General features: G+C 46.4%; 1 protein-coding gene and 2 non-coding genes across 5 annotated transcripts; 2 read left to right on the top strand and 1 right to left on the bottom strand.

Annotated features, from left to right (window-relative positions):
- Positions 1-5962: 5962 nt before the first annotated feature.
- Positions 5963-6069, top strand: LOC115838525. Its single transcript, XR_004033540.1, has one exon. It is a non-coding gene; the product is annotated as a U6 spliceosomal RNA (small nuclear RNA).
- Positions 6070-10081: 4012 nt separating this feature from the next.
- Positions 10082-10154, bottom strand: TRNAR-CCG. Its single transcript has one exon. It is a non-coding gene; the product is annotated as a tRNA-Arg (tRNA).
- Positions 10155-24431: 14277 nt separating this feature from the next.
- Positions 24432-36225, top strand: KPNA2 (karyopherin subunit alpha 2). Of its 3 annotated transcripts, none has more exons than XM_030827046.1 (11): positions 24432-24640; positions 25905-26002; positions 26152-26289; positions 29805-29893; positions 30077-30345; positions 30602-30696; positions 30795-31058; positions 31856-32089; positions 32338-32520; positions 34849-34998; positions 35878-36224. In XM_030827046.1, the coding sequence occupies exons 2-11, from the start codon at positions 25928-25930 to the stop codon at positions 35968-35970; spliced, it is 1590 nt and encodes a 529-aa protein (XP_030682906.1). In that variant the 5' UTR covers positions 24432-24640; positions 25905-25927; the 3' UTR covers positions 35971-36224. The 3 variants fall into 3 exon arrangements, with proteins under 3 accessions (XP_030682906.1, XP_030682907.1, XP_030682908.1); XM_030827047.1 differs by lacking the exon at positions 24432-24640 and adding an exon at positions 24765-25360 and having other exon boundaries at positions 35878-36225; XM_030827048.1 differs by lacking the exon at positions 24432-24640 and adding an exon at positions 25726-25809.
- The last annotated feature ends 23449 nt before the right edge of the window (positions 36226-59674 follow it).

The raw sequence follows: 59674 nt of genomic DNA, 5'->3' as shown, positions 1-59674 counted from the left end.
CCTCCAGCATGCCCGGATAATTTTTGTATTTTTAGTAGAGACAGGGTTTCACCATGTTGGCCAGGCTGGTCTCGAACTCCCGACCTCAAGCGATCCGCCTGCCTCGGCCTCCCAAAGTGCTGGGATTACAAGCGTGAGCCACCGCGCCCGGCCGCCTTTTTCTCTTTTTATTTGAAGTTTCTGACATCCCCCAGTTTCACTGAAGCAGTCTTTGTGATTCTGATTCTCATCCCCCTTGTTGCTTTTGTGGGATTTCCAAGAAGAGTAGAAAAAAAAATTGCATCTTCACTGTCATTTTAATGCTGGAACCGGGTAAATGTTAAAAGTATTATAGTATTATAATTTCAAATACTGTGTTAAGGGGCAGGCATGGTTGGCTCATGCCTGTAATCCCAGCACTTTGGGAGGCCGAGGCGTGCGGATCGTTTGAGCTCAGGAGTTCAAAACCAGCCTGGGAAACGTGATCTCTACAAAAATTACAAAAATTAGCTGGGCGTGGTGGTGCACACCTGTAGTACCAGCTACTTGAGAGGCTGAGATGGGAGAATCACTTAAGCCCAGGAGGTGGAGGTTGCAGTGAACTGAGATCACGCCACTACACTCCAATGTGGGCAACAGAGCATGACCCTGTCTGGAAAAAAAAAAAAAATCAATCAATCAATGAATGGTGACCCTAGCAAACACCTGATACTTTATTTATCGGGCTCAATTAAAATAAAAAAGAGAATTTTATGCAAACATTTCAGACCACTGAATTTTGCCAAATGATTCCATTTCCTAAGGATTCCATCTTTGGTTCCTAATGTAATGTATATTCCCTGTGGAGGAAATGGATTTCTCCAAATAACTGGATCCATAGTCACGTAATGCTAGTGGGGAAAATCACCCCAGCTTAGATACTATCAAATGAATTCCAACATATTTGGGCTGTCCCGTTATTTGTCTTCTCACCTGGCAGCCTGCCTCTCTTGGCAATGCTAGGGTTCCAGAATCAGGCCCTAAACTCAGCAAGGGCCTCCACGAGGGCCATATTACACCCTAAGATTCCCAGATGTCTATTTGGAAGCATGTTTGACTTACGTCCTTACTTTGCCCCTGAAACTGCATGAGGACAAAGAAGAAATCGTTAAAACAGGGACAATCGACGTGGCCCTAAATATTTTTATGTGGCCTATCAATAATGTCGTCATCCCATCCCTGTTTGCCAAGCTTTTACGGCAGTTTCTTTTTTTTTTTTTTTTTTTTTTTTTTTTTTTGAGACGGAGTCTTGCTCTGTCGCCCAGGCTGAAGTGCAGTGGTGCAATCTCAGCTCACTGCAAGCTCCGCCTCCCGGGTTCACGCCATTCTCCTGCCTCAGCCTCTCCAAGCAGCTGGGACTACAGGCGCCCGCCACCACGCCCGGCTAATTTTTTGTGTTTTTAGTAGAGACAGGGTTTCACCATGGTCTCGATCTCCTGACCTCGTGATCCGCCCGCCTCGGCCTCCCAAAGTGCTGGGATTACAAGCGTGAGCCACCGCGCCCGGCCTACGGCAGTTTCTTCACCTTGACACTGTTGACATTTTGGGCTGGATCATCTTTTTTTGTTGTTGTTGTTGTTTTTGTTTTTTTTTTTTTTTTTTTTTTTTTTTTTTTTTGGTTGCTTGTTGATCATGCTTTTTATGGTTGTTTTGTGTTGGTTAGGAATGTTTTTTTGTTTTTAGAAGTTTCCCTTCCTGTCTCTCTCCTCCCCCCCCCCCCCTCCCCCCCCCCCTTTTTTTTTTTTTGAGAAGTTGTCTTGCTCTGTCATCCAGGCTAGAGTGCAATGACACTATCTATCTCGGTTCACTGCAACCTCTGCCTCCTGGGTTCAAGCGATCCTCCTGCCTCAGCCTCCCAAGTAGCTGGGATTACAGGCACCCACCACCACACCCGGCTACTTTTTGTATTTTTAGTAGAGATGGGGTTTCATCATGTTGGTCAGGCTGGTCTTGAACTCCTGATCTCAGGTGATCCACCCACCTCGGCCTCCCAGAGTGCTGGGATTACAGGCGTGAGCCACCACGCTCGGCCTGGATCATCATTTTTTTGTGGGGGACTGTCCTGTGTGGTTTAAGATGTTAAGCAGCATCCCTGACCTCTGCCCACTAGATGTTAATAGCAACACCTTCCAATTCCACTGTGACAATTGCAAATCTCCAGATATTGCCAAATGTCACTTGGGGAGCAAAATTGGCCCAGTTGAGAACCACGGGACTAAAGTAAGCAGAATTATCAGGATAAAACAGACAATTCGGCCGGGCGCGGTGGCTCACGCTTGTAATCCCAGCACTTTGGGAGGCCGAGGCGGGCGGATCACGAGGTCAGGAGATCGAGACCACGGTGAAACCCCATCTCTACTAAAAATACAAAAAAAATGAGCCGGGCGTGGTGGCGGGCGCCTGTAGTCCTAGCTACTCGGAGAGGCTGAGGCAGGAGAATGGCGTGAACCCGGGAGGCGGAGCTTGCAGTGAGCCGAGATCGCGCCACTGCACTCCAGCCTGGGCGACAGAGCAAGACTCCATCTCAAAAACAAAACAAAACAAAACAAAACAAAACAAAAAAAAAACCAGACAATTCACCTCTATCATAGCAGAGTTTTTTGTTCGTTTTGTTTGTTTGTTTGTTTTCAGAGACAGGGTCTTGCTCTGTCACCCAGGCGGGAGTGTGGTGGTGTGATCCTTGCTCAGGAGGTTGAGAAGCAGTGCCACTGCAATTGTGTCAGTATACTCCAGCCTTGGCAACAAATCTTGTCTCAAACAAGAAGTAGAGGAAGAGGAAGAAGAGAAAGAGGAAGAAGAAGAAGAAGAGGAGGAAGGGGAGAGGGAAGGGGAGGGAAAAGGAGAAGGAGATGGAGACTCTGGGGCCCAAGCCATCCTCCTGCCTGAACCTCCCAAATTACTGGGATTACAGGTGTGAGTCACTGAGTATGTTAGGGTTCTCTAGAGGGACAGAACTATATATAGGAGTTTATTAAGTATTATTAAGTATTATAGGAGTTTATTAAGTATTAACTCACATGATCACAAGGTCCTACAAAAGGCGGTCTGGAGGCTGAGGAGCAAGGAGAGCCAGTCCGAGTTCCAAAACCGAAGAACTTGGAGTCCGATATTCGAGGGCAGGAAGCATCCAGCAAGGGAGAAAGATGTCGGCTGGGAGACTAGGCCAGTCTCTCTTTTCACATATTTCTGCCTGCTTATATTCTAGCTTTGCTGGCAGCTAATTAGCTTGTGCCCACCCAGGTTAAGGGTGGGTCTGCCTTCCCCAGCCCACTGACTCAAATGCTAATCTCCTTTGGCAACACCCTCATAGACACACCCAGGATCAACACTTTGTATCCTTCAATCCAATGAAGTTGACACTCGGTATTAACCATCACACAGAGCCTGGCCAAAGCTGGACTAATTGTAAGCTTTTGTCTGGAACCTTGATTCAGGAGCAAGTGGCCCGAGGATGATGAAAACCATCAGACATGGCCAGGCATCGTGGCTCATGCCTGTAATCCCAGCACTTTGGGAGGCCGAGATGGGTGGGTCATTTGAGGTCAGGAGTTTCAGACCAGCCTGGCCAACAGGGCGAAACCCCATCTCTACTAAAAATACAAAAATTGGCCGGGCATGGTGGCTCACACCTGTAATCCCAGCACTTTGGGAGGCCAAGGCAAGTGGATCAGCTAAAGTCAGGAGTTCGAGACCAGCCTGACCAACATGGTAAAACTCTGTCTCTACTAAAAATATAAAAAATTAGTTGGGCATGGTGGCGGGAGCCTGTAGTCTCAGTTACTCCGGAGGCTGAGGCAGGATAATTGCTTGAACCCAGGAGGTGGAGGTTGCAGTGAGCCGAGATCCTGCCACTGCACTCCAGCCTGGGCAACAGAGCAAGAGTCCATCTCAAACAAACAAACAAACAAACAATCAGAGGCACTGACTACAGTGACGGCCATCTGGCTCTGACATTTGCTGTGCTTCCAGCTTCTTGCTATTTCAGGGGCTCTGGTCTTGATTCTTGCAGGTTCACAAACCTGGTCCTACAGCTCCCCACCTCCTGTCTCTTTAGTGGTTTAGTGGGCACCCCCTCCCCTCTATCTTTCCAATGAGTTATAATATGCTTTGCTTAGGTAGGGCTGGTTTGTTTCCGTTATTGGCAACAAGAGGGAATTGGTCAAGGAGTCTAAGGAGTTGTCTGGAGAACCAAGAAAAAGATTTCCTGGAAGCCTAGAAAAAGTGTTTCCAGAAGAAAGATTCATTAGGAATTTCAAATGTCAGGGCCAAATTAAGCAAGACAAGGACTGAAAGGTGTTCCTTAAATTTGTCTATGAAGAGGCCACTGCTGGGGAGGAGTGTGTTGGGTGGCAGTGGAGGGAGGGCAGCAAGTGAAGAGGAGATTCTGGACATGTAGACACCACTCACGATGCAGCCTGGCTGCTCGGGGAGAGGGCAAACAGGACTTGTGAGAAGCGCCATAGGCCCGGGGCTGAGCTTGGAATGGGTGGAGAACCTGCAACCTGCAGAATTTTTGTTTTTGTTTTTTTTGTGTGTCAGAGTCTTGCTCTGTCACCCAGGCTGGAGTGCAATGGTGTGATATCAGCTCACTGAAACCTCCGCCTCCTGGGTTCAAGCGATTCTTCTGCCTCAGCCTCCTGAGTAGCTGGGATTACAGGCATGTGCCACCACACCCGGCTACTTTTTGTATTTTTAGTAGAGACAGGTTTCACCGTGTTGGCAAGGCTGGTCTTGAACTCCTGACCTCAGGTGATCTGCCCACCTCGGCCTCACAAAACGCTGGGATTACGGGCTTGAGCCACTGTGCCCAGCCTTGCAGAATGTTTTTGGACTCAGAAGCAAGAGCCAGCAAAGGTACAAAGTAAAGGCACTCAATCACAGTTTGCTGACTCCAGCTCAATGGACTATGGTGAGTGAGGCTAGAAACACCTTCCAGAGAGAAGGAGCTGGGCTCAGAAGGAGGCTAAAGGAGGGGAAGGAGGTGGGAGAGGCAGATGAGCACTGTGGAGGACCGAGCAGCTGTCAGAAGCTCAAAGGGCAGAGAACCCAGGATGAGTTTGTTGTGCCCAGCCTTGGGGGCTGCACATTCCAATATCTGTGCATTTGGGGGACCAAGGATACATTGTCACAATCTGTAATTTCCAGATGCTGCCTGCAGGTGGGGGACAGGAGAACAGGCAGTTTAGTTTTTTTTTTTTTTTTTTTTTTGAGATGGAGTCTCGCTCTGTCGCCCAGGCTGGAGTGCAGTGGCGCAATCTTGGCTCACTGTAACCTCCGCCTCCTGGGTTCAAGCGATTCTTTTGCCTCAGTCTCCTGAGTAGCTGGGACTACAGGACCACGCCACCATGCCCAGCTAATTTTTGTATTATTAGTAGACACGGGGTTTCACCATATTGACCAGGCTGGTCTCAAACTCCTTACCTTGTGATCTGCCCACCTCAGCCTCCCAAAGTGCTGGGATTACAGGTGTGAGCTACTGCATCTGGCCGTTTTGTTTGTTTTGAGATAGCATCTCGCTCTGTTACTCAGGCTGGAGTGCAGTGGCATGAACACAGCTCACTGCAGCCTCAATCTCCTGGGCTAAAGGGATCCTCTGACCTCAGCATCCTGAGTAGCTGGGACCACAGATGTGTGCTATTGCACACCAGGCTAATTTTTTTTTTTAATTTTTTTGTAGAGATGGGGGTTTCACCATGTTTCCCAGGCTGGTCTTGAACTCCTCGGCTCAAGTGATCCTCTCGCCTCGGCTTCCCCAAGTGTTGGAATTACAGGTGTAAGCCACTTCACCTGGCCTCAGTTCAGATTTTTTGAATACCTACTGCATCCAAGGACCTAATGTGGCCACCGATATTCAACTCTGAGATACCTACCAGGAATTGAACTGGAAATTATTCTTCGTCTTCTGTATTTATTAATGCTTTCTGGTTTAAACATTCAGCACTAAGTGCTCACTTCAGCAGCACATACACTAAAATTGGAACGATACAGAGAAGATTAGCATGGCCCCTGCACAAGGATGAGACGCAAATTCGTGAAGTGTTCCATATCAAAAAAAAAAAAATTCAGCACTAATTTCTAATCTTTTTTTTTTTTTTTTTTTTTTTTTTTGAGGCAGAGTCTTGCTCTGTCACCCAGGCCGGAGTGCAGTGGCGCAATCTTGGTTCGCTGCAACCTCCGCCTCTTGGGTTCAAGCAATTCTCCTGCCTCAGCCTCCTGAGTAGCTGGGACTACAGGCACGTGCCACCACACCTGGCTAATTTTTTGTATTTTTAGTAGAGACGGGGTTTCACCGTGTTAGCCAGGATGGTCTCAATCTCTTGACCTCGTGATCCACCTGCCTTGGCCTCCCAAAGTGCTGGGATTACAGGCATGAGCCACCGCTTCAGGCCTAATTTCTAATCTTAAGGGACAAAGGTGGCCATTAAAATTCTCCACTGGTTATTAGTAGTTGGGTTTTCTTTTAATACACTTTTTATTTTGGAATAAATTCAGATTTACCGAAAAGCTGCAAATGTAGGGCAGAGTTCTGGTATATCCCTTAACCCTAACGTTAACATCTTATGTCACCATGTGTATTTGTGAAAACTAAGAAATCAACACTGGTACATTACTAGTAATGAAATTCCACACTGTACAGTATTTTAGTCCACTGATTTTTTTCCACCAATATCCTTTTCTGTTTCAGACTTCAACCCAGGATACCACATTGCATTTAGTGTTTAGTTGTTTTTAAAGAGTAGGGATGAACTCAGTGGATGTTCCTTTTGTACAAGTTTGCAAGAACAATTCAAACTTTCCAGGCTAGGCCGGGTGCAGTGGGTCATGCCTGTAATCTCAGCACTTTGGTAGATTGAGGCGGACGGATCACCTGACATCAGGAGTTCAAGACCACCCTGGGCAACATGGTGAAACCCAGTCTCCACTAAAAATATAAAAATTAGCCAGGCGTGGGGGCGCACGCCTGTAATTCCAGCTACTCTGGAGGCTGAGGCATGAGAATCGCTTGAACTTGGGAGGTGGAGGTTGAAGTGAGTCCCCATCATGGCACTGCACTCCATCCTAGGCAAAAGAGCAAGACTCCGTCTCAGAAATAAATGAATAAATAAAAATTTCAAGCTAGTCAACTGAACTGGTCTGAAAAGCTTAAACTCTGATTATTGTGTGTGTGTGTGTGTTTTTATTTCACTAATTTGCAGATCTCTCTCTCACACACACACATATGCACAAACACATGAACTGTTCTAATTACAATTTTTTTTTTTAAACTAAAAAGTAAACGTTAATGTCGAAAGTGCAAACTTGGGGAAGACAGAAAAGATCACACACAAGGCTGTCGCTTCACACTTGGAAGGTTGCACAGCGGCCGGGCAGAGACGCTCCTCACTTCCCAGACGGTTGGGGGGCCGGGCAGAGACGCTCCTCACTTCCCAGACGGTTGGGCGGCCGGGCAGAGACGCTCCTCACTTCCCAGACGGTTGGGCAGCCGGGCAGAGACGCTCCTCACTTCCCAGACGGGGTGGCCGGGCAGAGGTGCTCCTCACTTCCCAGACGGTTGGGTGGCAGGGCAGAGGCGCTCCTCACTTCCCAGATGGGGTGGCCGGGCGGAGGTGCTCCTCATTTCCCAGATGGGGTGGCCAAGCAGAGGCGCTCCTCACTTGCCAGACATGGCGGTGGCTGGGTCTAATTACAATTTGTTGTTCATAATATTTTGAAGACAGCAACAATAAATTATGTTTATTATAGTTGTATGGTGTAACTCCACAGTTACTCTGCTATAAACTTTCCTTAGTACCGTCCTGGAAATCTGAGGCCAGCACAGTTGGACCTGCTCACACATCCCTTGGGATAAGAATAGGGAGAAAGTTTTGTAAGTGTGGCTGCCCATTGTGAATTTCAGCTTGAAAAAGTAGACAGAACTCGGAAGGCTGAGGCAGCAGAATCGCTTGAACCTGGGGGACAGAGGTTGCAGTGAGCCAAGATCGCACCATTGCACTCCAGCCTGGGCTACAATATCGAGACTCCGTCTCACACACACACACAAAAAAAGTAGACAGAAAAAGAGATGAAGGCCAGGTGCGGTGGCTCACGCCTGTAATCCCAGCACTTTGGGAGGCCGAGGCGGGCGGATCATGAGGTCAGGAGATCGAGACCATCCTGGCTAACACAGTGAAACCCCGTCTCTACTAAAAATACAAAAAAATCAGACGGGCGTGGTGGCGGGCGCCTGTAGTCCCAGCTACTCGGGAGGCTGAGCCAGGAGAATGGCGAGAACCCGGGAGGCGGAGCTCGCAGTGAGCCGAGATCGCGCTACTGCACTCCAGCCTGGGCGACAGAGTGAGACTCCGTTCCAAAAAAAAAAAAAAGAGAAAAAAAGAAAAAGAGATGATGCCATATGTCCAGTTGCCAGTTTGTGTTTGCTAAGGTCTTTTTCTTTTAAGAATCAGTATAAGTTAAGCAAGAATAAATCCTTCGTTAATGTGTGTAATTTTTATTTGTCCATTATATCTCAATAATGCTGGGGAAAACACTTTTTAAAATTTTTATTTTTATTTTTATTTTTTTTTTAAGAGGGAGTCTGGCTCTGTCACCCAGGCTAGAGTGCAATGGCACCATCTCGGCTCTCGGCTCACTGCAACTTCCAGCTTCCGGGTTCAAGCGATTCTCTTGCCTCAGCTTCCAGAGTAGCTAGGATTACAGGCGTGCGCCCGGCTAATTTTTGTATTTTCAGTAGAGACAGGATTTCACCATGTTGGCTAGGTTGGTCTTGAACTCCTGACCTCAGGTGATCCGCCCGCCTTGGCCTCCCAAAGGGCTGGGATTGCAGTTGTGAGCCATCGCGGCTGGCCTAAAATAATTTTTTTTTTTTTTGAGATGGAGTTTCACTCTTGTTGCCCAGGCTGGAGCACAATGGCGCAATCTCGGCTCACTGCAACCTCCGCCTCCGAGGTTCAAGCGATTCTCTTGCCTCAGCCTCCCGAGTAGCTGGGATTACAGGCGTGCACCACCACGCCTGGCTAATTTTTTGTATTTTTAGTAGAGACGGGGTTTCACCATGGCCAGGCTGGTCTTGAACTTCTGACCTCAGGTGATCCGCCCGCCTCGGCCTTCCAGAGTGCTGGGATTATAGGCGTGAGCCACTGTGCCTGGCCATTTTGGTTTTTAAATTTTTTTGTTTTTACTTTTTGAGACAGAGTTTTGCTCTTGTTGCCCAGCCTTGAGTGCAATGGCGCAATCTCGGCTCACTGCAACCTCCATCTCGCAGGTTCAAGCGATTCTCCTGCTTCAGCCTCTCAAGTAGCTGGGACTACAGGCATGCGCCACCAGGCCCGGCTAATTTTTTGTATTTCCTATTTCAACAGTTGGTCAGTCTGTTCTCTCACTCCAGACCTCAGGTGACGCCTCGGCCTCCCGAAGTGCTGGGATTACAGAAATGAGGTTTTTAAATCCTTTTTAAAGATTGATACTTCATATCGATTTTGAATTTTTTTGTTTTTGTTTTTTGAGACAGGGTCTTGCTCCGTTACCCAGGCTGGAGTGCAGTGGCCCAATCATATTATAACTTACTGCTAATTTAAAATTTTTTTTCTGGGGGGGTTGGGGGTGGTGTCGTCTCCTTATGTCTCCCAGGCTGGTCTCAAACTCCCGGACTCAAGTGATTCTCTCGCCTTGGCCTCCTAAAGAGCTGGAATTACAGGCGTAAGCCACCCCACCCCGAATAACAAGTGATATTGTGTTACATTCGTATAACGTGTAATGATCAAATCAGGGTAACTGGGATAGCTGTCACCTCAAGCACTGATCATTTCTTTGTGTTAGGAGCATTTCAAATGTTTTCTTCTAGCTACTTTGAAATATACAGTAAAATGCCGTTAGCTATAATTGCCCAACTGTGCTTCCGAACACTAGGTCTGATGGTATTTTAGTACCCATTCGCTGACAGTGTTTTTAAAACTCTCAAAAGCACCTCTTCATTTGTGGTAACGATAGCTGCCAAGAACCGAAAGAACCATCTCTGAATCTACTTCCAATGATCGCCTTCTATTCCACCAAAACTAATCTCACGCGACCCAGATGGGACTCGAACCCACAATCCCCAGCTCCGGAGGCTGATGCCTTATCCATTAGGCCACTGGGTCACCACAGGATCCGGGTTCTCACACCCTCTCCTTACGCGATGCCATCATCACGCTCTCGCCCCCGCGCATCGCGGTCTCGCGCCGAGCGGCAAATGATTTGGCAGCCGCCCCCTGCGGCGGCGGCGCGCGCCTGCGCTTTTCTGCGTCGCCGTCCTTGTCGGCCGCCTGGACCTCCCGCGCGCCTGCGCCGTGGGCCCGGAGCGGCCGCGAGGGCTCTGGAGCGCCTGCGCGTGACCTTCCGAGCCCTCCTGCCGGGTAACTGCATGATGTCCACGCCGCCGGGTTTGGGTGCTATCCTTACTGTCGGGTTCTTCAAGAGTTCTTAACTCTAGTTGTCCACTGTGCTCATCTGGGGAACTTTAAACAAGGTTCCAGTGCCTGCCCCATCCCATTCTAGTTCAGTTGACTTGGGCGGACCTGGGCGCTTTCATTTTACAAAGTTCCCCGGGACCCTATGCAGGGCAGGCGGCGTTGGGAGCCACTGCAGATCGCGAAATCCTCCCGCAGCTTCCCTTTCCCGCCAACCTTCTTGTCCTTGTTTTCTCTTTCTTTCCCGCGTTTATTCAGCAGAGATTAATGTGATAACCTGTTATGTGCTGGGAACTGTTGGGCTCCTGGGTGAACAGGCTTTTCCACCCCATGAGAACTTCAAATCTGACCTCTGTCCCTACTGCCATTCACCTTAAGCCGTTTTCCTCCCCCTGACTCTTCTTTCCCTCTGGAGTAAAGGGAAAATGAACATAACAAGGTCCCTAAGTGCAAAATAGTACGGGTTTGGCTCCCCCCCTCCCCCAACCAACATCCTGAAGTTAAGTTTTGAGTAAAGATTTGGAGACTTTCTGGTGCCATGCGCACTATCTGTATGCTTGTTGCATGTAAAGATGCTGCATTTGTGATTTTTACAAATACACAATTTCGTTTTCTTCTTAGACACGTAACACTTGTTCTTCACAAGTCTGTATAAAATATGGCTAAGCTGGCTGGGCGTGGTGGCTCTATGCCTGTAATCCCAGCACTTTGGGAGGCCGAGGCTGGCGGATCACTTGAGGTCAGGAGTTGGAGACCAGCCTGGCCAACATGGTGAAACACCGTCTCTACTAAAAATACAAAAAAAATTAGCCGGGCGTTTGGTGGCGTGCGCCTGTAATTCCAGCTGCCAGGGAAGCTGAGGCAGGAGAATCACTTGAACCCGGGAGGTGGAGGTTGCTGTAAACCGAGATTGTGCCACTGCACTCCAGCCTGGGCGACAGAGCAAGACGGTCTCAAAAAAAAAAAAAAAAAAAAGGGTAAGCCAAGTAAAGAATATCGAAATTGGGCCGGGCTCGGTGGCTCACGCCTGTAATCTCACCATTTTGGGATGCCGAAGTGGGCGGTTCACTTTAGGTCAGAAGTTCGAGACCAGCCTGGCCAACAAGGTGAAACCTAATCTCTACTAAAAATGCAGAAATTACAGGGCGTGGTGGCGAGCGCCTGTAGTCCCAGATGCTTCGGAGAATCGCTTGAACCGGGGAGGCGGAGGCTTCAGTGAGCCAAGATCTCGCCACTGCACTGCAGCCTGGGTGGTAGAGCAAGACTCTGTTTCAAAAAACAAAACAAAACAAAAACAAAACAAAAAAAGGGCCGTGCGCGGTGACTCACGCCTGTAAGCCCAGCACTTTGGGAAGCCGAGGCGGGCGGATTACGAGGTCAAGAGTTCGAGACCAGCCCGGCCAACATGGTAAAACCCCGTCTCTACCAAGAATACAAAAATTAGCCGGCCGTGGTGGCGCGTGCCTGTAATCCCAGGTACTGGGGAGGCTGAGGCAGGAGAATCGCTTGAACCTGGGAGGCAGAGGTTGCAGCAAGGCGAGATTGCACCACTGCACTCCAGCCTGGGCGATAGAGCAAGACTCCGTCTAGGCGGAAAAAAAAAAAAAAAAAAAAGAAAATCGAAATTCTGTAAGTCGGAGTTAACCCCTCCTACAAAATGTATTAACATTTTGGTGCATATCTTTCTAATCTAGTCTGTGATATGTCACTTAACTCTTTTGTTACCCTTGGCCTGTGAACTCTGAGGCATTCAGGAAATGCTTTTCATGAAAACAGGTTATTTATTGCGTTGACATTTGCACCGATGATGCAGAAGCAATAGCGGGTGAAATAGCAAATTTAAGGCATTTGAACTAAACTAATAAGGGTCATGTTCTTTACCTTCGTCGACTGTCAGAGGAAAAAAGCCAGGTTTACTGAAGCATATCCTTGGTGACGCTGTAAGAATAATTAAGTGTATTAAGTTTCAACGCTTGAGTGCACAGCTTTTTAATATTTTCTTTGACAATGGGAAGTATGAACAAATCACCTCTACGCATACCAAAATGCAAAGGTTTTTGCTTGAGTAAAGCACTTGTGGGATGTTGGAGTTGCACTCTGAACTAGCTGCTTTTCAATCGTATCGAATTTTCATTGAAGGAACAACTGACCGACAAACTAGATTCAGAGTTGGGCATTTTGCAGATATTTTTTAGAAAATGAACAAAGTGAGCATGTCGCTTCAAGGAAAACAATTTACACTGTTTGTGGCTGATGAAATAACTTACACTTTTTTTTTTGAAATAACTTACACTTTAAAGGGAAGGCCAGGCGCGGTGGCTCAGGTCTGTAATCCCAGCACGTTGGGAGGCTGAGGAGGGTGGATCACAAGGTCAAGAGATCAAGACCATCCTGGCCAACATGGTGAAACCCCATCTCTACTAAAAACAAAAAAATTAGCGGGGCGTGGTGGCACGTGCCTGTAGCCCCAGCTACACTGGAGGCTGAGGCAGGAGAACCGCTTGAACCTGGGAGGCGGGGGTTGCAATGAGCCTAGATAGCGCCAGTGCACTCCAGCCTGGCGACAGAGCGAGACTCCGGCTCAAAAAAAAAAAAAGCAAAAAACTGTCAAGGGAACATTTAAAAGCCCTAAACCTTGTATCCACCACTGTAAGCTTGATAGCTTTCAAATACTTAAAGACATTTCTGTTTAATGAGTGCAATGTTTTGATGCTGTACAATTCAATGTGTCAACACTTGGAAGATCTGCATACCTCATAGTCTAGTATGATTCAAATGACCAATGCATAATGTTGGATATTCCTGCATGGGTAAAGGTAAAATATGCATCCAAGTGGAGTACAGACTAATGAGCAACCACCGCACCGCCAGACTAATGGATTTTAATGTAACAGAATACAGAAAGTTTGGCGATATGCTCTAGTTTTCACATTGCAGCATGTTTTCTTAATTAATTGACTTTATTATTTTTTGGCAGTTTTTTTTTTTTTTTTTTTTGAGACAGAGTCTCGCTGTCGCCCAGGCTGGAGTGCAGTGGCGCGATCTCGGCTCACCGCAGGCTCCGCCCTGTGGGGTTCACGCCATTCTCCTGCCTCAGCCTCCCGAGTAGCTGGGACTACAGGCGCCCGCCACCTCGCCCGGCTAATTTTTTGTATTTTTAGTAGAGACGGGGTTTCACTGTGTTAGCCAGGATGGTCTCGATCTCCTGACCTCGTGATCCACCCGCCTCGGCCTCCCAAAGTGCTGGGATTACGGGCGTGAGCCACCGTGCCCGGCCATTTTTTAGCAGTTTTAGGTTTGTAGAAATATTGAGTGGAAAGTACAGAGGGTACCTGTACATTTCTTCACTTTCCCTCACCAATTTCCCATTATTAACAGCTTGCATTAGTATGGTATATTTGTTACAATTGATAAACTAATACTGATACATTATAATTAACTTTATTAAAATATAATAATTAATATTAATAATATTTAATATTTAATAATATACATTATTAAAGTCCATAGTTGACACTATAGGGTTCACTCTTTGTATTGTGCATTCTATGGCTTTTGACGAAGGTATAATGTCAAATATCCACTGTTATAGTATCACACAGAATAATAGTTTCACTGCCTTTAAAATGCCTTATTCCACCTGTTCATTCTCCCCTTCCTCCCCAAAACCCTTTCCAACCACTAATCTTTTTTTTTTTTTTTTTTTGAAATGGAGTCTCACTCTGTCACCCTTGCTAGAGTGCAGTGGTGCAATCGCGGCTCACTGCAACCTCTGCCTTCCGGGTTCAAGTGATTCTCTTGCCTCAGCCTCCGAAGTAGCTGGGACTACAGGCACAAGCCACCACGGCCGGCTAATTTTTGTATTTTTTTAGTAGAGATGGGGTTTTACCATGTTGGACAGGCTGGTCTCGAACTCCTGACCTTGTGATCTGCCGGCCTTGGCCTCCCAAAGCGCTAGTATTACAGGTGTGAGCCACCACATCCGGCCCCAACCACTACTCTTTTTAGTCTCCATAGTTTTATCTTTTCTAGAATGTCATTTACTGTAGTTGGAATCATACAACTACAGTAGTGTAGCCTTTTCAGACTGGCTTCCTTCATTTGGCAATATGCATTTAAGGTTTCTGCATGTTTTTCTCATGGATTGATAGCTCAATTTTTGCTTGCTTGTTTGTTTCTTTGTGAGTTTGTTTTTGAGATGGAGTCTTGCTGTGTCATCCAGGCTGGAGTGCAGTGGCACGATCTTGGCTCACTGCAACCTCCACCTTCTGGGTTCAAGCAATTCTCTCTCCTGCCTCAGACTCCTGAGTAGCAGGGACTATAGGTGTGTGCCACCATGCCTGGCTAAATTTTTTTTTTTTTTGAGATGGAGTCTCACTCTGTCACCCAAGCTGGAGTGCAGTGGCTATGAGCTCGGCTCACTGCAACCTCCACTCCTGGGTTCAAGCAATTCTCCTGTCTCAACCTCTGGAGTAGCTGGGATTACAGGCACATGCCACCGCACCCGGCTAATTTTTGTATTTTTAGTAGAGATGGGGTTTCTCCATGTTGGCCAGGCTGGTCTCAAACTCCTGACCTCAGGTGATCCACCCACCTCGGCCTCCCAAAGTGCTGGGATTACAGGTGTGAGCCACCGCACCCGGCCTGTATTTTGTATTTTCAGTAGAGACAGGGTTTCACTGTTTTGGCCAGGCTGGTCTCAAACTCAAACTCCTTACCTCAAGTGATCTATCTGCCTCAGCCTCCCAAAGTGCTGGGATTACAGGTGTGAGCTACCATGCCCAGTCTGCTTGTTTTTTTGAGACTGGTTCTCATTCTGTTTCCCAGGCTGGAGTGCAGTGATGCAATCACGTCTTACTGCAGCCTCTAACTCCCAGGCTCAAATGATCCTTCTGCCTCAGCCTCCCAAGTAGCTGGGATGACAGGCGTGCACCACCATGCCTGGCTAATTTTTATATTTTTTGTAGAGACCAGGTTTCACCATGTTGCCCAGGCTGGTCTCAAACTCCTGGACTCAAGCAATCTGCCTACCTCAGCCTCCCAGACTGCTGGGATTCTAGGCATGAGCCACCCTGCCCAGGCTTCTTTTCTTTTCTTTTCTTTTTATTTATTTATTTTTTGAGACAGTCTTGCTCTATTATCCAGGCAGGAGTGCAGTGGCTCAATCTCAGCTCACTGCAACTTCTGCTTCCCAAGTTCAAGTGAGTCTCCTGCCTCAGCCTCCCTAGTAGCTGGGATTGCAGGTTCATGCCACCACATCTGGCTAATTTTTGTATTTTTTTGTAGAGACGGGGTTTCACTGGGCTGGTCCTAAACTCCTGACCTCAGGTGATCCGCCCGCCTCGGGCTCCCAAAGTGCTGGTATTACAGGCATGAGCCAGCGTGCCTGGCCCAGCCTTCTTTTTTATCATTGAATAATACTCCATTGTATGTTTGTATACCAAGGTAGGAGGATCGCTTGAGCCCAGGAGTTTCGAGACTAGCGTGGGCAAAATGACAAGACTCCCATCTCTACAAAAAATAAAAAAATATATTAGCTGGACATGATGGTGCATTCCTGTACACAGCTACCTGGGAGATTGAGGCAGAGGATCACTGGGAGCCCAGGAGTTTGAGGTTGTTAGCAGTGATCACACCACTGCACTCCAGTCTGGGCAACAAAGCAAGATCCTGCCTCAAAAAAAAAAAAAAAAAAAAGAAAAAAGAAAAAAAATCTGAAAAAGAAATTCCATTATATGGATGTACCACAGTTTGTTTATCCATTCACCTATGGAAGCACATCTTGGTTGGTTCAAATTTTGGCAGTTATGAATAAAGCTGCTATAAACAGTTGTGTGCAGGTGGAGGTTTTTGTGTAGACGTACGTTTTCAACTCACTGGGATAAATACCATGGATTGTGATTGCTGGATGGTATGGTAAGACTGTGTTTACCTTTGTAAGAAACTGTCAAACTATCTTTTGAAGTTGGTGTACCATTTTGCATTCCCACTAGCAATGAATGAGAGTTCCTCTTGTTCCACATCCTCACCAGAATTTGGTGTTGTCAGTGTTTTGCATTTTAGCCGTTACAATAGATGTGTGGCGGTATCTCATTATTTTGATTTGCAATTCCATAATTGCGCTGTGAGGTGAGTTTCTTGGTTGGAGCAGTGTTGTCTCTCTGGGAATCCATGACAGCATAAAAGACTTGCAGAAAGTGAAAGGAGGGGCCGGCCGCGGTGGCTCATGTCTGTAATCCCACCACTTTGGGAGGCCGAGGCGGGCGGATCATGAGATCAGGAGTTCAAGACCAGGCTGTTCAACATGGTGGCCCCGTTTCTACTAAAGATACAAAAATTTAGCTGGGCGTAGTGGCACGCAACTGTAATCCCAGCAACTTGGGAGGCTGGGGCAGGAGAATCGCTCGAACCTGGAAGGCGCAGGTTGCAGTGAGCCGAGATCATGCCACTGTACCCCAGCCTGGGCGACAGGGCAAGACTCCATCTCAAAAAAAAAGAAAGTGAATGGATGGTGGTGCTGGTAGCAGAGTGACACATTGGAAAGTAAATATGGCCCAATCCAGATAAAATGTCTCTTCCTCCTGATCTATTATGGAAAGGGTCCAATGTTATTGTCATGATCACCAGGTAATTGAATGGTCCCTTCAGGGTGTGAAGTCAACATCAGGGCTGGTTGGGCCCCCAGCAGGAATGGTAGCCAGACCAGACTCAGTAGTAGGAAGTGAATGATACTGAGCGTATGCATAGCCTCTGTCTCTGCTGCCTTGGCCATGTGGTTAATGATCCCATTAAGCAAGCACTAGCCTGGCAGGGGAAGGAGGATGATGGACATCTACAGAGCAGGCCATCATGGCCACCTGAATATTAATAGCCTATTCCACAGTGGAGGCCTTTGGGTGAACATCTGTATAACTCAAATCCACACCTTCTAAGTTCATTCCAAAAGATCCATACATCTACCCCTTCTCCAAACCACCTTTGTTGTCAATCCTATCTTCCTCTCACAAATTCCTGACTGTATTGTTTATGACTCTTTTGGTTGCAAGAGGCAGAAGACCCAATCCTAAGTGGGCTTATGAGTAAAGGAATTTGCCACCTCAAATAAGAAGGCTGGGCGCAGTGGCTCATGCATGTAATCCCTGCACTTTGGTAGGCTGAGGTAGGAGGATCACTTGAAGCCAGGGGTTTGTGTGACCAACAGAGGGAGACCCCCTTTTTCTACAAAAAAAAAAAAAAATTAATTATACAGATGTGGTGGTGTGCACCTGTAGTATCAGGTACTTGGGATGCTGCAGCAGGACAATTGCTTGAACGCAGGAGTTTGGGGCTGCAGTGAGCTATGATTGAGCCACTGCACTCCAGCCTGGGTGACTGAGCAAGACCCTGTCTCTAAAAAAAAAAAATAATAACAAAAGTCCAGACTGGGCGCAGTGGGTCGTGCCTAGTAATCCCAGTGCTTTGGGAGGCCAAGGCCGGTGGGTCACCTGAGGTCAGGAGTTCAAGACCAGCCTGGCCAACTCCAGTAGAGATGGCAAAACTCTGTCTCTACTAAAAATACAAAAATTAGCTAGGCATGGTGGCAGGTGCCTGTAATCCCAGCTACTCGGGAGGCTGAGGCAGGAAAATCGCTTGAACCCAGGAAGTGGCGGTTGCAATGAGTCAAGATCACGCCACTGCACTCCAGCCTGGGGCGATGGAGTAAAACTCTGTCTCAAAAAAAAAAAAAAAAAAAATGTCCAGAGATAGGTCTGCTTTCAGATGTGTCTCGATTAGGGGTTTAAAAGAAATCAGCCAGGCGCGGTGGCTCATGGCTGTAATCCCAGCCCTTTGGGAGGCCAAGGTGGGCAGATCACAAGATCAGGAGATCACGACCATCCTGGCTAACAGTGAAACCCTGTCTCTACTAAAAATACAAAAAAAAAAAAAAAAAAAAAAAAAAAAAAATTAGCCAGGCATGGTGGCGGGTGCCTGTAATCCCAGCTACTCGGGAGGCTGAGGCAGGAGAATAGCGTGAACCTGGGAGACGGATCTTGCAGTGAGCCGAGATCGTGCCACTGCACTCCAGCCTGGGCAACAGAGTGAGACTCCATCTCAAAAATAAATAAATAAATAAATTAATTAATTAATTAAATAAATCAGAATCTGGTGTCTCTCTTGAACCTGTTCTACTGTGTTCTGTTGTCACTCTATTTTCAGACAGGCTCCAGGCTCTTTCCTTACAGTGGTAAAATATTTACAACAGCTCCAGACTTTACATCCATTATCGTAATTCCAAGTGTAGAGGAAGTACATCTCACCCCTATTAGTCAAAGTCCCAGGCCTGATTCTTACCGGTCCCTATTGAGTCATATGCTCTCCATGAAACCATCCCTGTGACCTAGGGGAAGGGTTTCCTCCTTGGCGTATGCCAGTTAGAGTCCACCCAGGGTATGAAGTCAACCTCATCCAACCACATGGACTGGTGTGGGTGAGCTCTGGTTCCTGCAGGAAAGTTAGGAATTACTCTTTTAATAGAAGTGTGCATATCTGCTGGGCAACATAAACAAAATTAATGACCCTTATACCAACCAGCCAGCCAAACTGGTTTTCACTGTTTGGGAATCAGTGTGGATCTCACCTCGGGATATCTGCCCTTTCAGAAAAATGTGTACCAGCTGCATGCTTCAAGGTTCTACCCACTAGGGAGTTTGACTACTTACTTTCCTTCAGAGCTGTGTGTTAGTCCATTTTGTATTGTTATAAAGGAATACCTGAGGCTAGGTAATTTATATTTTTTTAAAAAGGGGAGGTTTAGTGGCTTACGGTTCTGCAGGCTGTACAAGAGGTATGGTGCCAGTATCTGTTTCTGGTGAGGGCTTCAGGAAGCTTCGAGATGGAGTCTCACTCTGTCACCCAGGCTAGAGTGCAATGGCATGATTTCGGCTCACTGCAACCTCTCCCTCCCTGGTTCAAGCGATTCTCCTGCCTCAGCCTCCTGGGTAGCTGGGCTTACAATCATACGCCACCATTCCCAGCTAATTTTTGTATTTTTAGTAGAGGTGGGGTTTCACCGCGTTGGCCAGGCTGGTCTCTAACTCCCTATCTCAAGTGATCCACCCACCTTGGCCTCCCAAAGTGCTGATTAACAGGCATGAATCACTATGCCTGGCCCAGGCTCTTTTTAACAGTCAGACTTCAGCCAGGCACAGTGGCTCACACCTGTGAGCACTCTGGGAGGCCGAGGTGGGGAGATTGCTTGAGCCCAAGAGTTTGAGACTAGCCTGGGCAACATAGTGAGATCCCATCTCCATTTTAGAAAGAAAAAGAGTCAGATCTCACAGTAACCGACAGTCAGAACTCCCTTGTTACCATGGGGAGGGCACCAAGCCATTAGTAAGAGATCTGTCTCATGACCCAAACGCCTCCCACTAGGCCCCACCTCCAGTACTGGGAGTCAAATTTCAACATGAGATTTGGAGGAAACAAATAGGCGAACTATATTAGGTTGCCTACATGTGAGGCCATCGGTCAGGAGCAATCCACTTCAGCTAATGTCAACATAGGATGCAGAGCGCCTAGCTTGACCTTCATCTTGCTGGTCATTGATTGTCCCATGAGGCCACAGATGTAATCTGCTGGCAGGAGTCAGCAGCTGGGAACATAAGTCACTTGTTCATGCAGTTTTCTTCTACCTTCTGGGTCCTCTTGGTCCAGGTCCCTCCCATCCCACTTGTACTTCGTTATGGAGTGCTGCTGTGCCCACCCAACTTCGTGGGATCAGATAACCCCCAATTCATCATGAGTAGCTCACGTTACATTGGTTTTATTTTGTTTGTTTTTGAGACAGGGTCTTGATCTGTTACCCAGGCTATGGCGCAGTGGCATGATCACATGGTTCACTGCAACCTCGACCTCCTGGGCTCAGGTGATTCTCCCACTTTAGCCTCATGAGTGGCTGGGACTACAGACACGTGCCACCACCAGGGCTGGCTACACACCAAGCCTGGATAGTTTTTTTTTTTTTTTTTTTTTTTTGAGACAGGGTCTTGTTCTGTCACCCAGGCTGGAGTGTGGTGGTGTGATCTCTGCTCACTGCAACCTCCACCTCCTGGGTTCAAGCAATTGTCCCGTCTCAGCCTCTTGAGTAGCTGGGGCTACAGGTGCATGCCACCACATCCAGCTATGTTTTGTAGAGATGGGATTTTGCAATGTTGCCCAGGCTGGTCTCGAACTCTTGGGCTCAAGCAATCCACCCCTCTCGGCCTCCCAAAGTACTGGGATTACAGGCGTGAGCCACCCCACCTGGCAGCTTACATTTTTATTTGGAGTTCAGTAGGTGATCAAGAGCTCTTTCTCAAAACGAGGATAGTTCCTTACTGAAGAGTCTCCATATGTGGCACTAATCTCTGCAGTTTCCCCAAGGATGCAGTTTTGCTTCTGAGTTACTGTTTTTGTGGGGAAGGGAGCACCAATGGCTTTCATTTAGCCAAGCCTGCCACAATAGCCCTGATGCAGAGGGTAAGAAAGCCAGCTCAAGAGATCTGCCTACCCCAGCCTCCCAAAGCATGGTGGTGTATGCCTGTAGTCCCCGCTACTTGGGAGGCTGAGGTGGGAGGATGGCTTGAGCCTGGGAGGTGGAGGCTGCAGTGAGCCGAGATCGTGCCATTGCACTCCAGCCTGGGCAACAGGGCAAGACTCCATCTAAAAAAAAAAAAAAGAAGAGACACCAGAGAGCTTTCACTCTCCCTCCTGTGTGCTAAAATGAAGAGATCGTGCTAGCACACAATTAGGCGATGATCATCCGGATGCCACAGAGGGGGGCCCTTCCTGGAAACTGACCACTCTGGCACCCTTATTTCAGATTTCGTGATCCAGAAATGTGAGAAAAATAAATGTTTGTTATTTAAGCCTCCCAGCCTGTAGTACTTTGTTATGGTAACCTAAGCAGACTATGCTAGTGGACTAATACATCAGCTAAAACTTGGTCGTAAATGATAGGAATTTTTTTTTTTTTTTTTTTTTTTGAGATGGCGTCTTGCATTGTCGCCTGGGCTGCAGTGCAGTGGCGCCATCTCAGCTTACTGCAACCTCTACCTCCCAGGTTTTTTTTTTTTTTTTTTTTTTTTTTTTTTTTGAGACAGAGTCTTGCTGTCGCCCAGGTTGGAGTGCAGTGGCGCGATCTCGGCTCACTGCAGGCTCCGCCCCCCGGGGTTCACGCCATTCTCCTGCCTCAGCCTCCCGAGTAGCTGGGACTACAGGCGCCCGCCACCTCGCCCGGCTAATTTTTTGTATTTTTAGTAGAGATGGGGTTTCACCGTGTTAGCCAGGATGGTCTCGATCTCCTGACCTCGTGATCCGCCCGCCTCGACCTCCCAAAGTGCTGGGATTACAGGCGTGAGCCACCGCGCCCGGCCTACCTCCCAGGTTTAAGTGATGCTTGTATCTTAGCCTCCTGAGTAGCTAGGACCACAGGTGTGTGCTACCACACCTGCCTTTTGTATTTTTAGTAGAGACAGGGTTTTGCCATGTTGGACGGGCTAGTCTTTTTTTTTTTTTGAAATGGAGTTTCGCTCTTGTTGTCTAGGCTGGAGTGCAATGGTGTGATCTTGGCACACTGCAACCTCTGCCTCCCAGATTCAAGCAATTCTCCTGCCTCAGCCTCCCAAGTAGCTGGGGTTACAGGTGCTTGCCACCATGCCCAGCTAATTTTTTGTATTTTTTAGTAGAGACAGGGTTTCCCTATGTTGGCCAGGCTGGTCTTGAACTCCTGACCTCAGGTGATCTGCCCACCTCGGCCTCCCAAAGTGCTCGATTACAGGTGTGAGCCACTGTGCCCGACTGTATCATATCTTTCAAAGGCAATTTTGGGCATTATACTTCTGTTTCAGGTTGTTTTTAGGTGCAAGTACAGAATAGTGGTTCAGAACACAGATCCTGGAACCAACTGCTTACTGCTTATGGCTGAATCCTGTCTTTGCCATTTACTGGCTGTGTGACCCTGGACGAGTTACATAAACACTTGTGATTCAGTGCTCTCTTTTGTGAAATAGAGCAAATAACAGCACTACCTCACAGTTGTGAAGATCAAGTGTATTAATATATGGCAAACACTCAGAACACTTCTGGGCACATAGTAGTCAGTATTTTCAAGCAAAAGAAGCTCAACTTGGCTTGGTATGGTGGCACAGGCCTATAATTCCAGCACTTTGGGAGGCCGAGGTGGGTGGATTGCTTGAGCTCAGGACTTCGAGACCAGCTTGGGCAAAATAGTGAAACCCTGTCTTTACAAAAAATACAAAAATTAGCTGGACATGGTGGTGTGTACCTGTAGTCCCAGCTATTTGGGAGGCTGAGGTGGGAGGATGGCTTCAGCCCAGGAGGCAGAGGTCGCAGTGACCTGAGATCGTGCCACTCCACTCCAGCCTGGGCGACAGAGCCAGAACCTGTCTCAAAGAAAAGAAAAAAAAAAAAAAACAGAAGAAACTCAACTTGACAATACAAAAGAAATGTGTATCGGATCTCATAACTGCAAACCTTCAGAGATCGAGCAGGTCAGACCTCTCAAGGTTTCCATAGTTTTCTTATTCAGATTTCTAGGACTCACATCCCTCAGTTCAGAAAAACAGAGGCTGCTTTCCTACCTCCAACCAGTAAACAAAAGGCACAGGCTGTCCAACTGGATGAATTTAGGTCATGTGCCTGCCCCTGAACCATTCTCAGTAGCTGAGAGAATGCCCCACAGTGATTGGTTTAGGGGTGAATTCCTTCCACATTCTTGCATTTAGGGGGATGGGATTATGCTGATTAAGAGTAGGTACAACGCTTTATGAACTCTGGCTGCTATACGATGAATGAGGCTGGCATTAATGCCTGCAAGAATGGATAAAGTTGCTGTTTGAATTTATTTATAGTAAGAAATAAACCATGAAAACTTTTCTAAAATGTAATCTTTTAGAACACAAAAAAATTGCAGAAACAAAAATGGCCCATAATCCTGATGCTCTGTTGACCATCTTTGTTTTGTTTGTTCATTTGGGCATATGGCAAAAAATGCAAAATTCAGAAATGTGTAATGAGCATAGCATGTTACTGGAACAATTGAAAAAACTTGAACACAGACTACATACTAAACAACAGCATGAAATTTCAGTTTTTCTGAATTTGATGATTGCAGTGTGGTTATATAAGAGAATGTCTTTTCTTAGGACAGACACCGTGAAACAGGAAAAAGGACATGATTCTGAAACTTACTCTTAAATGTTTCAAAAAGTAACATTAAAATCACACATATGTACACGTGTGCATATGTATAGATATATATGTATAGAGAAAGCAATAGCAAATGTGGCAAAATATTAAGATTTGGCAAATCTGGGTAAGGATTTGCAATTCCGCTGCATTTGAAATTATTTAAAAATAAAAAACTTGAGTTTTTGGAGAAACAGGCGTAAGAAACCTTTTGTTACCATATTTGCGGCTTCTATACAGTCTTTTATGACGCAATTAAAAAAAAAAGTAAACTAAAAAATGTAACACAAATCTTCCCTCCCATAGTGGCCAGAAACCCCCGCCGAGTACTTTGGGTGTCATAATAGGAAAAAAATGCAAAGCAATGTTTTTCTATAAAGATTACTTATTTACTAATTAGAATTTTTTTATTTTCATGAAGATCAACAACAAAGTTTTTTTTTTAAATAATGACTTTGAGAATCATTTTGTGGTATTCGTTTAAGGCTGTCGCCCAGTAAAACGCCCAGGGACCATGCACGCTTCAACCCTATGGAAACACGAACGGCCCAGGGAACCGCCCCTTCGCGCTGCTTGACGGGATCTGGAGTCATCCCTCTCCGCCCCGCCAGGCGCTCAGAGACCGCCCAGCCGCTCCCTCACCGCCCGACCGCTCCCTCATCTCGCGATGCCATCCTCCTTTCCCCACCCACCCCCCCGCCACTCGCCCCCAAGCCCTATGACTCCCTCCCCTCCCAACGTGTTTTTCAAATCCACCAATGGGCACAGAGCTTAGGCTCGAACCAGCCAATCGGAATGCGGAGTCACCGGGAAATTTAAATCGCGCCGGCCGGCTGCACGAGCCACACGGTCTTTGAGCTGAGTCGAGGTGGACGGTTTGAGTGCAGTCGACCCACAGCCGCTGATCCCCCCCGCATCGCCTCCCGTGGAAGCCCAGGCCCGCTTCGCAGGTACAGACTCAGACGGCGGCCCGGCCCGGCCCGAGCGCTAACGGCTTGCCCGCGGGCGGCGTTCGCCTTTTGGGTGGGGGGAGGGAGGCCCCGGGTCCACGCGGAGCCTGGCTCTGCCTCCCGCGTTGACTAGGCCTCGGGGGCGACGTTCATTGACCAGGCGGCTGAGTTTCGCGGGGTCTGCGGGTTTAGGGCGCCGACGCTCTGCAAACAGCAGCGGAGGCCTTAACGCGTCGCGGCCGGGAGAATCGGAGCGAGCCAGGCCTGAGGGCTAACGTCCCGGGAGGGCTCGTGGCGGCCCTGGCCTCGCCTCCCCCTTTCTCGTTGCATCTTCCCCGGCGTAGGGGCAGGGGCTGGGGGTGGGAGTTCGGAGCACCGTCTCTGACAACTAGGCCCCGGGGTGGCTGTGCCACCAAGTCGTAGGCGAGCGTAATGAAAGCAAAGATAGCAAATTGTAAGGAGGGCTTTGACTTTTGTCATCTTCTGAATGACGCATAGCTGATGTCATCCTAATTAAGTGCATTCCCTCCTAGTCTCTGGAAATGCAAATCAAACATGCGAGATGCGGCACTGCATTTTTAATGTTGACCATAATGTAATGATGAAGCAAATTTTTATTTAATTTTCGAGTCTGCACCTATTTTGGCCAAGTAAAGACAGTAAAATAGGGAGAGCCTCCTGAGGATCTGAATTTATTGCCCTGGCGCATAATTTTTAGCTGTAAGTTAACTTGGTTCCCCTACTTTGTCTTGAATTAACTATTAGGGACTCTGGAGTATTGAACCAGGCTGTCAGAAACGGTGGACACATTGGCTAGTCCAAATCGAAATACGCTGTAAGCTTAAAGTACACAAAAGATTTCAAAGATGGAGTATGGAAAAAGAATGTAAAAGATGTCAGTTATTTTATATATTGATAACATGTTGAAATATATTTGGATATGTTGGGTTAAGTAAAATACATTATTAAAATTAGTTTCACTTGTTTCTTTTCGCCTTTTTAAAAATATGGCTACTAGGAAGTTTCAATTTATATAGCTTGCATTCTATTTCTGATGGACAGCCCTCTCCAGGAAGTCTCAGCCCTTCAGAGGGAAGGGGGACAGTTCCCCTTTGGGTAAAGCTATTTCATAGTGCTGAAAACATGATGATCCCCTCTCTAGTATACAGGTGTGTAGATGCTTGATAATTCAATTCTTATTTGGTACTATTATTGACAAAGGAAAATGATAAAGGAAATATTTCTCTCTTCCCCCATCTTTTAGCTTTCTCCCTTTGTCTCATAACCATGTCCACCAATGAGAATGCTAATACACCAGCTGCCCGTCTTCACAGATTCAAGAACAAGGGAAAAGACAGTACAGTGAGTACCTTCTGTTGCTTTCCTGTGGTGGTATTTAAATGGGAAGACATTTGGAAAGGGGTGAAAACTTAGGGATTTTTTAAAAAATGCCCTCACTTAGCAACAAAAACTGGTGTGATAGGTGAAACGGCATGTTATCTTTTCTCAAGGAAATGAGGCGTCGCAGAATAGAGGTCAATGTGGAGCTGAGGAAAGCTAAGAAGGATGACCAGATGCTGAAGAGGAGAAATGTAAGCTCATTTCCTGATGATGCTACTTCTCCGCTGCAGGAAAACCGCAACAACCAGGTAAAAAATGTATTTTAGTTTATGAGTTACGTGAAATCCAGAAAATCAGTAGGGACTTTTCTTAGAAATTCAAGTAAACTTAACATTTCTAGTCTTACGGTTTTAACTATCTGTGAAGATCTTTTTCTCTGTTCGCAATTAGCAATTGTCTTCTTTCCTGCCTTCTATAATCCACTGAAGCTGATTTAGGGTTTTCCTTTAGCTCTGACCTTCCTTCAGACTTCCTTGCATTTCTAGGTACTAGCAGGGTACCTTGACCTGACCAGTGTGTCCAGAGCCAACCAGTTTCTGGTTTATCTCTTTTTTTTTTCCCCCGAGATGGAGTCTTGCTCTGTTGCTCAGGCTGGAGTGCAGTGGCACAATCTCAGCTCACTGCAACCTCCGCCTCATGGGTTCAAGCAATTCTCCTGCCACAGCCTCCTGAGTAGCTGGGATTACGGGCACGCATCACCACGCTTGGCTAGTTTTTGTATTTTTTTGTTTTTGTTTTTTTGAGACAGAGTTTTGCTCTGTCGCCCAGGCTAGCGTGCAGTGGGGCGATGTCTGCTCACTGCAAGCTCCATCTCCCGGGTTCACACCATTCTTCTGCCTCAGCCTCCTAAGTAGCTGGGACTACAGGTGCCTGCACCCCGTCCGGCTAATTTTTTTGTATTTTTAGTAGAGACGGGGTTTCAACATGTTAGCCAGGATGGTCTCGATTTCCTGACCTCGTGGTCCACCCGCCTCGGCCTCCCAAAGTGCTGAGATTACAGGCGTGAGCCACTGCCCGGCCTGTTTTTGTATTTTTAGTAGTGGTGGGGTTTCACCATGTTGGCCAGGCTAGTCTTGAACTCACGACCTCGTGATATGCCTGCCTTGGCCTCCAAAAGTGCTGGGAACCAGGCCTTTCCCGTTTTTGGTTTATTTCTGCCTTTTTTGGTATTCTCTGGTTTTTTTTTTGTACTTGTCACCAGCTTTGTTCAGGACTTCTGAAATATTTACAGTAGCCTCCTAATTTATCATATCCTTCTTTGTGCCATATACTATTTTTCTGAAATTTTTCCTAAAGTACTGCTTTAGACATGTGTTTTCTCTCCTTAAAATCCATACTCCAAATTGCTTGAACCTGGGAGGCGGAGGTTGCAGTGAGCCAAGATCGTGCCATTGCACTCCAGCCTGGGCAACAAGAGGGAAACTCCGTCTCAAGGAAAAAAAAAAAAAAATAAATCCATACTCCACCTGGGCATGGTGGTTCATGCCTGTAATTCCAACACTTTGGGAAGCTGAAATGGGAGGATCACTGGAGGCCAGGAGTTTGAGCCCAGTCTAGGCAACATAGCAAGACCTTGTCTCTATAAAAAGTAAAGTTAGCTGGACGGAGTGGCACCGGCCTTTAGTCCTAGGTATTCAGGGGGCTGAGACAGAAGAATCACTTGAGCCCAGGATTTTGAGGCTGCAGTGAGCTGTGATTGCACCACTGCACTCCATGCTGGGTGACAGTGAGACCCTGTCTCTAAAAAATCCCTACTCTATGAAGGCCTTCCATAAAGTAGACTTAACTTAGATTTTCAAATTTATTTTTCATCTGGGCCCTTTCCTACATCTTTTTCTCACAATATGCTTCCTTTTTTTTTGTTTTGAGACAAAGCCTGCTTTGTTGCCCAGGCTGGAGTGCAAGGTGCCATCTTGGCTCACCATAACATTCACTTCCTGCGTTCAAGCGATACTTGTGCCTCAGCCTCTGGAGTAGTTGGGATTACAGGCACATGCCACCATGCCCAGCTAATTTTTGTTTTTTTTTTTTTAGTAGAGATGGGGTTTTGCCATGTTGGTCAGGCTGGTCTTCGAACTCCTGACCTCAGGTGATCTGCCTGCCTTGGACTTCCAAAGTTCTGGGATTATAGGTGTGAGCCACCGCGCCCAGCCACGTGATGCTTCCTTTAGCACTCCACGTTTATCTTTTTTTTTTTTTTTTCATTGAATACTACCTATGTTCTATTTCTAGGGTACTAATACTTAAAGCTCATCTTCTCCTTATAGCACTCCTTAGCCTAGTAGGAAAGACACTCCTTTCTCAGGATTCTCTAGTGCCCTGATTCTGCACCCAAAATGGGGAGTAAATGCTGTGTAACCCATTTATTTACCACTTGTTTTATGCTGTTCGTCTCCTTGTCACATTTTCTCTGTTAGGTGTCAAGCTCCTGGAGAGACAGGGATACTGGCTTTTTGAATTATGGGTAGCATTGGTTCTCAAACCTCCTTTCTACTATGATTCACAACATAAAACATTTTTTTTTTGTGGGGGTGGAGAAACGGGTCTTGATCTGTTGCCCAGGCTGGAGTGCAGTGGTGCGATCTCGGCTGACTGCAGCCTCCATCTCCTGGGTTCAAGTGACTCTCCTGCCTCAGCCTCCCAAGTAGCTGGGATCATAGGGGATCACCACCACGTCCAGCTAATTTTTGCATTTTTAGTAGACATGGGGATTCACTATGTTTCCCAGTCTGGTCTTGAACTCCTGACCTCAGTGGATCCACCTGCCTTGGCCTCCCAAAGTGCTGAGATTACAGGCGTGAGCCACTTTGCCCAGCCAAACGCAAAACATTTATATTTGCAGCAACACTTAACCATGGAAATACATAGATTATAAAATTAGATACGAAAATCCTCGGCCGGACATGGTGGCTCACGCCCGTAATCCCAGCACTTTGGGAGGCCGAGGCAGGTGGATCACCTGTGATCGGGAGTTTGAGACCAGCCTGACCAACATGGAGAAACTCCATCTCTACTAAAAATACAAAATTAGCTGGGCATCGTGGCGCATACCTGTAATCCCAGCTACTCAGGAGGCTGAGGCAGGAGAATCGCTTGAACCCGGGAGGCAGAGGTGGTGATGAGCCAAGATCATGCCACTGCACTCCAGCCTGGGGATCGAGTGAAACCGTCTCAAAAAAAAAAAGAAAAAATCCTCAGAATGTTGCCTATGACTTCATGTCTTTCTCCCTCAAAGTATATCAGAATGCAAGTGATTGAGACTAACGTAGAAATAATCTTCAGTCTGCTCTGATTCTTGAGACAAGGACTTGTATGGCGACAGGCAAACACCACCACGCCTGGATAATTTTTTTTTTTTTTTAATTTTTTGTTGGGAGGTCTCACTGTGTTGCTCACGCTGGTCTCACCTGAGCTCAAGCCATCCTCCCTCCTGAGCCTCCCAAAGTGCTAGGCTTACAGGTGTGAGCCACCGTGCCTCTCCTTCTCGTTCGTTTTTTAAAATTCTTCAAAGCTGCCTTTTTTAGCGACAAAACACTTGGATACTCCATAACTTCAGACTCCAGTGAGTCATGACACCAAGTTTGGAAACTGTTCTACATATAAAATAATGAATATTTAACAGGCAAAATTAAATGTAGGGCTAAATATTTAGTAGCTGGCTATAAGCCTAACGATGTTTACACTTGCCTTCACAAGTAAGTGTGGATTTTATTGTTTGTATTTAATCTTAATGATAATGTGCAAAGTTTCACTTTTCTTCTAGGGCACTGTAAATTGGTCTGTTGATGACATTGTCAAAGGCATAAATAGCAGCAATGTGGAAAATCAGCTCCAAGCTACTCAAGCTGCCAGGTAAGTCTTGTCTGTGATAGCGAGGGTAGCCTAAGAAATTTGTGTTTTTAGATTTTTTTTGGGGGGTGGGGTGGGGGCAGGAAGGGACAGACAGATAGTGCAAGGAAAGATTAGGCCAGCCAGCCATAAGCCAAATAGTATTTTTTATTTATTAATTTTATTTCTCTTTTTGTTCCCCTTTAGGAAACTACTTTCCAGAGAAAAACAGCCCCCGATAGACAACATAATCCGGGCTGGTTTGATTCCGAAATTTGTGTCCTTCTTGGGCAGAACTGATTGTAGTCCCATTCAGTTTGAATCTGCTTGGGCACTCACTAACATTGCTTCTGGGACATCAGAACAAACCAAGGCTGTGGTAGATGGAGGTGCCATCCCAGCATTCATTTCTCTGTTGGCATCTCCCCATGCTCACATCAGTGAACAAGCTGTCTGGGCTCTAGGAAACATTGCAGGTACTTGGACTTGAAGTTCTTTTGACTGAATGTATCTAAGCGTAATGAGTTGGAAGAAAGGCCTTGTTATAAGTAATAGCAACTTTGTCAAGTTTTGAGCTTGCTTTCAAGCCCTTACTAGGAATGAAAGTGTCGTCTTTACAAAGGCAGCAGAGGGGCATCTAAGTAAGTTTGGGAGTTTTTGCTGGTGCATTCAGTCACTGAACATTGATGGTGTTGGACAAGGTAATAAAATTAATCTTGCCTTTTTTTTCAGGTGATGGCTCAGTGTTCCGAGACTTGGTTATTAAGTACGGTGCAGTTGACCCACTGTTGGCCCTCCTTGCAGTTCCTGATATGTCATCTTTAGCAGTAAGTTACTAACATGAGTAAAGTTACTCACTTCTTCATTCTAATTTCCCCCATCTTCTCAAAACACAGAACCTCTCATTGCGTATTTTTTCCCCCAGTGTGGCTACTTACGTAATCTTACCTGGACACTTTCAAATCTTTGCCGCAACAAGAATCCTGTACCCCCGATAGATGCTGTTGAGCAGATTCTTCCTACCTTAGTTCGGCTCCTGCATCATGATGATCCAGAAGTATTAGCAGATACCTGCTGGGCTATTTCCTACCTTACTGATGGTCCAAATGAACGAATTGACATGGTCGTGAAAACAGGAGTTGTGCCCCAACTTGTGAAGCTTCTAGGAGCTTCTGAATTGCCAATTGTGGTAAGTTATTTACTTGTAGATTAAGACCTAAGTAGGCCGGGCGCAGTGGCTCACGCCTGTAATCCCACACTTTGGGAGGCCGAGGCGGGCGGATCACGAGGTCAGGAGATCGAGACCATCCTGGCTAATACAGTGAAACCCCGTCTCTACTAAAAATACAAAAAATTAGCCGGGCGAGATGGCGGGCGCCTGTAGTCCCAGTTACCCAGGAGGCTGAGGCAGGAGAATGGCGTGAACCTGGGGGGCGGAGCCTGCAGTGAGCCAAGATGGCGCCACTGCACTCCAGCCTGGGCGATAGCGAGACTCTGTCTCAAAAAAAAAAAAAAGACCTAAGTATAAGAAGCATGATCAGGGCTGGGCACGGTGACTCACGCCTGTATAATCCCAGCACTTTGGGAGGCCGAGGCGGGTGGATCACCTGAGTTCAGGAGTTCGAGACCAGGCTGGCCAACATGGTGAAAGCCCATCTCTACTAAAAATACAAAGAAATTATCTGGATGTGGTGGCACGCGTCTGTAATGCCAACTACTCGGGAGGCTAAGGCAGGAAAATTGCTTGAATCCGGGAGGCAGAGGCTGCAGTGAGCGGAGATCGTGCCATTGCACTCCAGCCTGGGTGACAAGAGCAAGACTCCTGTCTCTCAAAAAAAAAAAAAAAGTATAATCAGTTGATAGTAATATTGAAATATTGCCTATTTCAGGCCATGATGGGCCTCTTGTTAAAACTTTTAGGGTACAGAATTTCTGAAGTGCTGGGAAAAAAATAACCAGCACCAACATTTTTTTTTTTTTTTCCAGACTCCTGCACTAAGAGCCATAGGGAATATTGTCACTGGTACAGATGAACAGACTCAGGTTGTGATTGATGCAGGAGCACTCGCTGTCTTTCCCAGCCTGCTCACCAACCCCAAAACTAACATTCAGAAGGAAGCTACGTGGACAATGTCAAACATCACAGCTGGCCGTCAGGACCAGATACAGCAAGTTGTGAATCATGGATTAGTCCCATTCCTTGTCAGTGTTCTCTCTAAGGTAATGAAGTCTTAGGATTTAATCAAGTCATTTTTAGTATTTATAGAAAGCTGTGCTTGATAAGCTTTTTCATGTGTAGGAATCATGGGTTCTACTAGGAGTCCTTTGCTGAAAAATACCCAGTAACCCCTTTCACTTAAGGTTGGATAGAATCTTGGTACTTTCAGTCATTGTTTTTGTGAAAAAGTACTCTTGGAATCTTATTCTTGCAATTTTCTGAAATAAAACCATTTCCTTATGTTTAATAGGCAGATTTTAAGACTCAAAAGGAAGCTGTATGGGCCGTGACCAACTATACCAGTGGTGGAACAGTTGAACAGATTGTGTACCTTGTTCATTGTGGCATAATAGAACCGTTGATGAACCTCTTAACTGCAAAAGATACCAAGATTATTCTGGTTATCCTGGATGCCATTTCAAATATCTTTCAGGTAAGTCCTATCAAGGTGGCTTTGTTTGAATTTGGACTTGATAATAATCAGTTTACTATTTAGACCTGGGGGAGGGCAGCTGTTGTAAGTTTACTCACTAGTAAGCCACAGAATCAGAAAGCATGTTTATGTGGGCCACACCTTTGATTAAAAATGTGGCAGGCATTATAAAAGATATAAAAGAGATGACAAGTGGATGATGTGACCTGAATCGAAGTCAGGCGCTTATGTGGACTCATCACACCTGTTTACTGGGTTGATTTAATTTCCCAATTTCATACCGAATTTTGGTGAAATTAAATTTGAATGACTTGGCCAGGCACTGTGGCTCATTCCTGTAATCACAGCACTTTGGAAGTCCGAGGTGGGTGGATCACCTGAGGTCGAGTTCGAGACCAGCCTGGCCAACATGGCGAAACCCTGTCTCTGCTAAAAATGCAAAAATTAGCCATGTGTGGTGGTGGGCGCCTATAATCCCAGCTACTCGGAAGGCTGAGGCAGGAGAATCGCTTGAACCCTGGGCGGGGGGCAGAGGTTGCAGTGAGCTGAGATCGTGTCACTTCACTCCAGCCTGGGTGGAAGAGTGAAACTGTCTCTGAAAAAAAAAAAAAATTGAACAACTTTCATTTTTCTTCTGGTTCTATCCCTAATTGATCCAAGCATACCGGCATATGGTACTTTGTCATAGTGATTGGTGGTAGGTAAGTCCTACTCATCGAGTTTGGATTATAGAGATTTTTTTTTTTTTTTTTTTTTTTTGAGAAGGAGTCTCGCTCTTTCACCCAGGCTGGAGTGCAGTGGCGCGATCTCGGCTCACTGCAGGCTCCGTCCCCCGGGGTTCACGCCATTCTCCTGCCTCAGCCTCCCGCGTAGCTGGGACTACAGGCACCCACCACCTCGCCCGACTAATTTTTTTGTATTTTTTAGCAGAGACGGGGTTTCACCATGTTACCCAGGATGGTCTAGATCTCCTGACCTCGTGATCCGCCCGCCTCGGCCTCCCAAAGTGCTGGGATTACCGGCGTGAGCCACCGCGCCCGGCCGGATTATAGAGATTTTTACATACAGAAGTTGAGCCTACAGGCTGGGCGCGGTAGCTCACACCTGTAATCCCAGCACTTTGGGTGGCCGAGGCGGGCAGATCCACGAGGTCAGGAGTTTTTTTTTTTTTTTTTTTTTTGAGACGGAGTCTCGCTCTGTTGCCCAGGCTGGAGTGCAGTGGCGCGATCTCGGCTCACTGCAAGCTCCGCCTCCTGGGTTCACGCCATTCTCCTGCCTCAGCCTCTCCAAGTAGCTGGGACTACAGGTGCCCGCCACCACGCCCGGCTAATTTTTTTTGTATTTTTAGTAGAGACGGGGTTTCACCGTGGTCTCGATCTCCTGACCTCGTGATCTGCCCGCCTCGGCCTCCCAAAGTGCTGGGATTACAAGCGTGAGCCACCGCGCCCGGCCAAGGTCAGGAGTTTGAGACCAGCCTGGCCAACGTAGTGAAAGCCTGTCTCTACTAACAATACAAAAAATTAGCCGGGCATGGTGGCGGGCGCCTGTAATTCCAGCTGCTCAGGAGGCTGAGGCAGGAGAACCGCTTGAACCCAGGAAGCGGAAGTTGCAGTGAGCCAAGTTGGTGTCATTGCACTCCAGCCTGGGCAATGAGAGTGAAACTGTCTTAAAAAAGTTGAGCCTTCAATAATGGATGCTGGCCTATCTGTTACTGTGTATAAATAATTTGTCAGTATGTGGCCAGTATTTATATTCCCCTCATCTAATCCCCTAAGTTACTTTAAAGCAAATCTGTTTTTTTATCTATAGATATTTATGTATCTCTTTAAAGTTGAAAATCTAAATAAAACTAATCTACATACCATTCCATATGTCCAGTAAATCCTTAATACCAACACACGTTGTTTGGGTACATTTAGTTTAGCACTCCATAGGCCATCTTTGCCCTTAGACACCCTGACTACACCTTGTGATGACCTAGGATGCTTTACAAGACAATACGCCCCTGTTCCCGTAGCAGACCAGTTGAACTGGAATGTAGTGTTGTTTTAAAAGTTGCCCACATGATTTTGATACATAGAAAAGGTTGAGAGCTACTGATTGTAAGATCTTTGGCTCCAGTTGAAGTAGTGCTAAAAGCAGATATAGATCCAATCACATTGAGTTTCAACAAAATATTAAATGGACATAAAACTATGATAGGCTTGATAAAGGAACTGTTAGGTGCTTATTTCTGCCTGATGTATCAATATTCAAATTATCGATGTTTTCTTCATTAAAATAAAACCAGAGTATACGCCAGTAAACTTGGAATTTTTTTTTTTTCAGGCTGCTGAGAAACTAGGTGAAACTGAGAAACTTAGTATAATGATTGAAGAATGTGGAGGCTTAGACAAAATTGAAGCTCTACAAAACCATGAAAATGAGTCCGTGTATAAGGCTTCATTAAGCTTAATTGAGAAGTATTTCTCTGTAGAGGTGAGTAATGGATGCTAATATTAATAACAACTTGGAAACATAAAGTCAAGGCCATGAGCCTTTTTTCCCCTTACACTTTTAAAAATAAGTCTCATATCTTTGTTAAATATTGTAAAATATCAGTGTGCATAGGACATAATGTACTTATTTGCCCCTCTAGTTTGGCTTGATGGTAATAAAATCTTTTTTTTTTTTTTTGAAATAGAGTCTCGCTCTGTCGCCCAGGCTGGAGTGCAGTGGCGCAATCTCGGCTCACTGCAAGCTCCGCCTCCCGAGTTCACGCCATTCTCCTGCCTCAGCCTCTCTGAGTAGCTGGGACTACAGGGGCCCGCCACCAGGCCCGGCTAATTTTTTTGTATTTTTAGTAGAGACGGGGTTTCACCGTGGTCTCGATCTCCTGACCTCGTGATCCGCCCGCCTCGGCCTCCCAAAGTGCTGGGATTACAAGCGTGAGCCACCGCGCCCGGCAATAAAATCTTTTTAAACTGAGATTTTAAAAGCCACCAGATTAGTTTCAAATGAACAGCCTTGAGAATCTTAGAATATCTTGAGAGTAAGTTAATGGGTGTCATTGTAGGAGGTGATAGAGAAGTAGGCCAAACCCACCACCATGCTCTGGGCCTAATACAGTCTTTTCCTATTGAAAAGTGACAGTTGGGGAAGAAAAAAATCTCAGCCTGTTACTGTTACTGTAGTAGCATTCAAGAATTGGCAAAGTTTCTGAGACTCTCCCTCCCCTATGTCAGATACTAGAATATCATACAGGATTAAAGGTGTAATATGCAGATCAAGACCTAGGGATTAAATACAGACTTCTAGGTAGGCTGCTGCTTGGAATACTTATATTATTTTTATGTTTATTTTTTAATATATTTCCAGGAAGAGGAAGATCAAAACGTTGTGCCAGAAACTACCTCTGAAGGCTACACCTTCCAAGTTCAGGATGGGGCTCCTGGGACCTTTAACTTTTAGATCATGTGGCTGAGACAAATTTGTTGTGTACTATGTTTGGTATTTTGTCTTATTGTTTCTCTACTAAGAACTTTTTTAAATGTGGTTTGTTACTGTAGCACTTTTTACACCGAAACTATACTTGAACAGTTCCAACTGTACATACTGTATGAAGTTTGTCCTCTGACTAGGTTTCTTATTTCTATGTGGAATTTCATATCTTGCAGCATCCTGTAAATAAACTAAAATTAAAATCCACCCTTTTCTTGACTTCACTGTGCCTATGTGTTGCTTTCTAATTTGGGGCCTTTAATGTTGCTAGTGAAAGGTAACCCATCCAAACTGATGGGATTAACCAGAGGTAGTCCTGGCTGCAGTTTTTACAGAAGAACCAATACAATTTTTTAGAAACCCTCGCTCAGCCAGTGTCTCCTTGTCTCCTTGGCCAGGGAGTTGGGCTAAACACCTTAAATTTAATCATAAATCTCTCTTGGAGCTACAAGTGGAATTCATTCCTCCCAAACTTCAAGGCCAAATGGGGTTCCAAGGTAAATCATGGCTGCACATGGGCCTCATCTGGGAAAGTGCCCAGTTCTGTTTCATTGATGAGGGGCGTGAGGGTCCACCTTGTCTTTTTTAAAAATGTAATTCCCATGGGCTCCTGTACAGTGTACGTTGATAGCCACTACTCTTTTTGAGATGGAGTCTCGCTCTGTTGCCCAGGTGAAACCCTGTCTCTACTAAAAATACAAAAAATTAGCTGGGATTACAGGCATGGTGGTGGGAACCTATAATCCCAGTTACTCAGGAAGCTGAGGCAGGAGAATCGCTTGAACTCGGCGGAGGTTGCAGTAAGCCGAGATTGCACCACTGCACTCCAACCTTGCTGATAAGAGCGAGACTGTCTCAAAAAAAAAACCACTTTGATAAATAATATATCTTTGCCTATAACTTTAATTTTTGTATTTGTTTTTGCTGTAAGCAAGGGAGGAAAGTTAATATTCCTAATACCATTTGGCAACTATAGTAAAAACTGCTAACACTTATTTTGCTTGTTGAAATAATCTTAAAAGAGTAACATTAAAAGATATCAGTGTTAAACATTTCACAAAGTATTCTTTCATTGCTATATTGCATTTTGGCTAAAAATAAGCTACTTCATCATCACCGAAGAAAAAACTTGGGATAATTTTCTTGTTACTGTAAATCCTCATTGTGAAGTAAGATTTTTATTTTAGCATTTGGCCTTTTTAATTGCATAACAGCAGTAAGAGCAAAGTCAGTTTTGTTCATACGAGCCATTGGAAACCTTGTCAGATACAGGACCCAAGTTTAGAAGGCCATTAAGGCCTGGCTGCCCCTTACCCCTCTCCACCCTTGCTGGAGCTTGCCAAAACCCGGTGGACTGATTTTGGAAAGCCTTTGAAACATGACATTTCACTAATGGTGCTTTCTTTTGGGATTGGGCTGTTGACCTAATTGTGATGAACAAAACCCAGCCAAATCATGCAGCCTCCCTCTGACTCCCCATGGGAAAGTGTTAAAAGTGTTTTAGCAACATCACCCATTTAAGTTTCATAACCCCAGCTAATAAAGATGATTAGAAACACTCAAGCTATCAACTAGGGTTTTTTGAGGGCAGAAGTGCAATTTAATTTTGAGCATTTGTATGTTAAATGACATGTTGGCATAGTTTGAAAGCTAATTCTAGTGTCTGTAAACGTTCAGTTCCTCCTAAATATTTGGGACAGTTTCATAACACTGTGTAGGAGGTGTATGCATTGAACCCTCTTAAACTGATCAGTTCGTGCATTCTAGGCTTTTCACAATCATAAATGTCTTCCCATCCTAGTTGTGGGAGGTAGCATGGTGCAGTGAAATGGACTAGTATTTAAGAGCCAGATCTGTCTGAATTCAAATCCTGCCTCTTTATTATGTCAGTGAAAGACCTTTTGGTGGGGCAGCTAAGTGCCTGGAATAAGAAAAGTATAGATACTAATTCCTACATAATAGAAATATCCCAGATAAGTATTACGGCTATTCCAAACTTTTTGTTGTCAGGAATAGTTGTAATAACTGAAGAGACAAAGTCTCGCTGTGTTGCCCAGGCTAGTCTCAAATTCCTGGCCTCAAGCTATCCTCCTGCCTCAGCTTCCCAAAGTGCTGGGATTACAGGCATGAGCCACTGCACCCGGCTGCCTGTAACCTTTTAACACCAAAGATTTCTGTTCTTACATAGACCCTTGTTTTGATATATTTTACCTTCTAGGCTAAGTTATTACTCTTCTTTTTTTTTTCCCCTTATCAATCAGATACAAATCAACATAAGATCACCATACTGGATTGTTTATATACTTAATGATCGGATTCTACTGAAAAGTCAGATATTGTGTCAGCCTTTAGGTCTTTTAGGGGCTTGGCATAGCTCTCTGAACAGTGGAACTGGCTCAAGGAGGGCCCACTGTGACTAAGTTCCTAGACTGGCTGTTAGCCTTTGCAGTATCCCAGTGAGAGGTCCAGCTGTCTTCCTGTGCCCACTGGTTCCCTTTCTCTTAATTCTGTTGGACAGAATAATTGGAGCACCTCCTCACCTAACTTCTCATTGGCCATGAGAACAGGGCTGAACCACCAAAGTCCAACTTGGTGATGGAAGCTTGTCAGTATCAATACCTGATAGGCCCGTAATACTAGTGTTAATGAAGTTTCTTGAATGAGCAAACACTTGACTGTTGAGACAGCAACCACAAAGCCATATTTTCTACTATGAAGAAACTCATGTTTAGAACTTGAACAAGTTTAGGCAGAAATATTGGAAGCTTATCCATAAAAACAAGGGAATATGAGGAAAGATTGGATGAATAAGAAAACTTCGAATCAATTCAAAATTAAAATTAATGGTCAAAGTATGATATCCAGAAGGCATCTCCTGATTGTGGCTGCAAAAAATACATATTTTAAGAGCAAAATTGTTGAAATACAGGACAAATGTAGAAAAACATGTATGAATGAGATGGTCTTTTTCTTTTCGTTTTTTTTGAGATAAGAGTTTTGCTCTTGTTGCCCAGGCTAGAGTGCAATGGCATGATCTCGGCTCACTGCAACCTCCGCCTCCCAGGTTCAGGAGATTCTCCTGCCTCAGCTTCCCGAGTAGCCAGGATTACAGGCATGTGCCACCACACCGGGCTAATTTTGTATTTTTAGTAGAGACGGGGTTTCTCCATGTTGGTCAGGCTGGTCTCAAACTCCCAACCTCAGGTGATCCGCCCGCCTGGGCCTCCCAAAGTGCTGGGATTACAGACATGAGACACCACGCTCGGCCAAGATGGTCTCTTTCAACCCTTTGGCTTAGACTAAAGTTGTAGGTGACCAATGACTGTCACCCTACTCTGTTCTTGCCCATCCTTTCAACCAACGTCTCAGCCACTCAGCAAAGATTAACTTAAGGAACACAAAGCTAATTCATTTTCCTTACTTTCTCTCCCTTTCCCTTCCCTTTTCCATCCCTTTCCCTTCCCTTCCTTTCTCTCTCCCTTCCTTCCTTCCTTCCTTCCTTCCTTCCTTCCTTCCTTCCTTCCTTCCTTCCTTCCCTTCTTCTCTTTCTCTCACTCTCTTTCCTTTTTCTCTCCCTCTCTCCCCTCCCTCCCTCCCTCCTTCCTTACTTCCTTCCTCTTCCTTTCTTCCTTTTCTTCCTGGTAACTCTTTAAAATGTATTTTCCTAGTTACAGAAATAATACTAATTTTAGAAAGTTTGAAAAACAGGATACCACAAAGATTAAAATAATAACCTAAAATTCTACCTTTGGATTGTATATTTTGGCATGAATAAGAATTCTTAACCTGTGTAACCTGAGATCCAAGATAGGTTATGGGGCTCCTGAACCTCTGAAATTGTATGCACAGTTTACTGTTAAATACATGTGGGTGCTTTTCAAAGAAAGGGGATCATAGCCTGGGGAAAATTAGGCCCTTAAAGGTAGAGCTACTTCAAAATATTACAAGTTTCAAGTGTAGTTCCTTTCCATTTCTTTTCTTTCTTTTTTTTTTTTCTTTTCTTTTTTTGTTTGTTTTGAGACGAAGTCCCTCTCTGTTGCCCAGGCTGGAATGCAGTGGCAAAATCTTGGCTCACTGCAACCTCCATCTCCCAGGTTCAAGCAATTCTCCCACCTCAGCCTCCCGAATAGCTGGGATTACAGGCATGAGCCACCGTGCCCGGCTGATTTTTGTATTTTTAGTAGGAGACGGAGTTTCACCATGTTGGCCAGGCTGGTCTTGAACTCCTGACCTCAGGTGATCCACCTACCTCGGCCTCCCAAAGTGCTGGGATTACAGATGTGAGCTAATGCACCCAGCCTATTTTCTACACATTTGTAAATGTGCTTTTTTTTTTTGGAGATGGAGTCTCGCTCTGTTGCCCAGGCTGGAGTGCAGTGGCATGATCTCGGCTCACTGCAACCTCTGCCTCCCAGGTTCAAGCGGTTCTCCTGCCTCAGTCTCCCGAGTAGCTGGGACTACAGGCGCATGCTGCCGTTCCCGGCTAATTTTTTGTATTTTAGTAGAGACGGGGTTTCACCGTCGTTGACCAGGCTGGTCTCGAACTCCTGAGCTCAGGCAATCCGCCCGTCTAGGCCTCCCAAAGTGCTAGGATTACAGGCGTGAGTCACCGGGCCCGGTCTTTTTTTTTTTTTTTTTTTTAACGGAGTCTTGTTCTCATTGTCCAGGCTGGAGTGCAATGGCACGATCTCAGCTCATTGGAACCTCCACCTCCCGGGTTCAAGTGATTCTCCTGCCTCAGCCTCCTGAGTAGCTGGGATTACAGGCACGCACCTCCGTGTCCAGCTAATTTTTATATTTTTAGAGATGGGGTTTCACCATGTTGACCAGGCTGGTCTCGAACTCCTGACCTTGTGATCCGCCCACCGTGGCCTCCCAAAGTGCTGGGATTACAGGCATGAGCCACTGCACCCAGCCGCTTTTGTTTTTTTTTTTAATGTCACTCCCTGAGCCTAAGTTTAGGACCTCAGATCAATGAATGTAACTGCCATTTGACTAAAGAACTCCAGTTGAAGAGGCGTTTTAGCTGCTGTCCCTAAAAGATGGCATTTGGTTGACATTCGTTCCAAAAGCATGATGAAACACACTAAAAATCTGTGGTGCCTTTGTCCCAGGAAAGGGAAGATGGCAAAGGTTTATATCTCTTGTTTGGCCAGGAGTTCAGTTTCCCTGCAAGCCCCAGAGGGTGGGTGGTAACAATGGGACGTGTTTGGCTCCTCATCCTCCTGCTGACAGCCAGGTCTCAAGACAGGCAAGTCCCACACTTCCCAAGCTCTGGATCCGAGCTCCGCCGCCGCAGGAGGAAAGGCTTCTGACTGTGGTTAGGAAGCACAGAACTTGCCTGGCCTTCACCAGCGTAATCAGATCTGTCATTCTCTTTAGGAGCCGGCTCTGCTCTAGGCCTTGTTCTTTGCTCTGGAGGTAACAATTGCCATTTTTCTTTGGTATTTCTGCTGTAGTGATCATACTTGCTCTTCTCATAGGAAACCATGGGAATCAGCCCAAGTCACAGCTGGCTCCCAGATGGCTCTTGCTCCTGTGACCCCACCAACATTCCAATGCTGATTTGCTTGGGAGGTTCAAACTTGGCTTGCTGGGGCACCATGCTTCTGGAACCCCACCCTGGGAGATTTATAGGCAGGTCTTGGAGAGAACAAATCTCTAGAGGTGGGATGGGGCCAAGCATTTTCCTTTTGTTGCATGTTCTAGAATTCTGCCTCAAACAGAAGAGGCTGACCTCATTCTTGCCCCACCCGAAGATTGAGCGGGAATAACTAACTAGCAAGCTATTACTGACATTGCTAAATTACCTAACAAAGAAAGTCCTTCATTCTTTCTGTTTCCGTCTCTGTTGATATATACTAATATATGTGTATGTATACTATATATAAAAGAGAATTCTTCATATATATGTGCATACACAAGAGGAATTCTCTTCCAGTGTGTGTTCTTGCTGTAGGATGCTAAGTTTGACACAAAAATGATCTAAGAAGATTGTATTCTCCAGGTCCCAGGCTGAGCGTATCCAACCTGTTCAGGTAGAAATGGCCAGTAGAGCTCAAATAGTTTCTCGTTATGAAGAAATTCTTGGGTGTCCATTTCCTGGAGATACTGTGGAGGATGCTAGTAGGTTTCTAACGTACTTCAGCTGTTCAGGAAATACTTTAAATAATTTCCTGCTCTAGAGAATAGGAGGAGGGCCTGAAAGTTGGAATGCATTACTCTCTTTACGGTCTCAAATGTGGTTCACAAGGACCCTTTGCTATTCACACACATGCTCCGAGGCGCTCTTTTCTGCCTCTACCAGCCTTTTTATGTGGGAATGTTCTTTTTTTAAGTGTGGCGAGAATCCTAGTAACTTGGACTTCCCATAGCATGCTGGCCTGAGCTTCCTGAGGAACTTTACAAACATGAGCTAATTAAGCTTGGAAAGCCCCATGCCAGTCCTCCCGGCTATTGTTGAAATGAGGCCAGCTCTTAGGTGGACCAGCTGCAGTTTTTCCCCAGCACAGCAACAATTCAAACAGTGGAGAGGAAAGGAAGCTGGCTGCCTAACGCAGCTGAAACTGCAAGGGAGAAGCAAGTTAGGCAACACGTAATTAATTGCCTCCTTGGTTTGCTTCAGCCTAACAGTGGGGCTCAGATACTGGCATTTTAACTGGGTCAGTCAGGCCTTTGTCCAAGATTTCAGGCAATGGCCCAAAAATGGACAAGTCTAAGATTTTGCTTTTTTTTTTTTTTTTTTATTGATGTGGAGTTTTGCCTTTGTTGCCCAGGCTGGGTGCAATGGCGCCATCTCAGCTCATTGCAACCTCCACTTCTCAGGTTCAAGTGATTCTCCTGCCTCAGCCTCCCGAGTAGCTGGGATTACAGGCATGTGCCACCACATCCAGCTAATTTTGTATTTTTAGTAGAGTCAGGGTTTCACCATGTTGGTCGGGCTGATCTCGAACTCCTGACCTCAAATGATCCACCCACCTCTGCCTCCCAAAGTGCTGGGATTACAGGCGTGAGCCACCGAGCCTGGCCTAAGATTTTGCTTTTATCTAAAGCAGTGGTTCTCAATCAAGGGAGATATTGCTCCCCAAGATGACATTTGACGAATTCTGGAGCCTTTTTTTTTTTTTTTTGAGACGGAGTTTCGCTCTTGTCGCCCAGGCTGGAGTGCAATGGCATGGTCTCAGCTCACTGCAACCTCTGCCTCACGGGTTCAAGCGATTCTCCTGCCTCAGCCTCCTGAGTAGCTGGGATTACAGGCGCCTGCCACCATGTCTGGATAATTTTTGTATTTTTAGTAGAGATGGGGTTTTGTCATGTTGGCCAGGCTGTTCTTGAACTCCTTGGCTTCCCAAAGTGCTGGGATTACAGGTGTGAGCCACTGCATCTGGCCTGGAGACATTTTTGGTTGTCACTTCTGGGGGAGGGCGATGCTACTGTCATCTAGTGGATAGTGACCAGGGATGCTGCTAAACACCCCGTAATGCACAGAACAGCCCCACAATAAATAATTTTCTGGTCTAAGATGTCAATAGCGTGGGGATTAAAAACCCTGATTTCAAGCTTCAAAGTGAGTCAGCGTTGGCTTGTCTCCTCTGTGTTAGCCCTAAATCTTAGCCTTGTGACCTTTCAGTCCACTCAAGTCTAGGATCTAAGCTCATGGCAGCACACTGAGCCTCTCGTGGGTTCCTGAGCTCAGCCCTCCCATCGATGCCTCTGTGAGTGATGACATTGTCCTGAGCTTCTGGGTGATGAAGACACGCTCTCACTGTGCCATATGTTCCTGGGAAATTGGATGTCTCTGTGTCTTATGAGTGGGCTTTCTGGAAAAGGAACCACTTGTGTAGTTCCCGGTTGGGCCCCAGAGCTTTGAGGTCCTGTGTTTCTCGCAGTGAATACAGTGAGGCATTCCCGAATGCCGGTCCTCACAACCACCACAGGGTGTGTGTGTGTGTTTTATGAACCTTGTTTGCCCTTACAACATCTTATTCTCCTGTATTCCTCCCTTTTTATTGTCTTTATTTTATTAAGGTACAACTTTTTAATTCAATTTTTTTTTGAGACGAGTCTCGCTCTGTCGACCACGTTGGAGTGCAGTGGCGTGATATCAGCATGCTGCAACCTCCCCCTCTCAGGTTCAAGGGATTCTCCTGCCTCAGCCTCCCAAGTAGCTGGGACTATAGGCGCCCGCCACTATGCCTGACTAATTTTTGCATTTTTAATAGAGACGGGATTTCACCATGTTGGCCAGGCTGGACTCGAACTCCTGACCTCAGGTGATCCGCCCATCTCGGCTTCCCAAACTGTTGAGATTACGGGCGTGAGACACCACACCTGGCCTTATGGTGCAATTTGTATTCAGTAATAAGTGTGAAGTGCCCTAATCTGAAGTGTGCCGCTCAATGCTTTTTTTTTTTTTTTCAGACAAGGTCTCACTCTGTCATCCAGGCTGGAGTTCAGTGGTGCAATCTTGGCTCACTGCAACCTCTGCCTCCCGGCTTCAAGTGATAATTGTGCCTCAGCCTCCTGAGTATGTGGGATCACAGGCCCAAGTCACAATGCCCAGCTAATTTTTGTATTTTTAGTAGAGATGGGGTTTCGCCATATTGCTCAGGCTGGTCTCAAACTCCTGGACTCCAGTGACCCTCCTGCCTCAGTCTCCCAAAGTGCTGGGATTACACGAGTGAACCACTGTGCCCAGCCACTCAATGTATTTTTACCTACATGGTTACCCAGGTAACCACCATCCAGATAAAGACATGGAACATTTCAGCCGAGTGCAGTGGCTCACTCCTGTAATCCCAGCACTTTGGGAGGCCAAAGCAGGAGGATTGCTTGAGTCTAGGAGTTCAAGACCAGCCTGAGCAACATGACAAAACCCCGTCTCTACAAAATACAAAAATTAGCCAGGCGTGGTGGTGTGCACCTGTAGTCCCAGCTACTTGGGAGGCTGAGGTGGGAGGATTGCTTGAGCCAGGGAGGTCAAGGCTACAGTGAGCTGAGGTTGCACCACTGGACTCCAGCCTGGGTGATACAGTGAGACTCTTTCTCAAGAAAAAGAAAAAGAAAACTAACGTGCCTCCTTTATCTAAAACACCAATATTAAGAACAACGATATTTCTAAAACTTCAGAGCTAGGTGTCAAAATGAATTCACCCCAGAGTGCACCAAGCATCATCAGATTCTCTTCACTAGATTCAACCCCCAGGGCTCCTAAGTGGCTTCCAACCTGTGCTGTGGATGGACAGTGAGTGAATGCTTTTGGTTTTACATAGGAAGGGTGAGGGCCAGGTGCGGTGGCTCACGCCTGTAATCCCAGCACTTTGGGGGGCCAAGGTGGGCAGATCACCTGAGGTCAGGAGTTCGAGACCAGCCCGATCAACATGGCGAAACCCTATCTCTACTAAAAATACAAAAAGTAGCCAGACATGGTGGCAGGGGCCTGTAATCCCAGCTACTTGGGAGGCTGAGGCAGGAGAATCACTTGAACCTGTGAGGCAAAGATTGCAGTGAGCTGAGACCATGCCATTACACTCCAGCCTGGGCAACAAGAGAGAAACTCCGTCTCAAAAAACAAACAAAAAATGGGAAGGATGAGAACAAATGTTTTTCCTTCTAATAGTTTAGAAAGACAGAAAGTGGAAGTTATTGGTTAACACACACACACACATCAACAAAGTATTTTTTTTCTATGGTGAGCCAAGATTTTATGCATGTCAAAAATATGAACACAGGGCATAGGGTTTGCTATGAAAAGCAACAGGGGGAGACTGATTTCCGTGTGTTGTGGGCGAGGGAGGTATAGTATTTGTGAAAGCTGCTGAAGACTCCCTACTGACTGGAAAACCGCCACAGGGAGGCAGTAGAGCTTAGTGGCAAATAGCGTTGGCTCTGGAATCAGATTTGAATTTCAATCCAGCTCTGACACCTAATAGCTGTATGACCTCCAGGAAGTTGCTTAGCTGCTCTGTGCCTCACTTTTCAACTCAGCAAAATGAGGATAAAACTAGTATCTAACTCCTAGAGGTGCTTTAAAGGTGATTTGAATACCCAGCTCAACAAGTAAGTTCTCAGTCAGTGTTAGTTTACAAAGCAGGGGTTTAAGGGGGCAACTAATTTCATTTCAGATAGATGGATGTTAGATAGATAGATGATAGATAGATATATAGATAGATAGCTGTTGGATAAATAGATTTTTTTGAGAGCATACTATTTTTCAAGCTGTGCAAAATGGTTTAACCCAAAATCTAAACAGTTGCTCAAAGAGCCTTTTTCCAGCCTCCACCTACAATCATGTCCCCTTCTGATCATACAGCAGATTTCAACAGCTCCTTCAGAGAAACCAGGACCCTCCACAATGTTATTCTTCTAGCTCTTTCTTGTCATGCAAAGGATGTATAATTTGTTCCATTTCACTCTCTCTCTCTTTTTTTTTTTTTTTTTTGAGACAGGGTCTCAGTTTGTTACCCAGGCTGGAGTGCAGTGGAGCAATCATGGTTTACTACAGCCTCCACCTCCTGTCCTCAGCAATCCTCCCACCTCAGCCTCCCAAGCAGCTGGGACTACAGGTGTGCACCACCATAGCTGGCTAATTTTTATATTTTTTTGTAGAGACAGTGTCTCATTATGTTGCCCAGGCTGGTCTTGGTCTTGAACTTCTGGCCTCAAGCAATCCTCCTGCCTCAGCCTCCCAAAGTGTTGGGATTACAGGCATGAGCCACTGAGCCCAGCCCCATTTCACTCCTGAGTGTGGAAAACTTCCTTTTAGCCTTTGGGGTGACTATAGATAGACAGATGGAGATAGATAGATAGGTGATAGAAATTTAGAATACTTAATACCTATATATTCCAAATATATATATAATATATATGCATATAATAAACACATTATGATATATTATCATTACTTATACAATTTATTTTGGGTATTCTACTTGGAGTTTTACCTACAATTTCACTGAGATTGGGAGATCTGCTTTGTTCAGCTCTTTTTCTTATTCAAAGTTTCAAAGTAAGAGCTTAATGTGAAAGCTCCCAATGTTGCGTGTCCATTAATTACACTGAGTGACTAAGCTTGGGAGAGGGGGAATAGTAAGCTCTTGGCTGGTGGTTAAACAGGTGATTGAAGGCATTTAGGGGATTGATAACATTTCTGGAGGAGGAGGGGGTGAGTTGGATGGGTAGGGATCTCAGTGATCAGATGGGAGGAATTTAGATTTAATCCCTGATTGGATTGTAGTTCTCCAGCTGGGATTGCAGGCTGGTTTATAGGAGTGGATTCCATGTTGATGCACTATCAGACTCCTCACTTCTGAAAGGAGTGAGAGAAACTGCATGAAGGGGCCGGGCGTGGTGGGTCATGCCTGTAATCCCAGCACTTTGGGAGGCCAAGACAGGCAGATCGCCTGAGGTCGGGAGTTCGAGACCAGCCTGACCAACGTAGTAAAACCCCATCTCTACTAAAAATACAAAAAATTAGTCAGGCGTCGTGGCGGGCGCCTGTAGTCCCAGCTCCTAGGGAGGCTGAGGCAGCAGAATTGCTTGAACCTGCGAGGCAGAGGTTGCAGTGAGCCGAGATTGTGCCACTGCACTCCAGCCTGGGCAACAAGAGCAAAACTGGGTCTCAAAAAACAAAAATAGTCCTTTTTACAGATGAGAAAACTGAGGCACAATGAGGTCAAATGATTTGCCAAGGTGTAACCAGTTTGTCTAATTTCACCTTCTCTGAAGGACCAAGGCGGATGGTGTCCTGGACTTTTGCTTTGTAGGGGCTCCTGGACAAGGGCTTTTTTTTTTTTTTTTTTTTTTTGAGACAGAGTCTCCCTCTGTCTCCCAGGCTGGAGTGCAGTGGCACGATCTCGGCTCACTGCAACCTCCTGGGTTCAGGCAATTCTCCTGCCTCAGCCTCTCAAGTAGCTGGGACTACAGGCATGCACCACAACACGGGGCCAATTTTTGTATTTTTAGTAGACACGGGGTTTCACCATATTGGCCAGGCTGGCTTTGAACTCCTGACCTTGTGATCCGCCCACCTTGACCTTCCAGAGTGCTGGGATTACAGGCGTGAGCCACCAAGCCCGCCCGGCCAAGGGCTTTTGACAGTGGACAAGTGGGCCCACGGAAGCGGACTCCCCGATAACACCCCGGAGGGCGCTGGAGGAGAGCACGCTGGTTGCATCTGGCAAAGGGGCAACGTCCTTTTCTGTAAGTTTGGGGACAGCAAGAGGTGAATTCAGGGTAGGAAGCTGAGGTCTCTACAAGGTGCTGGCCAGGATGCGGGCCTCGGGGCTCTCTCCAGAATGAATCAGCTCCCTGCTGTCCACTGCCGATTTATTTATTTATGAGGCAGAGTCTCGCTCTGTCGCCCAGGCTGGAGTGCAGTGGCACAGTCTTGGCTCACTGCAACCTCCACTTCCTGGATTCAAGCAATTCTCCTGCCTCAGCCTCTGAGTAGCTGGGATTACGGGCATGAGCCACCATTGCAGGCTAATTGTTGTATATTTAGTAGAGATAGGGTCACACCATGTTGACCAGGCTGGTCTCAAACCCCTGACCTCAAGTGATCTGCCCGCTTCGGCCTCCCAAAGTGCTGGGATTACAGGCATGAGCCACTGCGCCTGGACTTATTTATTTATTTTTGAGTCAGGGTCTCACTCTGTCACCCAGGCTGGAGTGCAGTGGTGCGATCATGGCTCACTGCAACCTCTGCCTCCAGGGCTCAAGTGGTCCTCCTGCCTTAGCCTCCCAAATAGCTGGGACTACAGGCGTGTGCCACCATGCTCAGCTAATTTTCAAATTTTTTTTGTAGAGATTGGGTTTCACTATATTGTCCAGGCTGGTCTCAAACTCCTGGGCTCAAGTGATCCCCCTGCCTTGGCCTCCTAAAGTGCTGGGATAACAGGTGTGAGCTCTTGTGCCTGGCCATGGTGCCACTTATTGAAGAGGGAAGGACTAACGCTCAGCAGAGAAAGGGACTTACCCAGGTGGTTTTGAAAGGTGCTTCCCTCATGTGTTTCTCCACCCAATGACTATGCTTTGAGCCTTTAATATGGGTCTGGGAAGGAAAATAGTATTTACCACAAACCATACCCTTCTCTGATATGTATTACCCCTCTGAATTCTCACAAATACCTGAGAGGTAGGGCAAGAATTCTGCCTTTACAGAAGAAGGAGCTGAGGCCAAGAGAAGTTAAGGAAGCTTTTTAGTGTCACACAGCCACCAAATAGCAAAACTGGAAAGTCGTCTGTGGCCTGCCTGCCACTTGCCTCGAATTGCCAGGGATGGTACTAATTGCTGGAATACAAATCCTAGAGGAAAGTCTTTTTTTCCTAAAACTTTTGTTTTGTTTTTTGTTTGTTTTTTTTTGAGACAGAGTCTTGCTCTGTCACCCAGGCTGGAGTGCAGTGGCATGATCTTGGATCACTGTAACCTCCGCCTCCCAGGTTCAAGTGATCCTCCTGCCTCAGCCTCCTAAGTAGCTGGGACTACAGGCACACACCACCACGCCCAGTTAATTTTTGTATTTTTAGTACAGACAAGGTTTCACCATGTTGGCCAGGATGGTCTTGAACTCCTGACCTCAGGTGATCCACCTGCCTCGGCCTCCCAAAGTGCTGGGATTACAGGCGTGAACCACTAATGCCTGGCCTAGAGGAAAGTCTTTTTTTCCTAAAACTTTTTTTTTTCTTTTGAGACAGAGTCTCGCTCTGTCACCCAGGCTGGAGTGCAGTGGCACGATTTTGACTCACTGCAACCTCTGCCTCCCGAGTTCAAGTGATCCTCCTACCTCAGCCTCCCAAGTAGCTGGGACTACAGGCTAACTTTAAATACCCAATAGAAGAGAGAAGGCTGGAGTCCAAATGACGAGTAGGAATGGTGGATGTTGATTGAGAGCTTTTTGGCACTGTGGCTAGGCCTGATGCTCAGTAACTCTAATAGGCCAACCATGACCCCTTAAGGAGGAACTGTTGTTTCCATTTTATAGCAGGGGAAACTGAGGCTCATAGAAGTTAAGAAAGTTGTTCCAGATCCTACAGCAAGCCGTTGTCTCTTCCCAGCCAAGGGAGACATTACACGAAGCACAAACAAGCCCTCTGGGTGGACATGATGACGTTTGGCACGTGTGCAGTCTCAGTCTCGTTCAAGGGCCTGAAATGAGCCATCTACAAATCAAAGAACCAGCCTCTCCCGACACGTGATGAGGCTGGTTTGTACATTAGGAGGAGCTGGACCCAGATAATGTGGTTCCAAGCAGAGAAGATAGCCTTATTCCAATTGCATCCCCTCTGCAAGCCCTTGGGAGCTGGCCAGGCCCAGTGACCCATGGAAGAGGGGATGCTGTGCCCTAGTGTCTGAGCAGCACAGCTTGGCTCAGTCCACTGGGCTTCTTCCAGCTCACGAACCTGTTGTTTTTACCCTTCAATGTGAACCAGATGTGGGCACCTCGCTCTCCAGGAGGTCCCTCGCCCGTACCCCCGCTACCAGGCATCATTGGTAGCCGCAGCTGATGGACCAGCCTCCTCCCTGCTCTCCGGCCTCTCTCACCCCCACGCCCCCTCCCTCACTGCACCTCCTGCACCTTCCCTTCCCCCAGCACGATTTGAAACAGGAAATGACACTGGACAGATCTCAAAAGTCCGTATGTCCTGGGCACTCTCTCTAGGAATTTCCTGGGCCTCCAGCTTGCTCTGTGTCATGTCCTTCCCACTCACAGTATCTGGGGGGAAAGAAGTGCTAAAGGAAAATGAGACTGAGCATCCTTCGTCCCCAGTGCTATCTTATCCCATTGTGATCTTGGGCAAGTGATTTCTTTATGTCTGCACAGACTTGTGAATGCAATACGTTATAATCCATGACTCTCAGTATTCACTGTAATAATTAAGTTATTCCCAGGCCAGGCACAGTGGCTCATGCATGTAATCCCAGCACTTTGGGAGGCTGAGGCGGGTGGATCACCTGAGGTCAGGAGTTTGAGACCAGCCTGGCCAACATGGTGAGACCCCGTTTCTGTTAAAAATACAAAAATTAGCCAGATGTGGTGGCACAAACCTGTAGTCCCAGCTACTTTGGAGGCTGAGGCAGGAGAATTGATTGAACCTGGGAGGCAGAGGTTGCAGTGAGCTGAGATTGCACCACTGCACTCCAGTCTGGGCGACAGAGTGAGACTCCATCTAAAAAAATAATAATAATAATCATAATAATTCCTAGTTTGGCCGGTGGGAACCCACTCAAGCTCGCAGCCATGCCCTTTTGCTGTGACCCATCATTCTTTGAGCTTTTTAGTACAAGCTGTTACAGAAGCATCTGTATTTTTTTTTTTTTTTTGAGACAGAGTCTCGCTGTCGCCCAGGCTGGAGTGCAATGGCGCGATCTCGGCTCACTGCAGGCTCCGCCCCTCGGGGTTCATGCCATTCTCCTGCCTCAGGCTCCCGAGTAGCTGGGACTACAGGCGCCCGCCACCTAGCCCGGCTAATTTTTTTTGTATTTTTAGTAGAGACGGGGTTTCACTGTGTTAGCCAGGATGGTCTCGATCTCCTGACCTCGTGATCCGCCCACCTCGGCCTCCCAAAGTGCTGGGATTACAGGCGTGAGCCACCGCGCCTGGCCGCATCTGTATTTTTTTTTGTCTCAGCCCTGTAATCAGTCTGTTCTCCAAAGATCCTGGTTCTCCTTTTTGAAAATGGTATTTAGAAGTCAAGATCTGGATGCTACATGTGCTCACTGCCACAAGGATGAGGCTGTTCCTTGTCCCTCTCAGTGGATACAGCTGGGGAATGTAGATGTGTACACACACATGCACACGCACATATATAATCAGTCACATCTGTATTGATTTCTTTATTATTTTAAGAAATTGTGGGTTGGGTGCAGTGGCTCACAGCTGTAATCCCAGCACTTTGGGAGGCCAAGTTGGGCAGATCACCTGAAGTGAGGAGTTCGAGACCAGCCTGGCCAACATGGTGAAACCCTGTCTCTACTAAAAATACAAAAATTAGCCGGGTATGATGGTGGGTGCCTGTAATGCCAGCCGCTCGGCAGACTGAGGCGGGAGAATCGCTTGAACTTGGGAGATGGAGGTTGCAGTGAGCCAAGATTGCACCATTGCACTCCAGCCTGAGCGACAGAGCGAGACTCCATCTTAAAAAAAAAAAAAAAAAAAAGAGAGCGAGAAAAAAAATTGTGGTAAAATATATATAACATAAAATTTGCCATCTTAACTATTTTTATTTTTATTTAACTTTTATTTTTATTTTTTGAGACAGAATCCTACTCTGTCACCCAGGCTGGAGTGCAGCAGTGCAATCTCAGCTCATGGCAACCTCCATCTCCCAGGCTCAAGCAATTCTCCCACCTCAGCCTCCCAAGTAGCTGGGACTACAGGCACACACCTCCCACCTTGCCTGGCCTAGATCCATGATTTTTCTTTTTTTTTTTTTTTTTTGAGACGGAGTCTCGCTCTGTCGCCCAGGCTGGAGTGCAGTGGCGCGATCTCGGCTCACTGCAAGCTCCGCCTCCCGGGTTCACGCCATTCTCCTGCCTCAGCCTCTCCGAGTAGCTGGGACTACAGGCGCCCGCCACCACGCCCAGCTAATTTTTTGTATTTTTAGTAGAGACGGGGTTTCACCGTGGTCTCGATCTCCTGACCTCGTGATCCGCCCGCCTCGGCCTCCCAAAGTGCTGGGATTACAAGCGTGGGCCACCGCGCCCGGCTGATCCATGATTTTTCAACTGGACTACACACTTTCTTCAGGTCTCAGCAGTTGTCTTACTAATGGCCTCTTTCCCTTCCTGGACCTAATCCAGGACACCGTGTTGCGTTGAGTGTCCATGTCTCCTTAGTCTCCGCTGACTGGTGACAGTTTCTGGTCTTCTCATGATTAGACTGGGACTGCAGAATTTTGGGAAGAATACCTAAGAGATGAAGTGCCCTCATCCTATCACATCCAGGATGTGTGATATCAACATATATGAGTCATGTTGGAAAGATAGACAAACGGGGCTTCCAAAGCTGTTCATCACAGTCAGCGAATGGTAGAGGATGATCTGAACTGGGGCCACTCTGAGATGTGCGCTCATTTCCTTAGTTTGAGAAAAACAACTGTCTGGTGAGGAAAACAAGGAAAGACCTCCGGTATTGAAGCAAAGAGTGGGAGGTAGAAGTCTGCACCCAGATGAGGTCCTTCAGGTGGGGTGGATTTGCCACCTGTGGCCTCTTTCCCAGGACCTTGTCCAGCCTTGTCTTAGCTTCCCTCTGTCTGGTGCAAGTGGCACTATCTTATGTCCATTACATGGGATTGTCCGGTCTTTGTGCTACTAGTGCAAAGATGAAAATAATCTAATAATCCATCAAAAATGCATGTTTCATGAGAATTCAAGTTATACAAGAGTCGTACTATGCCAGCCAGCAGTCATAGGTCATCTGTTCCCTCCTCCTTGCCCTCCCTGCAACCCCGCCTTCAGAGCTGTTACCGGCTCTTAGAGCCCCTCCCAGTGGGATGCCAGCAGAGGAGGCCGTCCACATAGAATTGGCTTACGGCTGCTGGTGAAACTGGCTTTCCTTTGCCTGCTGTGGACACCTTTGTCTCATAGTCATCAGGAAAATCACTGTCACTGCATCAGAAACGCTGGAACATCCTGAAGTTTCACATATGCAATATTCAACTAGCATATGTGTTTCATTTGGCCCTCACTTAATTTAAAAAGCTTAAAATTAGTCCACAACATGAAAAAATCAGGAGCTCATCATAAAAGACTGGCTTTTGGCTTCTTTTGAAAAATTAGATGTGGTAATAGATGGGCCACATTCCTGCTTGGCAGCATGAGGGCAAGCAGAGTGGCAGCTACCCCCGTGGCTCCGGCTCATGTCCCCACTCCACCCCTGTCCTCTCCACTCCCCACGAATCACCATCCCCAACCTCATTCATTGGTGGTGTCTGCCTGGCCTCTGAAGGTGTTTGAGTCCACAGCCCTTGCATGAGATTCTTGCAGTTCATTCATTCACTCAGCAAACGCTTACTGTGCTTCTACCCAGGCCAAGTTCTGTGAGAGGCTCCTGCATCAACGAATGATACATTGGTGATTCTAGAGCCATACACTAGGTCCTTGATTAAGGTAAATCTTGCTGATGTGGGAGCATGGAAGATGGGTCTGCAGCTCAGCCTGGAGGGAGTCAGGGGAGGCATCCCAGAGACACATACTCTTGGGAAGTTAGTTGCCATTTAAATTCTTTTTTTTTTTTCTTGAGACAGAGACTCTCTCTGTCGCCCAGGCTGGGGTGCAATGGAGCGATCTTGGCTCACTGCAAACTCCGTCTCCCGGGTTCAAGGGATTCTCCTGCCTCAGTCTCCTGAGTAGCTGGGACTACAGATGCGTGCCACCACACCTGGCTAGTTTTTTTGGTAGAGACGGGGTTTTGCCATATTGGCCAGGCTGGTCTCAAATTCCTAACCTCAGATGATCCACCTGCCTCGGTTTCCCAAAGTGCTGGGATTACAGGCGTGAGTCATCATGCCCGGCCTGCTGTCTAAATTCAAGTGAGGTATAAAGAGGACCCTGTCCTTGGGCTGAGCCATCTGTCTCCCTCTGGACGTGACCTGGAGTTTGCTCTCCAATGCCTCATCTCTGTGCTAATTTCGATGACCTCTTCACAGAGCAGGACTTTCTGTGTTTATCCAGGGAGTGCGGAAAACACAGTGCAGGACACTCCGCTGTGGTGTGAGGCAACATCAGGGCTAGAAAGATCTATCACAGGCAGGATGGAGGCCCCATTCTTTGGAGCTTGTGTGTATGTTAGCAGGCAACATGAGAAAGGGCCAAAGCCTTGGAGTCAGGTAGACTTGGTTTAAATCCTGGTTTTGCCACTTACCAGCTATGTGACTGGGTGGTGATTACACTCTCTCAGTGTTTCCTTGATTATAAAGTGGGGATATAGTATTTATTCCTAAGGTGACTGGTTTGTTTTTGTTTTTATTTTTATTTTTTGAGACAGAATCTTACTCGGTTGCCGAGGCTGGAGTGCAGTGACGCGATGCTGGCTCACTGCAGCCTTGACCTCCCAGGCTCAAGCAATCCTCCCACCTCAGCTTCCCGAGTAGCTGGGACTACAGGCACACACCATCTTTTTTTTTTTTTTTCCTGTAGAAACAAGGTCTCAATATGGCCCAGTCTGCTCTCGAACCCCTGTACTCAAGCGATCTGCCTGCCTTGGCCTCCCAAAGTGCTCAGATTATAGGTGTGAGCCACCGCACTTGGCCAGTTACTGTCATGTTGTGTGTAATATATGTGTAAAGTCCCAAAAGCAGTGTTGGGAACATAATAGATATATACCAAAGAGACACTCATCTTTTTCTTTTGGTATGTAATTCTATGAAAAAAATTGTTTTGAGACAGGCTGGAGAGAAGTGGCACAATCATAGCTCACTATAACCTCAAACTCATGGTCTCAAGTGATCCTTTCACTTTGGCCTCTTAAAGTGCTGGGATTACACGCCACTGAGCCTGGACAAGTTTTATGAAATTTTATCACATGCATAGATTCAAGAAACCATCCCCACAATAAGAATACAGAAGTATTCCATCACCACTAAGAAATTTCTTCCTGGGGCTGGGCATGGTGCCTCATGCCTGTAATCCTAGCACTTTGGGAGGCCGAAGCAGGTGGATCACTTGAGCTCCGAAGTTTGAGACCAGCCTGGGCAACATGATGAAACTCCATCTCTACAAAAAATACAAAAATTAGCCGGGCGCGGTGGCTCAAGCCTGTAATCCCAGCACTTTGGGAGGCCGAGGCGGGCAGGATCACAAGGTCAGGAGATCGAGACCATCCTGGCTAACACGGTGAAACCCCGTCTCTACTAAAAATACAAAAAATTAGCCGGACGTGTTGGCGGGCGCCTGTAGTCCCAGCTACTCTGGAGGCTGAGGCAGGAGAATGGCGTGAACCCGGGAGGCGGAGCTTGCAGTGAGCCGAGATCGCACCACTGCACTCCAGCCTGGGGGACAGAGAAAGACTCCATCTCAAAAAAAAAAAAAAAAAAAAAAAAATACAAAAATTAGCTGAGCGTTCAGGTGGCACACTCCTCCTGCAATCCCAGCCATGAGGGCGGCTGATGTGGGAGGACTGCTCGAGCCTGGGAGACAGAGGTCTCAGTGAGCTGAGATCATGCCACTGCACTCCAGCCTGGGCGACAGAGCAAGACTCAGTCTCAAAAAAAAAAAAAAAAAAAGAAGAAATTTATTCCTGTTACCCCTCAGTCACATTCTTCCTCCAACTGTAACCCCTGGAACCGCTGATCTATTCTCCAATTCTATAGTTTTGTCACTTCAAGAATGTATATAAGGCCAGGTACAGTGGCTCATGCCTGTAATCCCAGCACTTTGGGAGGCCAAGGCAGGCAGATCACTTGAGGTCAAGAGTTCAAGACCAGCCTGGCTAACGTGTTGAAACCCTGTCTCTACTAAAAATACAAAAATTAGCCAGGCATGGTGATGCATGCCTGTAATACCAGCTACGCTGGAGGCCAGGGTCCTAGAATCACTTGAACCAGGGAGGCAGAGGTTGCAGTGAGCTGAGATCGTGCTGCTGTACTCCAGCCTGGGCTATAGAGCAAGACTCCATCTCAAAACATAACATAACAAAACAAAACAAAACAAAATGTTGGCTGTGCACATTGGCTCACGCCTGTAATACTAGCACTTTGGGAGGCTGAGGCGGGCGGATCATGAGGTCAAGAGATCGAGACCATCCTGGCCAACACGGTGAAACCCCGTCTCTACTAAAAATACAAAAATTAACTGGGTGTGGTGGCAGGCGCCTGTAGTCCCAGCTACTCGGGAGGCTGAAGCATAAGAATTGCTTGAACCCAGGAGGTGGAGGTTGCAGTGAGCCGAGATCGTGCCACTGCACTCCAGCCTGGGTGACAGAGCGAGACTCCGTCTCAAAAAAAAAGAAAAAGAAAAAAAAAAGAATGTTATATAAATGGAATCAGATGGTATGTGGCCTTTTGAGATTCGCTTTTTCTACTCAGCAAAAAGCCCTGAGACCCAGCCACATCGTTGCCTGGATCAATTGTTCATTACCTTTTATTGCTGAGTTACTTGGTTGAATGGATAGACCATCATGTGTTTATCTGTTTACTTGTTGAGGAACATTTGGCTTGTTTCTAATTTTTGGCTTGTGATGGTTAATTTTATGTGTCAACTTCACTGGGCTATGGGGTGCCCTGATAGTTGATCAAACAATATTCTGGATGTTTCTGTAAGGGTGATTTTGGGTGAGTTTAACATCTGAGTCAATAGGCCGAATAAAGCCCACTGCCCTCCCTAAGGTGGGTGGGCCTCATCCAATCAGTTGAAGGCCTGAATAGAACAAATAGACTATCTTTCCTGAATAACAGAGAATTCCTCCTGCCTGACTGCGTTTGAGCTGAGACATCAGTTTTTTTCCTGCCTTTGGACTGGAACTGAAACATCGGCTCTTCCCGGGTATCCAGCCTGCTGGCCTTGGCACTGGAACAACACCATCGATCCTCCTTGGTCTTCAGCTTGGCTGACTGCACGTCTTAGGATTTGTCAACCTCCATAATCATGTGAGCCAATTCTTTGTAATAAATGTATATATTTTATATATGTATGATTTATTATATACATATCATTTATCTATATAGATCAATATATATAATTTCTTATCCCTATGTCTGTTTTTTTTTTTTTTGAGGCAGGTTCTTGCTCTGTCACCAAGGCTTGAGTACAATGGTGTGATCATGGCTCACTGCAGCCTCAAACTCCTGGGCTCAAGCAATGCTCCCACCTCAGTCTCCTGAGTAGCTGGGACCACAGGTGTGCGCCAGCACACCTGGACAATTTTTTTTTTTTTTTTTTTGAGCTAGGGTCTCACTTTGCCACCCAGGCTGGAGTGCAGTGGCATGATCTTGGCTCACTGCAACCTTCACCTCCCAGTTCAAGAAATTCTCCAGCCTTAGCCTCCTGAGTAGCTGAGACCACAGGTATGTGGCACCATGCTTGGCTAATTTTTGTGTTTTTTCTAGAGACAGAGTTTCACCATGTTGCCCAGGCTAGTCTTGATCTCCTGAGCTCAAAGCGATCTGCTGCCTCGGCCACCCAAAGTGCTAGGATTACAGGCATGAGCCACCGTGCCTGGCTCAACCTGGCTAATTAAAAAAAAATTTTTTTTTTGTAGAGACAGGGTCTCACTATGTTGCTCAGGCGGCCTCAAACTCCTGGACTCAAGTGATCCTCCTGCCTTGGCCTCCCAAAGTACTGGGTGAGCCACCATGCCTGGCAATGATTTATTATAGATAGATATATCCTATAGGTTCTATTTCTTTGGAGATCCCTGAGAGATAGTGTTGTAACCAAGCGAGTTATAGAGAAAGGCCACAGTTTGAGACAAATTATGGAGTCCTTTATTAGCCGGCAACCGAGAGACAGCTAGCACTCAAAATTCTCTCGGCCCCGAAGAAGGGGCTAGATTCTCTTTTACACTATGGTCTAAATAGCGGAGGGGGAGTTTGCCTGAAGCAGTTTTACAGAAGCAGAACAGGCAAAAAGTTGAAAAATTAATTGGTTATAGAAGCAGTTACAAAAGATAAACAGTTCCAGGTCCAGGGGCTTAAACTATCACTAAGAGATAAATGCAGGGGCTTTTAGGTACCTTCCACCAAGCACATTCCCAGGAGCTGCTGGTACAGCCTGCCTCAATATCTTAGCAGCACGTGCATTACTGGATGTGCTTAGAGTCAGCTTGCACTAGTTATTCCCTTAAGGGGAATAAAGGGGGCTGTGAATGAAGAAACTAAAATGGCGTCTGTCTGACTCTCTCTGCTAGGAGAGTCACTCAGTTTAAAACAAGGTAGGTTATCACAATATATGTATGTGTTTGTGTATATATATATATAGCTTCTTATATATATCATTTATATATATGATTTATTATGTATGTATCTCTCTTCTATTGGTCCTATTTCTTTGGAGAATCCTGATTCATATATGAACTATTACAAATAAAGCTGTTATAATTATTTGTGTACAATATTTTATATGAACATAAATTTTCATCTCTCTGGGATAAATACCCAGGAGGGTGATTCCTGGGTCTTGTGGTAAGCATACGTTTAACTTTATAAGAAACTGCCAAACTGTTTTCTAGAATGGCAGTACCATTTTGCATCCACTCCTCATTTTAACTATTTTGTTCTGTGAGTTAAATGTGTTAACTTCAGCATGGGCTGACATTCGAAGGCTGGTCATGCAGGGATCTTTGCTTACTTGAATTATAATCACCACCGCGACATACATCCTTGTTTTAACTTTCACATATGTAAGCCAAGCACAGAGGTCTGAAGGTTTAGAGATTTGAAATACTAAATCTGGCCGCCTCAGATTTTCTTGGCTGGCACCAGGCCTTGCCAGGCCTTTGAATTGGCTGGGTGCAGGGAAGGGTCACCAGGAAACTCAGGCAGACTGGACCGACAGGAAGTGTGGGATGAAGCTTACTCCAGGTCTGGCTTGTGGTCAGCCTGGCTGGGCCTGAGGCTTCCAGGCTGGCTCAGTGTGCACGGTCAGGAAACAGCCTGGGCTCTTGAAATCACCCCACCCCTGAAAAATGAATTCATGAACAGAGACACTCCAAGCTCATTTCTTTGAGAAATAGCATCT

Source organism: Nomascus leucogenys, chromosome 14, assembly GCF_006542625.1.
Source record: "Nomascus leucogenys isolate Asia chromosome 14, Asia_NLE_v1, whole genome shotgun sequence".
Classification (NCBI taxonomy): domain Eukaryota; kingdom Metazoa; phylum Chordata; class Mammalia; order Primates; family Hylobatidae; genus Nomascus; species Nomascus leucogenys.
This window is presented reverse-complemented; position numbering and strand designations above follow the sequence as displayed.

Bases quoted from the DNA above. Each gene is read 5' to 3' on its own strand.
- KPNA2 (XM_030827047.1), top strand. From the start codon at position 25,928: ATGTCCACCAATGAGAATGCTAATACACCAGCTGCCCGTCTTCACAGA. The intron at 29,894-30,076 runs GTAAGTCTTGTC...GTTCCCCTTTAG, and splicing joins CAAGCTACTCAAGCTGCCAG to GAAACTACTTTCCAGAGAAA. The intron at 30,697-30,794 runs GTAAGTTACTAA...TTTTTCCCCCAG, and splicing joins CTGATATGTCATCTTTAGCA to TGTGGCTACTTACGTAATCT.